Raw genomic sequence first — 60,948 nt, 5'->3', positions numbered from 1 at the left:
CACTTTGTTTCAATCCACCAGAAAATCAGTTCAAGACACAGAAAAGCAAATGAAAGCTTTAGTTCTAGTAATTCAATAGGCCTGTTTTCATACTTAATTCCACTTTTATCTGTCTGAGAAGGAGTTTCATCATGGTATTTTATCCTCAAAAGAACACTAATTTGTCCTCAGAGTTACCTGATATAATAACGTATTGACAGAATTGGTTGGTTTAGTTGAAAGAGAGAGATACCCTGTTGCTGAAATGGATTAATAACCTCTCGGATCTGGAATATCTGTGGGCAACTAGTCATAGATCCCTCGTTTTGTGAGCCACGTTACACACACAACCCTGAGGCTTATTTTTATACTCTTCCTGATGTGAAATGGCCAGCCCAATGATAATTCAATCCTTCCTGCTGTGAATGGCTGTCCTCCATTGAGAACTCCAGCCCATTGGCTGCTAGAACTTGCTCTGGGGACTGGGCACACTCTTCTCTAGGCTGGTTTTCTGAGCTGTTAAGAGCTTAGACTAAGTCATTGCTGGAAAGTCTTTGAGTTTCAAGATTTTGGGACGCTTTCCAATGTTGTTTCCAAAGTTCCAAAGCAACTTTCCAATGTTGCTTTGAAATCAAGTATTTTACTTTCTTGAAGAAGAATCATACATGCATCCAGTTAAAAGCCAGTGATGCAAAGGGGAGAAATGGGACACTGTTAGCCTCCTTGGTGGGTGAAGGCGATCAGGCCTAAGTTTTCCAGCCCTCTGGGTCACCTCCTATTTAATAATTAAATCCAGAGTCCCTATCCTGCTTACAGTGAGAAATCCAGGATCCCCACCAATGTGCCCAAGTATCCTTGGGGGGTGGGGTGGGATTTGGCTTTTCTGATCACCTTTTGATATGATTTTCTGGATTCCATTGATTTCTCATCTCTCATCTCACCTCACTACCTTCTGTGTCACCATGCTGAAAGTAAATGCAGGGCAGCATTCACTCCTGTTGATGTTTTCTCCAAATCACACACACTCAAGGTCATTATATGTAGTAGGCCAACGCTGAGGCACCTGGATTAACATAGAGGGCTTACCTTACCTTACAGCTTAGCCCAGCAGAGGAGCGGGCTCCTCATGGTATATCCTAGACAGTGTGGTTCTCAGAAGTGCCTTGGCCTTTCCCACTGTTGGAAAGTTCCAAATGGGCCAGCTCCTCTTACATCTGCCCTGCTCACCTCCCATGCACCCAGAAGCAACATGCGCTCCTACTATTGTACACAACCATTTGACTCATTTCTCAACCAGGCCATTGGAGTGTTTCTTTGCACAGCTGACAAGGGTTTCAGTGTCTATTTATGCCTCAACAAAGACAGTTCTCTCCCTGAGAGGATTCAGCATCTAGCTTACCTGTCTTTTCTTCTTCTGGGCCACATAGAATGCCAATGTAGGGAGAGACACGTGTTGGAAGACCTGAAGCCCCTTGGGAAGAGGATGCCGGAAAAGGGACCCAGAGTCCAAACTCCCTACCATCTGCAGCACTTCCTGCCAGGGGTTTTACAAACATCCTCCCAGTCATCACAAGCCTGTGAGGTAGATAATATCATTACCCTCATTACCAAGATAAGGAGACAAGTTTAGAGAAGTTAAATCATTTGCTCACCATCATATTGCAATCAAGTGGCAGATCTGGGATTTAGACACAGGTAGTATCTGAACCTAATCACTGCAAAATGCTGCCTTAACCTATGATGCTGGTGCCCACACACATTACTGCATTTTCTTCCTATGAGTTAGGCACAATTTTCATCATTTTTTTTTTCCCCAAGAGAAACTCTGCCAAAGTCAGAGTTAGGGTGTAGTGGTGCCAGGAGTCACACTCAAGTCACTCAATCCCTAAGTCCATGTGGCACATTGCCTTGATGGACTTTCCATTTAAAATATTAATGTATTTACCCTTGGACTTGGGTTTAACAAGCAGAAGTTTGTATAATGATTCCGTTACAAATTTGCAGGTTCTTATAACAAACATCACAGAATTGATGTGTGTGGACATTCATTTTCAAACTTTACAGAGTGAACGATAGAACGAAAAGGAGAAAGAGTACATTAAAGAAGATTAAGGAAACGCTTTCGAATAGGTAAGACACCATCAGACAGGAAATACACACCCTGGGGATTGTGAGGGACTAGTAGTATTCTAATTTTGGAATTCCAAACCCGTGGATTCTGTTAAGAACCATCTTCCTGTGTACTTCTACTTGTCAAAAATGAACTAACTGGCACGTTGAAAAAATACGTTGTCATTTCTGTTTATTGTTGCAATGAAAATACCAAGCTTTCATTGTCCTTTGAAATGAGTCTGCACACGGGAACATTTTACATATAAAGGTGACAGAGAGGGTAGGGTGATGGGGATGTTGAGTATGTTTTTCATGAGTAGACTATTGGAGAAATTAAGAGAATTTATGGTCAATAGAATCAATAGCATCTGTCCATATTCATCCCACTGGATGTTTGAATCCTCTTTTTCATGTACCTAATGTGAGTAGTTGTGGAACTTTTACTTGGTTACCTCTAGTGATGGAGAGCTCTGTTTTTCCTAAGGCAGGGGAGGGATTGGAGTGATGAATTGGGCTAAGTGTTGTTAAGCTCCGTGCCATGATGAAATAGGCCTCCTGGATAATCTATTGATTTGGGTTCTTGCTTAATGAAACAGGGGAGATTAAGTTTCTCCTGCTCTGTAGAGCTGGTTCAAATCCCTTTTAAATGGGAAGGAATGTGGTCTAATGAGAAAAAATATACAATGTACAATGTTGAGGCCAGTCTTAGAAACAGGAAGCTGGCCTCAACCTCACATGATTATGGGTCTGAGGGCCAGTTATGTATTGCATAAGGATCGCTTCTCTTGCTTGTTCTTATGGCCCATCTCATGGGATTGTTTTAAGAGTTATAGGACAGTGAACATGAAAGTGTTTCAGTGACTTTGCCTTAGGGTTCCATGTCTTGTCATTCATCGAATTGGTGTAGACAGCGCTCTCTGTGTAGACAGGTGAGTGTAGACTTCAGTGATTCAGGTATTTTGCTTAATTATACAGAAATTGTAAAGACCTGGAGCACTTCTGGGCCTGGGTTTGCCTGAGTAGGGTCTGGAGGGTAGGTTCTGATGCCAGGAGGGGGAACACATGTTGCAACCCACCTGCAGACAGGTCAGGTCTTTCTCATAGGTGGGAGATGCTTCTAGCTTCCTTGCCCTGGAACAGTATGTCCCAAAGTCATTCCTTAGTCCCTGGGGACTTTCCATAGCATGTTCCTGGATCTCTTAAGGGCTGAGGTCCCAATCTGATTCCAGTGGTTGGATCATGGCCCATGGAACTCACCTATCCCTAGTCACCTTTCAAGGTGAGGATTCATTCCTTATTTGATGGGGATGGGCCTGCTGTATGGGGCAGATGTGTGGGACTCAGCCATTGGCTGCCTACTTCCTGTCACTGGTGGCTTCGTTTTCTCAACACTGTGTTCTGCATTTTGGATTGGATTGACCTAATACCAAACCATTTCCTAAACATGCCTCAGTTTTCTAGAGTTTGGAGACACTCTCTTAGATCAGTGGTTCTCAAAAATCTGGTCTGCGGACCATAGTATCAGCATCTGGGTATTTGTGAGACAGGCAAGTTTTGGGGCCCACTCCCAATCTCCTGGATCAGAAACTCTGGGAGTAGGGTCCAGCGTTCTTTGTGTTAACAAGCTCCCCAGGGGATTCTAATGCACATTAACGTTTGAGTGCCTTGTCTTGGACTGTCTGGTTGCCCTCTGTGAAGGCAGATTGGGCCACTTCACCTCCTCCTCTCCCTGTGCGTGTCCTAGAAAAAAGTTTCTCTCTGGTGTCAGCTTTTACTCTATCTCTACAAGCCTACTGTTAAAATCCAGCAACAGATCACCATTTCTACATCTGAATAGTCTAGGTTAAATAAGATTCCCACGAGAGCACAGCAAGCCACACATCCTGGTGCTGTGATTTACAGGTATCAATCCTGATCTGTAAGAAGTGTGCACTGGCTCTGCAGTGGCAAATAACACACAGTTCTCATACAAACAAAAGAGAAGCCACTTGTGGCTGGGGTGAGGAGGGCAGAGGGGCATTAAGGGGGGATGTCATTTAGGATTTGCCCAGTTTCACACTCAGGGTAACTTTCCTGTACACTCCTGCTTTTCTCCTCCAGTTCCGTTTTCCTTTCTTTCTACAGGAATGCGTGAGTGGTTTGGCAATGTTATTAGCTAACGAAAAAGAAGAGAGCATTACCTTATTTATAGACTTCGGGCCTTAATATCCAGAGGTTTAAATGTGAAAGCTGAGGTAGGTCTTCGTGACTGCTACTTAATTTCCTCAGGAATAACTAAGTGGGAGCTACAATACATCTTTGTTTAGCAGCTATGGTTTTCATTAAATTTAATTAAGTCTCCCAGAAGCTTTAAATTTAGAGCAACTTCAAAATGCAGGTGGTTTCTGTTAAGTATAATTATATTCCCTTTAGAGCTGCCATGGTTTGAGAAAGCTGGGCTGTCAGACTTAAAGTCTTTAACGGGCTCACCGGTGTTTGGGTTTCAGAGAGGCCCTTTCCAAGTACAGCTGGCCTGCCTCCCTGCCTGCCTGCCTGCCTCCCTCCCTCCTTCCCTCCCTCTCTCCCTCCCTCCCTTCCTCCCTTCCTCCCTTCCTCCCTCCCTTCCTCTCTTCCTCTCTTCCTCTCTTCCTTTTTCCCCTTTTGCAGAAAGCTTAGGCTAATGTGTCTTCATGAAATCCACCCACTTATGCTTACAACCTTGCTAAGAAGTTAAGGTCAACCTTACAGAGCTTATTTTGTTAGTGTTCTCAGCCAGTCTGTTGATCCCTGGGGCAGGTTGGGAACCTTGAGTTTGCTAGGCTCTGTGTCCAAAGAACCAAGCGGCCCTAAGGCCTGGAGAGGATGAGAACAGAGATCTGGGGCAGCCTTCATGGCACACGCTTGCTGCCAGTGGAAGACTTTAGTGCACAGAGCACTCCTTCATCTTCTGTTGGATCCTTATCCCTTTGAACTAAGTGCTTCCTTTTACATATAGACTTAGAAAGAACGTTGCAAATATGTTGCACAGGTAGTGCAGTAGCATAGCAGAAAGCCTTCTGACATAACCATCAGTGTTTCCCAGATGATAAACTGAGTCACAGAAGGAGTGTGCTCAAGGTTGGTTTTCTGCTCCCCTTACCTATGTGCAGTCCTGCAAACCCAGGTGTGTTTAAGGATGGGAAGGAGGAGGATGAGGAGCTCTTAAACAGCCACAGGGTGCCAAACCTGCCCTTCCAGCTCCAACACATTCATACAAAAAGAGTTCCTTCTTAGAAATGCCAGAACAAGTGTGTTTTCTGTAATTGTGTTGGTTTGGGATCAGTATTTTCCACACCTAGCTAAGAGCATAATGTATCATTGCAAAGGTAGGGAGGGAAGGCAGGCGTTTGATGAAGTCCAAAGTTTTCTGGTGCTCTTGATATCAGCCACACTTCCCTGGGTCTGAACACAGATGATCTAGGTCAATTCAATTTTATTGGAAGCAGACAGTTTTCTTTTAAAGTTGCAAGCAGATGCCTTCACTATTCATGCACATTTTATTTGATTCCGACTCTGATCTGGTGAACATTAATGACATGCATAATTGTTATTATGATCTCTGGTTACTGGAGATCAATGTCAAGCAGTTGAAGAAATTGTTGGGATTCGTGTTACCACGAATACTTTGAATACTTTGAATACTTACCAAATATTCGTAAGTTACCACGAATACTTTGAATACTTACCAAATATTCGTAAGTTGTGTTTCTCTTTGAGGGTTGGTCAGTATTTATAGTCGGCATTACTATAATCAATTTTCCAATATTAGCAGTTTTCCCACTACCCATACAAAATAAAAACATGTCTCTCCATTCATGATTGAATATGAACTGGATGCCAGATAATATCAAGGGATTTTATTAACGGTGGCAATGGTGTCCCGGTTATGTAAGAAATAGTCCTTATGTTATAGAAACGACACACTGAATCATGTAGGGTTGAAGTGATAAGAGTTGATTACGCTGTTCTCTTTGCTGTGCATATTTGAACATTTTCATAATAAAAGGTAGCCCCCCCATACATGTAAATATAATGCAAAGCTACTGCATCCCATCCACCCGAATATCAGGTTCCAGTCATGGCCCTCTTACCCAAGGTGGCAGTCACCACTGGTTCACTTACACTCCCTTCTTAGGAAACTGCCCTGTTCATAATTCTTGATAGCCTTAATTTAGGTTCTATGCTTTTGCATTATGCTGACTTCCTGGACACAGTAGGTTGAGGTAAAAAGTTGGATTGTGGCCTCAGGCCTAAAATGTGTTTTCCAAATGTTTTTAACAGAAGCAGCTCATTTAGGGGCAAACCTGGATATTTGTGTGGCCCAGCAAAAGCTGTTGATAGAATGACCTACCTCTCTCCATCTGGGTTGAAAAGATGAATAAGGAATACTGGAAATGCTAGGTCTCCTCTCAAGTTTTTGTAATAACTAGGGACACCGCCGTGTGTCCCAGTGGGCCTGGGATCCTGGTGTCTGGTTGGGTGGTACTGGAGTAGGTGGGAAAGGACAGGACGTGCACTTTGCATTCAGGCTGACACCGCACAACAGTTGGGATGTTTATGCTGGGGAACAAGTGGCTCTAGTCCCTCGGGCTGTGTTTCCGGGGTGTCACTTCCCTCTGGTTCATGCCTCCCACTTACCCTATCCCTTCTATTTTCAGGAAACAGTTCTTAAGGATTCCCTACAAATTTGCCCTTTAGCTACTTGCTGCAGGCTACCACAGCAGGGGCAGAAAGAAGGCATTTCAATCTATACTCAGTGGTAAAATAGAAAGGTAAATATCTGGCTGAGATGAAGCCCTGGCATTTATTTACCCTGAAGTATAGTCAGTCAACTAAAGTTAAGTGGTGATAGGAGAGGTTTTCTTTTTTTTTTCCTTTTCTTTTCTTTTTTTTTTTTTAGGAGAGGTTTTCTAATGAAGGGGAGGAAGAAGGAGGGGATGGCCCTGGCAAGCAGAAGGGGCTGCTCCTAACTCACTCCTCGCTGGTCTCTCCTGCCTCTGGCATGGAAGACTCCGGGGGAACCCCAACACTTGCTTCTGAAGCAAGAAGGCTCCTTGTTATGTTTGGCTGATGCAGATGAATTTCATTGATCTGCAACATGAGGTTTTCTTTCTCCAAATGTGACAGGGGAAGAGCCCTCAGAATTTCAGAGAAGACAAGTGTCAGATAGGCAGCCATAACCAGAGGATGGGGAGCATGGCTGACATGTTCTCCATGAGCTTCAGAGCCAGGGTAGTGGTCTCATTTTAGATATTGTAAGAGTTGTGTTTTCCTCCTCTCTGACTCTATAACGTAGAGATGGAGTGCTGCACAGATGACCCGGGCCAGCCCTGTATCTCAACACAAGGTCTTTTGACGTGTGCCTTTTCATCCTTGCTCCTTGCCATAAATCAGTTGTAGTTGTTAATATGCTTTGGCATTGTGTTGGTTGTGAGAAGATAATTCAGAAGGGGTGGTTTTCTTTGGGAGAGGGTTGTTTGTTTTTCAGAAAGATTGTCTCTGACTGGTCCCCAAACTATCTCAAGTACAGTGTAAGTCACAAGGTGATCAGTATCTGATTTTCCTCCATGATGAAAATTGCAGTGCTCTGTGCAAACTTCTTTGTGCCAGAGACTCTAAGAGAACCTAGGCTATGTTGTGAGTGTGTCTGTGAATGCCTCCGCCTAAGGAGGAATGAATTAAGGGGGCTGGCAAGGAGGATGTGAATCCCAGCCGCATTATACCCCGTCCTGACCTCATGCAGCCTTTTTTTTTTTTTTTTTTTTTTTTTTTTGCAGCTCTGAGTTCACTGAGGGCATGATTTTGCCTTTCTGAATTGTTCATAAGCTATTAAAGTATTTGCCATAGTGGAAGCAAATATCAGATACTTCCCCTCCCCATCCATGAGTTTGTGGATGGTTGAAAATGTACAGGGAGTTCCTGAATTGCTCATAAGTGTAAAACTCTTAAAGGGGCTTGTACCTTTAGAGAACCTGACCTAGTGAGCAGTTTTCAGAAAGTTGACTAAAGTTTTTCTTCATCAGGCTTTTATCAGAGTCAGAAGATACATAACCATGATTCTAGGATACCAAGACCAGGGTAATAGCAGTCCAGGAGTGAAGAAGAGGGAGCCTGGAAAGTTCTGAAAATCTAGCTAAGAGAGCAAGGTCCTGGGACACCTGGGTGACTCAGTGGTTGAGCATCTTCCTTCAGCCCAGGGGGTGACCCTGGAGTTCTGGGATCCAGTCCCACATCAGGCTCCTGCAGGGAGCCTGCTTCTCCCTCTGCCTGTGTCACTGCCTCTCTCTCTGTGTCTCTCATGAATAAATAAATAAAATCTTAAAAAAGAGAGAGAGAGAGAGAAAGGTCCAGAATCCAGAAGGCCAGGGAATCCATCAGATTTAGCAAGGGACTTGAAAAATCTGCCGTCTCTAGAGTTGGCATAGGCTGCAAATGAGTTCTTGATGCTTTTAGCTGTTTTCCCAATCTTTTTGATCTTTGAAGTTTGTATGTGTTGAGAAAGGTTAGTATCTTTCCAGATGGTAGATTAATGCCCTGGGATTTATGCCATGGTTTCCAAATTATGGTCACTGCACCAACAGCAGCCACATCATCCAGGTACTTGCTGGAAATGCAAATTCTTGGGCCCACGTCAGACCTACTGAATCAGCAGTCTGTTTTTACCAAGTTTCTAGGTGAGTCCGATGCACTGTCAGGTCAGAGAGCACCACCTGTCTACATGCCTTCAGTGGATCCCAGTGCTAGGAAGGGTGGGATTTCCAGAACTCTTAGTGAGGTGGTGGAGAACAAAGCTGGGTTTGCAAGCTCTCAAGTAGCAAATGAGTGAGTGGCAGGTTGCGCTTGTCGAAAGTTGGCCACGAATCCAAATACAAATTTTTTTTTCTAAAAATCTGGAAGATACCTTGCCTCTTTAGTATAAAATACTCTTGAAACTAAGAAGTATTGACTTAATAAAAAGGAAAAATGGTGATTCTGAGAAACCAAGATACATTCCTGACTAATGGTTATCAAGGTGACAATGTGACAATTACTGTACCCCAAAGGAAACTGATTTATGATACTAGATGAAATTTTATCCAAATGATAGCACATAAAAATGAAATATGGATGAAATATGGTAGTTACCATGAAACTGTTGAATTTCAGGAATGGCAATTTTCATTTGCAGAAATTACATTTTTAACTCTGTAGCAGCTCAGAGGCAACATCAGAAGATAAGAGTGATGGGAGTCTGACTCACGTAGCCTGGGATCAGTTATGTAACAGGTCTGAGGTAACAATCGAATGGTTTAAAGAGGAAATGTGAAGCCCTTCTTGCAAATAAGATCATTTGCAAATTCATTTTATTTCTTCAGATTAAAGATAATTCATTTGGTAATGCAAGGAATCCAATGGGATACAGAATTTTAGGACTATTCTTTGTAAATGTAACCAGAATGGATAAGGTGGCTACTGAGTAGACCTAAGACTAATTGTGTTCTCTTTAGCAAAATCACTTGAGGAAGAATCAGCCACATTCACATGAAGAGCAAGGCTAGCTTTTTGACAAAATTAAAAACAAACTATACCTCAAGACAAACTTGAGGCATTTTGAAAGTGAGAACCTTTATATGCATAAAGGATAAACCATATACAAAACTAAAAAAATATCACCAGGAGGGGGGATTCCTTTGGGGGATATACCCCTTTGAGATATAAGGCTCTTTCTAAAATTACCCCTCCCCTTGTAGGGATATTATATGCTGAAGAAAATGAGAGAATTCTTTTTGGCTGATTGGCTTCCTTCTCAGACTATCCCAAAATGGTGAAATTTTTTAGAAGCCTGGCTATAACATCAGACACTGACTAAAAAGAGTTTCTCAACTCCTCGTATGTCTACTATGTGACTTATTCTTCCCATTATATTTTTTACATATAAATTGTGACTTAGATTTCCATGTGTCGTTTTTGTAAACAATAGTCTAAGAAGGAAGAGGCACTGATCCATGTTACAACATGGCTGAGACTTGAAAACATTCTCTAGAGAAGATACTCAACTACCAATAAACACATGAAAAGATACTCTCAGCATCATTAGTCATCAGGGAAATAAAAATCAAAACCACAGTGAGATACCTCTTCATACTTACTAGGATGTGAAGAAATTGAAACCCTTATTCATTTCACTGACGGGAATTCAAGTGGTGTAGCCACTGTGGCAAAATGTGTCAGTTCCTTAAAAAGTTAAACATAGATTTATCTTTGATTCCTAGGTATATTCTCAGAAGAACCAAAAACATATGTCCCCACAAAAACTTGTGTGTAAATGTTCATAGCAGCATTATTCATAATAGCCCAACGTAGAAACCCAAATATCCATCAACAAAAGAATGGATGAACAAAATATGGTATGTCCATGCCATGGAATATTATTGAAAACATAGTGCCAAATGAAAGAGTCCAGACCTCAAAGGCCATATTGTGCATGATTTATATGAACTATTCGGGGTAGCAGATCCACAGAGACAGAAAGTAGATTAGTGGTTTCGAGAAGGCAGGAAAAGAAGGGATGGGAAATGGTTACCAATGGGTGTAGGTGCTCTTTTTTAGGGTCATTAAAATGTTTGGAAATAGGTAGTTGTAACAGTTGCACATTCTTGTGACTATATTAAAATCTACTGCATTGTACACTTTAAAGGGTAAGCTTGGCAGTATATGAATTATCTATCAATTAAAAAACCATTTATATCTCAATAAAAGAATAGAAAGATTTACAAAATCCAAGACTTTCTCTTTGACTAGATAAATAAGATTGACAAACTTTTATCCAAAGTGATGAGGAAAAAGAAAATAAAATTAGATATGATACAGAATGAGAATAGACAAATGAGGTACAACAGGAATATTAAAAAAAATACTAGAAGATTCCCTTCACATTTCACAATAGCATGAACTTGATATATTGGGCTTAATGATGTATCTTGCATTTGTTCTCAAATAGCTAGGGGCTCAAATTTTTATCTTTTCTGGGAGGGCTACTGTAGGGGAGTGAGAGCAAGGTGGGGGCATCTTCAGGTGACCACCGAAGAGGCTTCCAAGGAGCAGACATCTCTGTGGCCCAAATCTGCAGCATTGGGCAACCAGAGAAACTTCTGGAATTGCTGCCAGTGACTTGGCAGTTTTGGCCAGCCTTGGGTCCCAGATTTATTCCAGTATGTATTTAGGCCAGAGCAGACAAGTCCCACTAGATGGCATCATGCTGCAGCGAGCTGGATAAATGTGAACTCTGTAATTTGGAACTCCTGGCTCCTCCGTGGGTGTGCAAGCTTGCGCTGGACGTTTCTTGTACCTCACAATTAAACAGCTCTTCATTTATACAACTGATATCTTTTGTTTGTTTTACTCTATTTATCCAATTATGGGATTTATGCTCCTCTGTGCAAACGAAGTTAAAACAGATGAAATAGATCTGCTATAAAATGGCAAAACTAGCACAGATTTAGAAAACTTGGGCAGAACCATAAATGTTAAATAAATTGAAATGGCATTTAACAGGTTCTGCTCCCTGGAACCCCAGGCTCCGATTGTTTTACATGTAAATTCTACAAAATCTATGAAATTTTCAAGAAAACAGTTGATTCCTAACTCACACTAGATAATCCAGACAATGGAAGAGAGTAAAAACCACCCAACTCATTTTATGGATCTAGAACAATGACTAAGGTCCACAGTGTGTCTGTGGGTGCACCCCTCTGCGGGGACGTGTGGTTTCCTCAATAGCAGCTGGACTTTTGGGGCCTGGTCATACCTGGGTGGTGGAGGGCAGCAAAAATTTGCCACGGGGGCACCAGGTCCTTCCTTTGCCCCTTCTTTCTCCCTACCTCCCCAGCAGACCCAGGCTCTATGTACTCTGGACTGGAGCCCTCGAGTGTTAGGTGGGGGCCCTGATTAACAAGGGGGGTGCACCTGTGAAGGTGAGGCTGGGTGATGAAACAAGGCACCTGGAGCCTGGGAACCCCCATGTATCAGAACTGGAAGTGACCACAGAGCCCATGGTTTGCAGAACACTGCACCATTGCTTCTCTCTGACCAGGCTGAATGAATGCTCTCTTCCCTGGGGAGAGGTTGTGACTACCTGTTAATCACTCCCCGCTAAGACAGCTAGGACAGTCCCTCCTGAGACTCAGCTGAAATCTCTTCTCCATGGATTTCCCTGAGAACATGATTTGCTTGAGATGCTAACCTGGGAAGGTGAACAGGAACCAGTTGGGGAGAAACAGAGACCTCAGGTCTGGAGCGCAGAGGTAACAGCTGGAGTTCTAAGTCTGTGCTGGTTCTCATACATCAAGGATAGAGGAGAGACCAAGGATGTGAGGAGTCCTGACCAGATGGGCCAAAGCAGCTGGCTTAGCTATTTTGCATACAGCTACTCTTGCTGGGTAGCACAGGATATGAACGTGTTGGGAAAATCCCAGATTAACCAGAGGCTTCTCTATCACTTTGTAGTCTCTCTTATCCATGGCTTTCCTTTCTGCAGTTTCAGTTACTCGAAGTCAGCCTGGTCTGGAAGCAGATGATGCTCCTTTGGACAGTACTGTATGTTGCCTAACCCTACATCACAAAGGCTACATCATGTACCTCATGCATTTCACCACACAGGCATCCTATCATCTCACACGGCCCCAACGAGAAGGTTGAGTATAGGGAAATAAAATATTCTGAGAGGGAGAGACCACATTCACATCACTTCTCTCGTAGTACATTGTTATAATTGTTCTACTTTATTGTTAGTTATTGTTAATCTCTTACTGTGCCATATCTAGAAATTCAACTGTATCATAGGTATGCATATAGAGGACAAAAAGTAGTACATAGAGGATTCAGTACTGTCTGCGGTTTCTGGCATCTACTGGGAGTCTTGGAACATACTCCCCACCAATACAGATCAAGGTTGGGTACTGATATCATTTCTCTAATGGTCTATACAGAGGAATCTTGCAAGAAAGACTGTATCTAGGAATTCATTTATTCAAGAGCATGCACTACTCTACTGAGAAAAGTTTAAAATGTAAATAAAGGACATAGGAGATGATCTGATTAAATGGAGAGACATTTCATGCTCTTGGATAAGATGACTTAGTAACATGAAAATGGTTATTCTTCCTAAACTATCTCTTTCAATTCGATCTCAATAAAAATTCCACTTGGATTTTTTTTTTTTTTGGCTGAACTTGATAGCTTGCACTCTAAAATTTATACAGAATAATGAAAGCCCACAAATAGTAAGCCAGGCTTTAAAAAAAAATGTGGAAAACATCACATGACATCTACCCTTGTAATAATTTTTTTTAAAGATTTTATTTATTCATGGGAGAGAGAGAGAAAGAGAGAGGGGGGTGCAGAGACACAGGCAGAGGGAGAAGCAGGCTCCATGCAGGGAGCCTGATGTGGGACTCGATCCAGGGACTCCAGGAGCATGCCCTGGGCTGAAGGCGGCACTAAACCACTGAGCCACTGGGGGTGCCCTGCGCTCATAACAATTTTTAATTGCACAGTAGAATATTATTAGCTATATGCACGACATTGTACTACACACCTCCAGAAGTTTTTCATAGTAAGCCAATCTTGAAAGAGATGAATAAGTGGGGTAACATTCCTGGGTAGGATATTAAGACATGCTACAAAACTATAGTAATAAAACCAGCATGGTACTGGTGCAAGGACAGACCAATAGATCAATGCAACTGGATAAAGAGTTTAAAACAGACTCATACACTGACTAAAATTGATATAATATGGAGGTGGCACCAAAGTCAGTGGGGGGAAAGGAAGGACCAGCTAGTAGATGCTACTGGAAGAACAGGCTTATTATGGGAGAAAAATAAGACTGAATTTATCATAACACCACACACAATGATAGGTTCCAGATGAATTAAAATTTAAATATAAGAGCTGAAATGATAGTTGTTAGAAGAAAGTGTAGGGGCAGCCTGGGTGGCTCAGCAGTTTAGCGCCGCCTTCAGCCTAGGGTGTCATCCTAGAGTCCTGGGATCCAGTCCCACATCGGGCTCCCCTCATGGAGCCTGCTTCTCCCTCTGCCTGTGTCTCTGCCTCTCTCTCTGTCTCTCATGAATAAATAAATAAAATCTTAAAAAAAGAATACAACTTCAGGTGTAAAATCCATGCCAAAAAGTTGGTTTTCGTGACCTCTGGGAGATAATATTACAAAGATTAGAATGTTAACAATGGAACGTTACTCAGCCATTAGAAAGGACAAATACCCACCATTTGCTTCAACGTGGATGGAACTGGAGGGAATTATGCTGAGTGAAATAAGTCAATCGGAGAAGGACAAACATTATATGGTCTCATTCATTTGGGGAATATAAATAATAGTGAAAGGGAATAGAAGGGAAGGGAGAAGAAATGGGTAGGAAATATCAGAAAGGGAGACAGAACATGAAGACTCCTAACTCTGGGAAACGAACTAGGGGTGGTGGAAGGGGAGGAGGGCGGGGGGTGGGGGTGACTGGGTGACGGGCCCTGAGGGGGGCACTTGATGGGATGAGCACTGGGTGTTATTCTGTATGTTGGCAAATTGAACACCAATAAAAAATAAATTTATTATTAAAAAAAAAGATTAGAATGTTAACAGACTGTTAGTAAAGTGGCAAAGGCCAATAAGGGACTGACATCTAGAGCACACAGAGAACTCCTGCAAATTAACAACAAAAAGGTACAAATTCTAGTGGAGGAAAAGAAGATTTACAGAATACCTGCAAAATTCTACAAGGATATAGGAAAAGAAAAGAGTATGCATTGTCGCCTTTGAAGAGGAAGAGAGTACTAGTGGGATTTTAAAAAAATACACATGTGAATGAACAAATAAAGGAGTTAAAGAGTAAATAAGTAAGCGAGGAGTCTTACTGGGCCAGTGAGCTGAGTCCCACCAAGTGAGGAGTATGATTGCCTGTGTCTTCCCCCAAGGCGACCCAAAAGGAAAGAAAAAGGAGTTGAAGATACCTGTCTCCTTTGGGCTTCAAGCCCACTCACCCTGCCTGGTTTTATTCCTCGAAACCATGTCAGCACCTTCCTTTCATAGAAGCAGGTAACCTCTGAGGCTGTCTTGATCCTTACTGGAAGGGATGGATATATCAACTCAAGTGTGAGTTTTCTCTTGCCATTTTAATGTCTGTTTCAGCAGCATTTCCACCAACAGTTCTTTGTTTAAGACATTGAAAGATCTATCAGCATGAGGTTCATCCTCCTCTGGTTTTCTTGATCTCTTTTGAAGGTGGTCCCTTTAATACTCTGATACAGGCGAGTCTCTCAGGTGCTCCCCCTTCTGGGGATCCCGTGTTTGTGATGCAGCCTGGGAGAGAGCATGAGCAGCTGGGGCAGCCAGGTCACCCTGGGGAATCACCTCGAGGTACCGCCCCCAAGCCTCCATTCCTGTGCTGGAAGTCCCTTCCTGCACTCATACTGCTAAAGCCCTCTCCCCCACATCCTCTTCTCCAGCCTGTGTGTCTTAGCCTTAAGTCAAATAAAAGACAGGATGCAGATACCTGTTGGATTTCATTTTGTCAAACTGGGCCTCAAGTTTGCCCTCAGCTTGTCAATGGTGCTATCAAAGAAGTTCCTGCAGGTTTTTACCCTTCCCAAATCCAATATATGTGTTGTGTGGACTTCTGTGGTCCATGTGGGTAGAGCGAGGACAAAATTGGTGGACGTTACAGAAAGGCAGCTGGAGCCTCCCCGTGAGGAAAACCTTTGAAAATCAGAATGGTCTCAATGTGGAATGGAATTCCATGGAAGGTGAGTGAACTCTTCATCTTTGGAGGTGTGTTAGATGTGGCTGCTTGATCAAAGTGGGGGTGGTGGGGGTGGTGGAGTCGAGGGACAGTGGAACCTCCTGTCCCATTGGCCTCTTCTGGGGGAGCTGTTTGCAACCCCCCTCCACCCCCCGCCCCGGCCCCCAGGACTTGCCCCTTTCCCTCAGATATTCTTATTTAATTTTTTTGGTATGGGAGCAGACATCAGGCTTTTTCCTTAAAGCTCCCTGGGTGATCCCAGTGTACCCCCATAGCTGGGAGCATCTTTTGTAGGAAAAGAAAAAAATGAAAACTCACATTAGGGAATTTGGTACTTCCTTTCATCTCTGACATGATACTATCTTAACTTCCTCTTTGGGTGAAAGATGGTGCTCAGGTGCTTGTTGATGCCAACCTGCTTTTCCTCACCTGTTTGCTTTCTTCTAGGCTGCGTCTGGAGTCCAGCCAGAGCTGCCTGTGGAAGGAGGGAGGCTGTAGCTCTGGAGGCCTCCCTGACTCTGGCTGCAGGCATCTGGGCCCTTGGAGACTGCCTGAAAACCCTCCCTTCCCCCTGCACCCTGGAAATCACAGGACTCTCTAGAGGGACAGTTTTCTGTGGAATTGGCTATTGAAAGAGCACCATGAGATTGAAGAAAACAGGTTTCACTGGGGGAAAGGCCATCGATCATAGTCAGAAGCATAAATTTTCTTTTTGGGGGGTCTGTGTGTGTGGAGCTGGTTTAGAAAACCCAAATAACCCAGAATCACCATGTTATCTCAGGCAACTGGAAGAGACATTAAGAGGCAAAGACCAGAATCTTGGGGCACTTGTGAATGACCTGCATCCTGCAGGGAAGAGGACAGGTTGGGAGGCGAAAGGGGGGGTGGCAGGGGCAGAGAGAGAGAATGAGCCACAGAACCCCAGCGTGTAATGGGGGTGACTTCCTTAAGTCCTCCCTTGAGAGGCTACCTCCTGTTGTTCTGCAGGGAACTTAGCATGAAATTTCACTTCTCAGGTGCTCCTTCCTCTCTGTCCTTTTCAGACTTTCTATTTTCTCTTCTTCAGCTCCCCGAAGACCGAAGTTTAGACTGACTTTGCTGTGACACGGTGCTATTTTAGAGAGTTAATTCTTCTCTCCCCTCCTTTCAGGGAAAGAAAGATCATGGCTTGACCTTCTAACCAGCCTCCTTAAATACCCATGAGAGAGTAAAGTCCACTCAAGTATAATCAGTTGCTTGTAGGTGAGCAGCAAAAATTCTTGCTCCCCAAACCTTAACCTTTCAACTGTGAAAATGTTAAATGTAAACAAGAGAGACCCTTCCATTGCCTTAAATAAATGCCTTCTTTTAAAACCAAAGCACCTCATTCTCAGGTACATCTTCCCAGCTCATTTCATGGATTTCTCTCCTAAGCCTGACAACCAGCCATATTTATTCCACCCTAAATTCTTGTGTTGAGTCTGGTGGGTTCAGGGGAGTCTAATGTCTAAGGCATGAAGAAAATTATGTTACCTCACTGCTGAGATCTCCTATTTTTGCTGGGCTGGCTTTAATGGGCAACTGGCAAAAGGGACCCTCTCCCCTCAGCCACCACATTGGCCACCTGGAGCTGCAGGGCTGTGTCAGGTATGGCTGGAACTCTGGATGACGAGGAGGAGAAGCAGAAGGATGGGAACAGGTGCTTCTTACTCAAGGAATGAAACCCTGTCTTGCTAAGAGAGTAAAAATGCCAGTTTGTGTTAATATGGATGATTTCCATTCTATGTGATGTAGGGGGGAGGAACATAAAAATGACGCTCAGACATAAGATGTGTGAGGTTTCAACTGTGTGTTCTCAGTACCACTGGGTGACACACTGTACCTGGAAGCTTCTGGGGAACAAAACACAGTAATGGTGATGAGGTGGGTGAGGAGTGTTAGTTTTTGACCTTGCTCTAGTTGACACCCAAAGGCTTTGCTTTAGAAGTCTGGTCCCCGAAAGGGCTAAGGTTGGATAAATGCTATAAATAAAGGTTCCAGAAACTGCTTAGCAGTTCTGGGCTTGCTTATGAATCATTTGTTTGACTGTAAGAACTAGGCATAAAGAATTTCCTAATCAAGAGTCTATGCCTCATGGTGAATGGTGAATATTGACAACGTTGGCTTGACCTGTGTGATAAATTCAACACCTCCAGCATCTCTGTACTGTGCCTATATTCCCAGATGAATGTGGCACTGTCCAATGATTCTTTTAGGAAACAGAGCTGTGTCCTATAACTACAGCAACCACAGGGGAGGTGGGGGCATGATATCTGTTTGTTTGAGTTCAACATATGCCTTGCAGATCTGATTGACCTCCAGGTCAAAGGACAGTTTGATAATACCTGCTGTCTACTTTCTACTTCCCATCCACCTAACTGTGGCCTTTTTTTTTTTTTTTTTTTTTTAAATCTCCTATCAGGTTTTTTTCTGTTTTGTAAATTAGATCCAGAGAAGACAGACTAAGTCTCCTTCCAGGTACTTGAAAGGGAAGTAATCTATTTGGATGAAAATAGGTATGTATCCAGTTCTTTAGGGATTTGCCTTAAATGGGTGAGTTGTTTTGAACAAAATGTGAAAAGAAAAGCAATGGGAACTATTTTGAACAACCATATCTAAATGTTTATAATAAAAAGTTTTCTTCTTCACATTCATTTTGGAAAAAAGGTATTTTTTCTAATGATGCTGTCATTAATAACAACACTTTGGAATTCTTCTTATCCTTCTGATTTCAAAACCACCTCATAAGTCTCACCAGAAATGTGATGTCATTACTGCTCATGGAAACTCGAATTGAGAAAAATACCATTTCTTGTAAGAATAATTTTTTATCTTGTTTTCCAGATCTGGCTCTGAATGCCTTTGTCTATTCTCCAAATCAAATCCACCCATAATTGTGGAGAACTTCTCACCACTGAGGAGATTTTAAAGTCTCTGTCACCAACTAAAGACAATTTTTAAAAAGGTGTTCTAAAATGTTTTAAGTAATGGCAATATTGTCAGATTAAAGTCAGAGATGCCAAGTTGCCTATTTGGAAAAAGGCTAACTCTATTTTGGCAGGTATCAAACCACCGTGAATAGTTCAAATACATTTTCAGACATCTTTCCTTCTCCAAGTCTAAAGATTTTGGATGTTAAAACTTCAAATAGTGGTAGCCTATATCCTATTTAAATAGTGGGAAGAATTATAAAGCATTTCGGGCCCAAAACACAAAACAGTTTCCTCCCAAATCACTAAATCACTCTCACATGCTTATACAACACAGTGAAGTTTTCTGGAACCAACCACAGCTTCAAATATCTTTCAAAGTTTTCACACATAGAAAAAAAAATCATAGCCTTGGCAGATGGGGACACATGCATGGCCAAGCTTATATCTTCTCACTTCTAAATTTTTGGGCTTTTCCATCCCTCTTAGATATACCTGCTTTCTTCTCTTTCTAGCTTTCTACTCTTCTGGTAGAACTTTCCCTTAGTAACATGAGGTTGATGACAGGATATTACACAATACTTTAGATCAAAGAGTGTTATGAGCCTGCCTGGAGAACAGCCCAGAGGTGACTTTTCACTGGGGCTTTTGTGCCACTGAAAATGTTTTTTCTGGAATGCATATCCAGATTCATTGAAGTAATTTTTTTTTATTTGGTTGGTGAATTTTGTAAAGATGTTGAAGTATATATTCTGATGCTAAATGTTCGGCCAGTGAGGAAACTCATATAAAGTAGACTGTGTATCTACTTATCTCATATAATGTAAATGACTACCAATTTATTAGCACATCAAATATGTTTTTTACTACAGGAAAATCCCAATATCTCTGTGAAGTTCATGATTGATTTTGGTATCTTAAAAGAATTACTTAAGTGACATTTACCACATAATTCATATAACTTTTGCTTTGTTTTGTTTTTGGATTCATACTTTTTTTGTGAGGGTTTGTTTGTTTGTTTTGTTAAGCATGTTTTTTATTCGATGATAGGGAAAGTCTCTATGGAGGGCCTCTGACCTCCCAAAGCTGATTTGTGAATTATCTTTAATCTAGAATAATTTGTTAGATAAATATTTCTCAGATTGATATTTCTTGAAATAACATTCTGGGAATGTGGCTAAAAAAAATGTTTTGTTGTAAAGTAAGTATGGAGGCATGTGTCCCTTCTTTAGAGATTCACCATTTATAAGAACATAATGACTGAGAAGTCTTGTAGAGAAAACAAAAACTTTTAATTAACTCTGTTCCACGAACATGTCCCATTTTTTATGAAATGCCTATTCATATCCAGCAGAACACCAGTTTGGGAGACATTCCATTAAATCAATTCTTTATTTCTATCACAAATTGAAGAGGCTGCTCTGAAGTTTGGAGTTAAGAAATGTCACCCAGTTATACAGCTGCATTTCTCAGCTTTTAAAAATATTCCAAAGTAGCTCATTCATTAGAATGGAATGATGTCTAGCATTAGCTAGACATCAGAATTTGGCAAGGACAAAATGATGTAGAAGTTGGCAAGATGTTATACTGTAATAATTAAAAGATTTTTCCATATTAACCACAGATCATTTTCAGAAAAAGCCTTAGAAGTATTTGTTTTGAATTCTAATAAAATTAAAGAATATAATTACAGTATACCCTGAATGTATTGCAATTATGAATAATTACTCTAGGGATATTATATAAACGTAGTATTCAATGCATTACTTCAAAAAATATTAATCACTATTGTGAAAAAGGAGAGATTCTCGCAGTAACAATATCAGTGTTATTTTACATTAAATGCAGCTACATTTGAATTGATTATTAGCAGAGTCAGATTAGTAAACCAGGAGCAGATGGAATGGAAATTTCTGGAAACGAAGACTATAAAGAACCATGGGAGCTGATCTTCCTTCTGTGCTTTTTGTCCCCTCACTCTACTATGCTATCCTCCCTATCTATGAGCATTGACATACTATTCAAAGCTTAACTTTGATCAGAGACAGCACTGTCTCCATGAAGTCTTTTCTGGTCTCCAAGTGCCTGTTAATTTCTCTCTGTCTTTAGACTCATTATATTGGAGAGTTACATATGTGTTTTATGGTTTACATTCTGCCTTGGTTATGATCCTTATGTTCTTGTCAAGATCCTCTCATGCAACCCACACCGGGTCCTGAAACCTGTGTTTGCATTTCTTCTATTTGACCAACATGCAGCTGGTGTCCAATATTTATGAACTGAATAGTGAAAACAAAAAACAAAAAAACAAACTCTTCCAAACCCAAGTACTTCTTGTAAGTATTCCCATCCCAAGAATCATTGGTGAAAACAAAATGGGCATCTGAGGACAGTCACCTCAGTGTTTTGTGTTGTCTTTCTGTGCTAATGGTCTCAACAGGACACCAGTTTGTACCCAAGGAAACACTTCAAGTGTGTTCATTGTTGTGTCTCTTAGAGGCAATGCTAACGTAACCAGCAGAATATTTGTTAATATTTCTATGTGTGGACCCCCCCTTTTTAAAAGATTTTATGTATTTATTCATGAGAGATACAGACAGAGAGGCAGAGACATAGGCAGAGAGAGAAGCAGGTGCCCTGTGGGGAGCCTGATGCGGGACTCGATCCCAGGACCCCAGGATCACAACTTGAACCTAAGGCAGACGCTCAACCACTGAGCCACCCAGGTTTCCTTGAACTGTTTTTTTTAGTGTGTTATTATTTTAGAGTGTGTGAATTCTTGGCAGCTGTCTGGATTAAACAAACAAAACTAAAGATGCTCTGAAATAACACTTATAAAGTCCATTACACCTTGACTTTGAGCTATTGCCTAATTACCTTAAGTTCGAAGCAGATTCGTGGAATTCTGCATAATAATGACTTACATTTGTCTAGTGATTGGAACTTTATAAGGTGCTTTCATCTGTAACCATTCATTCAATCAATCAACTAGTCAATTAACAAGTCAGTCCTATAGCAGACATTTTATTAGAACCGATTACATAACAAACATTGGCTGGCATGATCTGGGGATTCCTAAAATAAATAAGGCAAGGTTTTCATCTGGATAGAGGAGTCAGAAATAGAAACAAGTTGAGTCTACTCGAATGTTGTGACTGAAGTTTGTAAACATCACAGTAGAGACCCAAGGTGGGGAGTGGGTGGTTCTCCAAGTGGGGATAGAGGACAGGAGAGCATTTGTAGAGCAGTCTGTGAACAAAATCATACTGGATTCTCACTAGGGTCACAGTTGTCCGTGTTTTCCAGTTGAGAACTTGACCAAACGGGTGAAGCATCTTCTCCAAGGTGATTCTGCTCTTAAGATTTCGAAAACCTTCTATTCTGCCCCACAATATCTCCCCTGCACCCCACACAGTTCCTGGAATGTGAATCTCATGTTCTAGAAGAGATAAGAAAAAGAAGGTAAGCCCAGAGAACCTGCAACAAAGGAAGATGCTCATTCAAAAGGAGCCTGGTTCCCAGAGTAACAAGAAAAACAACTTGATTGAAAATGTTATTCATCCATAAAAAGAAGAGAGAAAGCCAAACCCAAAGACAGAATTGAGAGCTGGAAACAATGATTTTGCTAATGTTTGCTTGTGGGATTTCTCAGTTGCACAGAGTATTAAGGAAAGCTATTTGAAAAATATTCAAAGTACTTTGACGTCATTTCCCCTGGACAGTGGACAACTTGTTTTTTGGAGGTTGGGCTTCTCTTAAGATGAAAATTGGGAGGAAATGGCATTTAAAATGATGACCCACTTCTTCTGCCGTCACCACCCACAGATTCCAGTGTAATCTTTTTCTTATTCTTTTCACTGAAATTCCTAGTTTTCATGGGAAGGATGATTCTCTTTAGCCATACTTTTGGTGTGTGTGGCCATATTTCTTCAGGTTGGAGGCATACTGATTTGCAGAGTCCCTTAAGAAAACACCCATATGCATTGAAAATGCCAGTGACAAAAGCAACTTGGTATTGGGACATATTTTCTTCGTTCTTGAGAGAAATTTTAATATTGGAAAATTAGAATGAAGTGTCACTCATAGATTTCTAATAGGAGCTAAAACTGCCCAGAAACTGATGGGAAGGCATTTGATCTTCATCCTCTTTGCTCTGTACTTCAGGTAATCCCATGGGAATGATGAGCCAGAGTGGTACATTTTATAAATTATTAAATTGTAATATCATACTATTTTAACTTACCTGAAAGCAAAGTCCTATTACTCCAGGGGACGAGGTAGCTTCTTATTATTTATGATCCTTTATAGGTTAAAAACATGTTTCGAATGATCTTTTCTGGCCCTCATAAGAACCCTGAGGAGATATATAGGAGATATTCTCTGTGGGATTTTTTTTTTTTTTTTAAATTCATGAAGAAACTGAGGCCCAGACAGAATAAGCCTAAAGCTCTATCTAATAATAGTTTTGTTACCCTCTGGACCAGTGTTGCTTAGTTCTGTTAAAAAAGATAGAGGCATATTACAGATTTTAAGTTTGAGTAAAAATTGATTTAAATCAAACAGTACCAATCCAGAAATGGTTAGGAGTGCTCCATAGAGGCTCTGGTGGTAGAGAGGAGTTGGAAGCAAAACAAGGGAATGATTTGATTGGCTGTAAGTAAGCATTTGCCTTATTTGGAGTGGGTTTGTTGGTTGTCTGTGATTGGTTATCCTAAGATTTTGATTTTTTTTTTTAAGATTATATGTATTTATTCATGAGAGGCACAGAGAGAGGTAGAGACAGGCAGAGAGAGAAGCAGTCTTCCTGCAGGGAGCCCAATGTGGGACTTGATCCCAGGACCTCGGGATCACTACCTGAGCCAAAGGCAGATGCTCAACCACTGAGCCACCCAGGTACCCCAAGATTTTGATTTCTTAACCTTGAGGCATTTACAGGCTTAGGTTCTGGTTTGTTTATATGGGCTGTGAAGGCATTAGAACCATCTCATTCAAATGGCTTCCTTGTTTAATTGACTTCATGATTCTTTACATTATATCGCTTCTTTGAAGAGAAATTCTCTCATAGACACAGACTGTACCCCTAACCCTGACCTGCCATTTTTCAAATGTGTGTGATTAGTTGCACACTAATCAGAATCTGAATGAGAACGTGGACGATTCAGTACCAGCCCATCCCACGTAGAAGAAAAGTAACACAAATCATATATCCTACTGATACAATAGTTTGAATTACTTCAATATTTGAAGAACAGCACATAATTAAATTCTAAGAATCAAAAATCATATTTCTCTTCCTGGGAACACCTGCAACAGAAAAGAGTTAGTTTGAATGAACACAGCCCACTAGGGATCCTCATTATAACACTGTGTACAGTTTAAATTGTAGGAAAAGAACAGAAGGAGGTGATATTACCAATGTCAGCCCATTTTCTCAGCCACACTAGCCTGGAGTTTTAAAAGAGGTCACACGAGTGGTTATAACCTATATTTTTAGTTTTTGATCCCTTTGATGGTTATAAACCCCTGTGACCCCTCTCACCCCAGGCAGAGTCCCCAGGGCTTGTCTTCTCATGCTCTCCATTTTTGTCCACCACCCCTGGGGTTCACAATGTGTTTCGATGTGTTTCCTCCCTCCCCTGCTTCAGCCCCATGTTGGTCAGGCTGGGTGTCCTCAGAGGGGGCACAGATTTTGCTCCAGTGGAGCAACGGAGCCTCCCCTGGTACTGTGCTTGTCTCTGCCTCTGATTTCATTCTTGGTGTTCTTAATATAAGCTTGGCAGAAGCAGATAATGCGGTCTTCCCCCTTTGGGAGTAAGTGTGGATCTCAAGGCAGGGCATGGTTGTTAGCACATTGTCTCTTTCGTTTTTAGAATAAAACTCACTGAGATGTGAGTTCTTGAGCATAATAGGTAGGCAACAGACAAGGTTCTGGTCTGGGCACACAAAACATCAATATCTTGTGCTCAATCCAGGTTGATTTTTTACTTTTTGTTCTTTCTTTCATTCTTGACTTCTGTTTCTTTGATTAATTGTTTTGTTTTTGTTTTTTTAATCTAAACTCATGAAGTGAGGGCTTAGCTCAGATCTCGCTCTCTCTCTGACTGAGGGAAAGCCACAGAAGCAAAGTGGTGTGTTTCCATTGAGAAGAGAAACACCCGACTTCCTTGTAGAGTGACACCAAAGCAGTGGGAAGGGCCTCTCATTCCTGGCACTGAGAAGTAAGGAAACTGGAACTCGGTGATATTGTACGTACAAAACAAAACAAACCTCAACTGTGCTCTAAAAGCAGTGTTTAACATGAACCCAGGGAGGCAGAGCTTGCTGGATGGATTTGTGGGTGGCAAGTTCTTCAGGGTACCTGCCTCCTTTTCACCGTCCAGAGTGAGGTGGGTAATTCCCTGCTCTGAACTGGGACTCCTAGGAGTATTGTCAGGAATCCATTCTCTCCCTTATATTCTTAGCATGTCCCCAAAGCTCTCTGAGTCCTTGTCTTTACTCTCTCTTAAAAAAGAACTTATTCAAGTATAATGAACATTCAGTGTTCTATTAGTGTCAGATGTACAATATAATGATCCAACACTTCTATACATTTCTCAGTGCTCATCATGGTAAGTGTACTCTCAATCCCCTTCATCTATTTCACCCATCCCCCACCCCTCGGTTAACCTTCTGTTTTCCATAGTGAAGAGTCTGTCTTTGTCTCTTTTTTTCCTTTGCTTATTTGTTTTGCTTCTTAAATTCTGCATACGAGTGAAATCATGTGGTTTTTGTCATTCTCTGACTGACTTGCCTCACTTTGCCTCATTCCCTCTAGCTTCATCCTTGCTGTTGAAAATAGCAAGATCTCATTCTTTTTTTGATGGCTGATAGTGTTCCATTGCATACACGCTCTACATCTTTTTTATCCATTCATCAATTGATGGACACATAAGTTGCTTCCATACCTTAGCTATTGTAAATAATGCTGCAATAAACATACGTGTGTCACATCTTTTCAAATTAGTGTGTTTGTATTCTTTAGGTAAATATCCGGTAGTGGAATAACTGGATCATATGGTAATTCTATTTTTAATTTTTTGAAGGAAGCTCCATACTGGTTTCCACAGTATTTGCACCAAGCTTGCATTCCCACCAAGGTGCTGGAGGTTCCCTTTTTCTCCACTCTTCATGAAAACCACAAAGAGGACTAGAAGCAACCTGACAGTTTGTACTCTAAGGTGTTTCTCAACCAGGTAATATTTATTTATTTAGTTAGTTTTTATAAGATTCTATTTTTAAGTAATCTCTACACTGAACATGCGGCTTGAACTCAACCCTGGGATCAAGAGTTGCGTGCTTAGCTAACTAAGCCAGCCAGGTGCCCCTGAATCAGATCATATTTAAAAGACAGCATGATGATGATGTGGAGAAAAAGTGCAATAATCTAGTGGTCAGAAGACTTTGAATTTTTGTTTTTTATTAACCCCATCATGTTATTAGGGTAACTATCTTCTCTACCTCCCCTCATAGCTCTTTCCTTCCAGCTCTCTCTTAGCTGCTTTGTAAACAGCCTCAATCTACATGATCTCTCCTTCTCTAAGCTCTGAGTATATAATTGTGGAAAAGGTCCTACCCAAGGAGTTTATTCAGATACTCTCATTGCTGGGGTAGGAGATGTTTTCTCTTACATTTATTGAGCTCCTACGTACCAGGGTAAGTAATTGTGCAAGACACCCTTTACATGTGTTATTAATCCTTAGTCACGATGACGATAACAGACACATAGCACCCCTCTCTGCTAGACCTTATTCTCATCTGCTTATGTATATTCACTCATTTAAACCCTCATCATAATCTCTGTGAGGTTGGTACTGTTATGATCTTCACTTTGCAGATGACCAGCTGAGCCTTTGAGAAGTAACAAACACAAACATGTCCAAGGTCCTACAGCTGATCTCAGCTATTCATAAATCTGGGTAGGACAGTGATCCTCTCCTTATAGATGAGGAAGTTGGGGATCTAGCAGCCTACGGAAAACCGCTCAAGGTCACAGAGCAAGTACATAGTGCAGCTGCAAATAAAACCCATGTCTACCTCTTTCCAGATCCTTTTCATTTTGCTGCTGTGCATTCACAGTAGCAATTCTGCCTTGTCATAAACTGCAGACCGTGGCACTTTTAATGAAGGAAAAGTTTGCCAAATGAAAAGCAGATTAATGAGATATTTGGGATGCTTTGCAGTAAATAAATCTTTCAGAATTCTCATCTTCTCCCACTCAAATTGCTAAAGCCATAACAGTAACAATTACCTCAACCTGGTTGTGGCTGTGTGGGAGTGAACTCTCTGAATTTTATTGCTCAGGGTAGACACCGGAGACCAACAAAGCTTTCCTCTAGCTTCCTGAGCCATAGGTCAGAAATTGGGTATGTCGGATGTTGGCTTTCCCCAGCTGCCTCTCCATTCCCCTCCTGTTTTAGCCGTGTCTTAGAACACCATTACTTTAGGAGACAATAGAGCTTAAAACTGGGTCAACATTAAATATATTAGAAATGTCACTGCCAACCTGTTTGCTGAAAAGTTAAAACCTAGAGCATCATTTGAACATGACTGCCTCAGACTTGAGGGGAGTTTGTTGTTTTGTTTTGTTTTGTTTTGTTCTTATAACGGGGTAACCTTAGACACTCCCTGGAAATTGTCAAATATCCCTAGTGGAACTGAGAGGCCAGAACGGAAGCATGATTATTTCTGTGGATATGCAACTGAATTTGAAGCCAGATGCTCAAATTTATATGCAAGAAGAAAACTTGCGTCTCCTCATGCTAAGGTGTCAAGGATAAGAGGGATATGAGGACAAGCAAGTCCTTGTCCCTTCCTATTAGGGCTAGTAATCTATTAAGAGAAAGATATACCTGGTAGTAATCTGTGCTGTAAGGGGAAACACACCATTTACTGCATATCTACTTAGACCAAGCATTGCATCGAGTGCTTTAAGGACATGGCAGGATAGGAGGATTATTCCCATTTCTGGGGGAAGAAGCTAAGGTTTGGTGTAAGTTGCCTGAGGCAAATTATTAATGTGGTTTTGATTCAAACTCAGGTAGTTCTAATGACAGACCTGAGCTCTTTCCCCTACATTCTGACATTCATTAGACGGGATGCCATTTGACATTTAATGGTTTACCTTATTAGATATCCCTTCGTAGGATTTTGAGGTGTATGTATTTAGTTCATCAAGTTGTGTAACATTTAGAGATGACCATTTTTTTTTTTTTTTGACTTGGGAATATTTTGAAGAATCCTGAGCAAGTCAAATAACTATCAGGTTTCTAGAAGAAATGTGCAAAACAGAAAACTGCATCTGTTTGTTGTGCTTTTGTGTTTGTGGAATAAGGCTTGTAAATGGTCTTTGGGTGAGGATAGAAAGGCTTTGGATACCATTTGGTTACCACTGGTACCACTAGTTACCACTTGGTAACACATAATGGTTTTGAGTTGTGATGTGGTTATTTTAGAGTGGCTAAGTCAGCCCAAACTTAACAGTTTGATGTGCTTACCAAAAAGCCAGCCTTAGAAGAAGTGTCTGTGGTGAGGGAAGTAAGAACCCCATCCACTTTGCCGTGGTCAGACCTTAGTTTTCTGGAATACTGCGTTCAATTTTGGGAATGCACATCACAGTGAAAAGCAAATAGGCCACATTCAGGAGAAAGATGAATGGCAAAGAGGAAATGAATTGTGAATGTTTGGAGAAATAGAGGTCTAGTTGAAGTTTTGAGGGGCTGAGATAACAGTCTTTAAATTTGGAAGGACTAGAGTCCCTGGTGCCTTAGTTGGTTGAATGTCCTAATCTTGATCTCAGCTCAGGTCTTGATCTCAGGGTCGTGAGTTCAAGCCCAGCATTGGGCTCCATGGAAAGAAAGAAAGAAAGAAGAAAAGAAAGAAAGAAAGAAAGAAAGAAAGAAAGAAAGAAAGAAAGAAGAGAAAGAAAGAGAAAAAGAAAAAGAAAAAGAAAAAGAAAAATGAGAAGGACTGTCTTAGGGAAGAGGAATATAGATTTGTTCTTTGTGGCCCTAAGGGATACAACTAGAAACACCTCTGGGGAAGTAAATGTGTCCTTATAAGGAATGATTTTTGTTACATCCACCCACAGACAGAGAATGGTGGGGGTTGTTTGTTTTGGTTTTTTTGGGAAGGACTGGATTCCCAGGTCTTGAAGGTGTTGGAATATGAGCCAAGCAACTATTTGGTAGAGACAATGCAGAGAAAATTCAAGATTACCACGGGGATTGGATTTCAAAAGCATCAAAGTTGTTCCCAATCTCAGCAGCTGCTGAACTGTCCTTCTAGGCTTTACCTCTACCTTGGTCATGGTTGGGATATACTTTTTAGGTGGATGGATGGATGGCAAGGGGATGTAAAGAATCTATAATGATGGAGCAGTTACTTGGGCCATTCTCATTTGGTCTACCATTTCTGTTTTCCCTTTCCTTTATACTCACAGGCTTGCCTTAGTCTGTAGGCACATGGAGGCCTCCAGTTGTAACTATAAATCATGATCCTCAACTTAGACCACCAGCTCCTGCTCCTGGGTTCTTTAAATGTTATTTGAAATGATTTTATCAAGTATCAAATCTGAGATCAAGTACTGTCATGCTCCACCAGCCAGACAGTCCGATTTGACTGCTTGTACAAATGCTGGGGTTGTGAACTTTTTGGATGCCTGCTCTCTCTGGGGAAGACAAAACTTGATCTCTTGTCTAGATTTCAATGAGATGGAAATTTTGGGTCACCAAAGAGACAGAGAAACAGTCAAGGGGTTTCGTATACATGTAAAAGTAGCTTTAAAAATTACCCATATGCTAGTACACAACTGCCGGCTGTGTATTAGGTAGAAATGATCTGCTGTAGAAATGATCTGCTGTTTTGAGCCTCTATCGGCTTTTTACCCATTTAAGGACTAAATGAGATTGATGGAAGGTTTTTGCTCACAGACTACAGCCAAACTGTTAGAGAATGAACCAGTAAATATTGCAGAAAAAAAAGGGCGGAGAGTTGCCCATTTTATTGCTTTGCTAGAGGCAACCACCGTGGACTAATGGCCACGTGTCATCTTCAGTGACCTTCCTCATCACACCTGAAAGCAGGTTTCTCTCTTATCTATTACGGACCTATAAACAGCAGAGAAGCCTGCTTTACAGAGCAAGAGGCATTTTAAGAGTGCAATTTGTGGGTGCTTCACATTCCCTTCCTCCCTGAGGATTTACCACCCATCTTTTGGAAGGGAAACTGAGACCATGAATCACATTTAATTCCATAAAGTGATGTCAAAGGTATTAGGTTCAGGGAGATTTTCAAAGCCCTACTAAATGGGTTTAGAGGGCATTGTGGCTTGATTCAGATTAAGCTTTTGGGTCAAGGTTTTTCCCAGTCATCAGTAATCATCTAACTCTGCTTAATAAAGCTTGCTTCACTTGCATACAGTTTATACATAGCAGCTGAGTCCCTGATGGGAAGATTTTCTTTCTAGTTCTGGGTTTTACCCCCATCTCTGGGCTCTTTTATAATTAAACTCTGATTACTTTGCAGTTCTTTAATCTCCACAAGTCTCATGTCAGTTTGTGAACATTACTAATTTGCAATGGATATATATGTTTTGTGCTCTTAATTCATTGCATCACATGGGGGCACCATCTCAGGAAGAGTTAGTCTGTTGCAAATTTATGAGAAAGTGGAATGTTTATTTTTGGTACTTTCTCACCACCACGCCCAACATCTGCCTCCCTCCCAGATACCATTCCTTCTTTACCCAATTTCCACATCTCCTATCCCACAAAAAAAAAAAAAAAAAAAAAAAAAGGTCTGCTTCTCAGCCTCTTTTCCCTTATTCCTTCCTAGGACAGTGGCTGATAATAGTTTGTTAAGGTAGCACTTCTCAGGAGGTATTCGAAGTCCTGAGTCCCTATGGCCAAATTTTAGGCAATGGAAAAAAAAAATAGTTTTGCAGATGAAGGGAGTTGGGTTGATGACACAGGATGAACAGGACTCTCACTTCAGATACATGGGTACGATGACAAGGCTGGGATAAATGTGGGCATGGCACTTCTGTGGGGAAAAATAAAAGAGGTTGTCGGTCAGGATGTTGTTTGGTCTAGGGAAGAAAAAAAGAGCATATACTTGGGCTCTTTATTTATTTAAGCTTTTGTTTTTGAGGGGCTGAACGGACAGGTAGGGGAGCTCACACTTAGTGCAAGGAGCTGTGAAGACACCAGAGATAAGGAATCATGGCCTCTCCTTTCCAAGGATTCATTCCCTGCTGTAGGGAGATACATTCATTAATAGTGGCCTGAAGGCAGAATATGAAAAAGAGCTATCGTAGAGGTACGGCTAAGAGTGTTCCATTCTCACTGGAATACCTGGAAAGGCTTCTTTACAAAGTAGGATTTTAGTTCCACTTGAAACCAAATTGTACATTGACAGATCCATAAATACAGGGAACACACTGATGGCTGCCAGAGGGGGGACAGGTTGGGGGAGGATGGACAAAATGGATGAAGGTGAGAGGGAGGTTCAGGCTTCCAGTTATGAAATCAATGTCATGTGGGTGAGAGGTACAGCACAGGGAATGTAGTCGATGCTATATAATAGTGTTGTATATAAAAGCAAGAATCAAATACAAGGGTGTACTTTGAAAATCTGTACTTTTGAAGATTTTATTTACTTTTAAAAAATTTATTCATGATAGACATAGAGAGAGAGAGGCAGAGACACAGGCAGAGGGAGAAGCAGGCTCCATGCAGGGAGCCCAACGCGGGACTCAATCCCGGGACTCCAGGATCACGCCCTGGGCCAAAGGCAGGCGCTAAACCACTGAGCCTTCCAGGGATCCCTGAAAAATATGTACTTTTGAAAGAAATGACTTGAGCAAGGACCACGTTCTGAGCATGGGAAGGCTGGCCCAGGCAAGTGGAGGCGAGAAGCTGGGTGTTATTGAGCCTACAAGACTCAGGAGGGGTTTTAAACCCTGCAGAGCTCTGAATACTAGGTGGAATATTTTAGGTTTTTAATACAGAAGCCATTGACAATTTGAGCAAGGGAATAGTATTCCTTAAGAAAAAAATTATGACCAGGATGAGTGAAAGGCTGGGAATGACATACTTGTTTGTCCACAATTTGGACAAGAGTGGAAGACTGCCTCTGATTCATTAGACGTGCATTGTATCTGCAGGAGCAAAATAAGCAACATCTCTCAATGCATAAATGCTCCTCCCGTATATGCGTTCTTTTTCATCACAGAGTACTATTTGGCAGCCAAGTTACCTTTAAAATAATAAGAGCAAAAGTACTATTTGGAGTAAATGTTTTAGGACCATTTGTTTCTTTTAACTGACCTGTGGGCAAATAGAATCAAGCTAAACCATTTGCTGTAGTATTTGGTTCTGCAGGGGCTGCCACGCTATTATATATACTTTTATCCTGGCTAAACGCTGGCTCTTGGCACCATTATTACTCAAAGACCTGGAGTATCAATGGGATAATCGAAATAACAAAGTGAGAGTCAAGAGTTTTTCTGCCTGTTGCTTGTAGTCTTCCAAAGATTGTTTCCTTTATATTCCCTAAATTCAGAGTACAAAAGTCTCTCAGACACCTAATCTTTACTTCACTTCAAAAGGCAGTGAAATTATTTTCCGGGGACTTTTCAGTTTAAGGCAAGTTTTTAGGAGCTCCCATGCCCACCCCCCACCTCCTGAATCTATTTAGAAAAAAGAAACAAAACAAAAAACTAACCAAGTCCCATATAATCTCGACTACATTGCCCTGACATTAAAATCCTAACATAGCATAGCAGGAAAAGGTTCTGAATTGTGATCTAAGACATCGGAGTTGTAGCCATAGTTTTGTAAATATGTGACAGGATGGTTTTGTCAGGTCTCATACCTCGTGGGGAGGGATGAGGATCTTTCTACATGGTCCCTGTGCTTTTCATTACTACTTTTCACAATTATTTTTGCCTAAGGAACCTAGAAAATGGAGAGACACATAAGGTTGTGGTCAACAATTTTGGGTAGAAGTGATGCGTTACTTTTGGGACAGAACAGTTAATGCCAGTGTGAGACTCCAGAATTCTCTTGGCAGTAATGGCTGACACTGGTGGCTTTATCAGCCAGAATCCAGGAATGAGGAAATCGAGGAGGGCACTTAAAGTCAGCCCACAGTGGGCATATACAAGGAGTAGGAAATGATCCGTTGTTGTTTTAAGTCTCTATTAGTTGGGGGGGTTGTTACAATAAAATAATTATGCTCCTTTTTGATTGAAACAGTATCCAAAGAGTTGAACTGAGGCTTCCTTTCCTTAAATTCAGGTTTTACTAGTTTTCTATAGATAAATGTCCCAACTGCTTCGAGGGAAATTGTGTTTTCTGTCATTGGAAATAGTGAGATATGGACTAGGCAGCCTCTGCAAGGCACAGCTGTAGAAATTGAAAGTAGCTGTGTGATATAGTAAGAAAAACATATTTGTTCCTGGCACAGATTTTCTAAAACTCTTGGAATTTCCTACTTCATAAGAGCCATGCAGGTGTCTTTTGTTAATGAGGTGAGGTTGGAAGCACCTCTGGGTGGAGGCTGGTTGCCAGGGGGGACCAAGCATGTGATTAGAGGGTTGGAGTTTTCAATCCCGCCTCCTTCCTCTGGGGAGGGGGGAGAGAGGCTGGAAGCTGAATCAGTCCTCCCTGGCCAATGATTCCATCAATCATGACTATGTAATGAAGCCTCTGTGAAAACCAAAAAGGATGGGTTCAGAGAGCTTCCTGGTTGGTAAAACACATGGAGATTTGAGGAGAGTGGCATGGAAGCTCTGTGCCCCTTCCCCGTACCTTGTCCTCTGCATTTCTTCCATCTGACTGTGCCTGAGTTATATCCTCTCATCATAAGCCAATAATCTAGTAAGTAAGATGTTTCTCTCAGTTCTTTTAAATTAAACTTCTAATTTTTAGATCATTGTGCATTCATATGCAGTTGTGAGAAATAATACAGAGAGATTCAGTGTAAAGGTTACCCACTTTGGCCAATTGAAACATGTTACAAAACTATACTACGTTGTCACAACCAAGATATTGACCTTGATAGCATCAAGACACAAAATAGTTCCATGAAGGCAAACACACTTCATGTTGCCATTTTATGGCCATGCCTACTTCACTGTCATACTTCCATACACCTTAACCACTCAACTATTCACCTATTTTCTATAATTTTGCCATCTCAGGACTGTCACATAAATGGAATCATCCAGTATATAACCTTTTGGGACTAGCTTTCTTCCCTCAGCATAATTCTCTAGAGATTCATCCAAGTTCATTCCTCTTTTGTGTATGAGTAGAATTCCATGGAATGGATACATCTCAGTTTATTTAAAAATTTACCCATTGAAGGATATCTGAGTTTTTTCTAGGTTTTGGCTATCATGAATAAGCTGTTACCAACATTCATGGGTATGTTTTATGAACAGGCTTTTCATTTCCCTGGGATAAATGCCCAAGAATGCAATTGCTGGGTCAGATGGTAGTTGCACATTTAGTTTTTTTTTTTTTTTAAACAAAGTGCCATACTCTTTTCCAGAGTGGCTGTCATTTTATGTTTTTTCCAGTAGTGTATGAATGATGGAGTTTCTTCCCATTCTCCTCAGCATTTTCTATTGTCACAATTTTTTATTTGAGCTTGTGTGGTAGGTGTGTAGTGGTGTCTCATTGAGTGCATGACCCTAATGCCTAATGACATAAAGCAGCATTTCATATGCTTATTTGCCATATGCACAACCTCTTCCCTGAAACATCTCTTCCTGTCATTTCTCCATTTTCCACTTGGATTGTTTACTTTTTTATTATGAGTTTGAGAGTTCTTTACATGTCACAGATATTACATCTTTGTTGGGTATGTGGTTTGCAAATCTTTTCTCCTAGTTGTTAACTTGTCTTATTCTACTCTTCTAAGGATCTTTCACACAGCAAATGGTTTTAGTTTTCACAAAGTCTAGTTTGTTTTTCCTCTTAGGTATCCTCTCTCCCCTGGATAATTGCAATAAGCCCACTGTTTTTTTCCTTTTTTTAAAGTTTGGCTCCACACCTGATGTGGGGCTTGAACTCATAACCCTGAGATCAAGAGTTGCATACTCTACCAAATGAGCCAGGGGGGTGCCCCAATAGGCCCCCCTGTTTCCTTGATTCTGCCCTTGCCTCCCAGTTGGCTATTCTTAATAGAGCCATCTTTCTTTTCTTTTTCTTTCTTTTTTTATTTTTGTTAAGTAGACTCCATACACAGCATGGAGTCCAACATGGCATGGTGCTTGAACTCAGGACTGTGAGATGGAGACCTGAGATGAGATCAAGAATCAGAGGCTTACCCAAACGAGCCACCCAGGTGCCCCAGAGTAATCTTTTTAAGTGTAATTATTCACTCAAGACTCTTGACACTTTCCAAGTCACTCAGAGAAAAAGGCAGACTCTTGACAATAGCTTAGTGTCTGGTCCCTCATTATATCTGTGACCACTCTCTTTCTGTCTTGGCCCTGCCTACACAGGCTTCTTTTGTGATGGTCTAACAGGCCAAACCACCCCTGATCCAGGACTCCAACCTCTTCTTTTCATCTGGAAAATATAACCTTGGCTGTAAATTTTCTTATTGCCCTCAGGTCTTACTGAAAATTGATTTTTTTTTTTTTTTTTAGTAAAGACTTCCATGATCTCCCATTTAACATAGAAATGCCCCATTTCCTCTACACCCAAATTCACTGTTTTATTTTGTTTCATGGTACTTGTCAATATCTAACCTACTATGTATTTTACAAGATTATCTGTCTTTTCTTCTAGAATTAAGCTCCTTGAGAGAAAAACCTTTTATCTGTTTTGTTCATAAATGTTCAAACACAGCATCTAGAGAGCTTGGCACATAGTAGAGACTCAATAAAGATTTATGGAGTGAAGAATGAATGAAGAAGGAATAAGTGAAGTATGTCCCAACCTGGCTTTGCCTTACTACTGTGATAAATCCCACTGGTCCTCAATTGGAAAACCTGAGCTGGTACATTGGAATCATCTTTCTTTTTGTGAAGAGAGGTTCAATTTTTTTTAAAGATTTATGTATTTATTTGAGAGAGAGAGAGAGAGAGAGAGAGAGGGAGAGAGTGGGGAGGGGCTGAAGAAGAGGGAGAAAGAATCTGAAACAGTCTCAGCACTGAGCGTGGAGCCTGATGGGGGGCTCCATCCAACTACCATGAGATCATGATCTGAGCCAAAAGGAGAAGTTCAATTCTTTCAGAAATTCTGGGTCTAAGAAGGATGCCTTAAGAAACTTCCTGCTTCTGAACAAACAAAAGCAGAAATAGATCCATAAACACAGAGAACAAATAGATGACTACCAGAGGCGAAGGGCGAAATGGGTGCAGGGGGAAGAAAAAGAGAATTATCTTCCTTGGAATGAAGGGATTAGAACTCCTAATGAAATTTCAACTCCTAATGAAGTAACGGACATCAGTGGTTACTAATGCTATTTGTTGAAAGGCTGATGGGATCATTATAGTTTCAGGATCACCTGACAGCACAGGAACCCACTGATCAATCTCAACATCCTTAACAATTGGAACAACTTTATGTGCTTAATGTTGTGATGTAATAGGAAGGCACACAACACCACTTATACCACTGACAAAATAATCTTGCCCTAGCAAGAAACTGAACGTAATCTAATTAGCTCTCTAGATCTAACTACCTGTTTAGAAGGAGATATGGGTAACAGGAGACCTTGAATGGCATCACAAGGATACAATGAACCACTTGAAGCTGCAGAAAACGCTACAGGATAAATAATTTAGTTTCTTCAACAAATGAATGCCCCCCAACAGGTAGGAAGAGCTGTCACAGGCTAAAAGGCTCACCAGTTGCAATGTCTGGACCTTGTTTGGACCTTGATTTCAGTGAAGGAGGTATAACAAAAGATATTTTAATATGATTGGAGGAATTCAAGTATGGCTTGGTTATTAAGTGATACCATGAAATTGTGGTTAAATTTGTTGGGTAAGAATGATAGCACTTTTGTGTTAAAAAAAATGATACAACAAGCCTCCTTATCTATTGGATATAAATACTGCTGCCTTCAGGGAGAGATGACATATGTCTGAGATTTTTTTCAAAATACAGTTTCCCTCACCCCCACACACTCCCAGAAACATCTAAACTAAAAGAAATGATGAGAAGCTATGTGTGTGTGTATATGGTACGGGGTGCAGGTGGGGGTGATGGGACGAGAATGAGAGAATATTGGTAATTGTTCAAGCTGGGTGATAGGTCCATGGAGCCACATCCCCATTATAAAATGTCGTTCACTTTTGTGTATGAAAATTTCTACCACAAGAAGCTTTTTAAAAGTCCTCCTTGTCCCTTCTTACCTAGGGATTCCAAGAAACAGGAAAGTTGAATCTCATCAGCAGATCCTTGCAAGGCTGAACTTGTCCTGTCTTCACTCTGGACTGTTGGGGACCGGGACATTCTGCAGTGCCTTTCAGATTTGAACTCCCCTTAGTCCGGGGAGGATTCCTGGTATCAGTGACTTCTGGAGTTTACCTCATTCCCGCACACCAGTACTCCTGCAGGATCATGGCCATTGCCTCGAAAGGAGGTGTCTCTCATTTTAGACTGAAATCAGGAGGATCCAGATGGGTTGCCGCTTATAACTGGTGTACATTTCAGCCCACAAGCAGAGGTACGCAAGAAATAGTACAAAATTGTTTTTGTAACTCCACTTAATTTGTATTTTAAGCCTTGATCCCACTGGTGTCCTGTTTGGATTTCCACCCATCCCTGTTTGGAAATGATACTGAGCCACAGCTAATGAAGGCCGAGGCGAGAGCGTGGTTACTATTTATTGGAGTACCCAGGTATAGCTTAGATGTCCATCAGCTTGGTTGTCATGCCTCCTTGAGGTTTGGTGGCTCTTGTGTCCTGTGTGGGACAGGTCACCATGATTTTGCTTGTATGCCATTTCCTCTTGGAGCTATTGCCACATCTTTTTGCCACCTCTAACCACACTTTGGAGACTCCTGGCCACCAGTCCACAGAGCTCTCTCTGACAATCGGTACCTCTCCACAATCTAGTAGGTAAAGAAGACAGGAAGTACTTCATTTCAAGAATCCTGCTTCTGTTAGGTTTCTGCCCAAGTATCCTCTCTGTACAGCAGTTGGGGATTTTAGAAATAAAAGCCAAAAGCATAAGCATGCTATTGCTGCTTTTAGCCTGCCATGGCCCTCCTCTGGCCAGTATAGGCAGAGTCTGCTACCCACTTGAATGTAGAAGGGAAAGGGTAGAAAATAACAGGAGAAAGGAAAAACAATCAAACAGGAGCAGATTAGCATCTCAAAATATCCTACCACTCTTAAGAAGATGTGAGTTGAATTCACGGGAGAGGTTCCATGGAGAAGAGACCCTATTTTTTGAAAATGGGCTCTGTGCATCTGCAAAGACTGTGTGGGATCCAGGTCTCCAGAATGCTCTGATGTCATCGGTCAGGTCATAGAACCCCTCCCGCTGTGGGCCTGGTGACCTTTGAACCTTAACAGCCCTCTGCTGGAGGGAGCACTGGGCAGTGCTGCTGGTTCTCTAAGTGGTCTGAGTTCCTCAGCCATTTAGGAGACTCGACAATTTTTATATATATTGGGTCACCTTAACAAATTTCCTGAGAGTCAAGAAGGGCCAGCCAGTAGGGAAAAGGAGGAGAAACTGGGTGTTACGCATCTTCTAAGCAACTCCTGTAGCTGGTACCATGAAACAGCGACAAAAGAGGAAACATCTGGAAAATGAAGAGTCCTCAGGAACTGCCGAGCAGGGAGGAGGTATGCGCTGGGGCACCTTGTCTGGGGCTCAAAGGCTGTGGGTAGCCTGAGCCTTCTGAGGAAGGCGGGATGGAGGTGAAGGGGGCGGGGTGGGGGGAAGACCTGGTATCAACTGCCGTGTCCATCCTGAGGGTCCCCGTGTTGTGAGATGGCACAGGAGGGCCAGAGGCTCCTGGCAGACAGGGAGCTGGCCGTGCCAGGCTGGACTTCTCTCTCAGGGGCTGCTGGGGCCTGGAGCTCTGTTGGACTCGTAGCAGGCCGGGGTCCTGCTTGCCCACACTCACAGGGGTGGCTTTTCTCAGTCCTGGGTTCTTATTCTCTTTGTTTGATCTTCCTCTGGGGTCACGGGTTTGGGGTGGGGGTCGTGAAGGATGCTGATGGAGATCTACGGGTTCCTTGTCTCTTTTGCTGAAGAGCAAAGAGAAGCCTTGTTGAAAATATTTTGAGAAGGGAGAAGGGAGATTGTCTAGAGATGGTATCACACTGAAAGTGGGGAGACTGTATTCCTTTAGCACGAAGAATTCACCACTGATCCGTGGGAGCTGGGGAATCCACAGGTGTGGGCTTGGCAGACGTGATCGGAGGGAAGGGACCGGCCTTTCAGAGACCAAGCCCAGATGGATGGGCCTGAGAAATATTGTCAAGGCCTCGCAGGGAGCTCTGGGAGCTGTGGTTTGACTTCCCAGGCACGCGGCGACTGCAGGCGTTGCAGGGGCAGCCTGCCCTGGAGGAAGGGGGCGGTCACATGTAGGTGGTGGGCCAGAATGGAGCCCACCCCGGAGAGCCAGCCAGAGCCTCTACCCCACATTGGAGCCTAGCATCTAACACAAGGCTCATAGCCCTGGAGAGTATAGGGTGAGCCCTGGACAGGAGGCAGATCTTCAGGCAGCAGCTGGGATAGGACAGAGAAGGCAGGGATTGGCAGGATTGTTTTTGCCTCTGTACGTATGACGGGGGAGGAGCAGGGAGAAGGCCGGCAGAGTGTCCTCGGATGTGAGTCCGCCTTGTGAAGCTCCTATCACCTTGCCTGGATCTGAGAGACACTCGAGACGTGTAAGAGTGAATACAGAACTCTTGTTAGGGGGGTTTCATGAGATTGGCACTTATACACCCACATTTATGTGGGTGCAGAAAAAAAATCGCACATCTCCACACAAGCTGCTTTAGCAGACGACACACAGAGCATAGAGGCAGATATGCACACCACTCCTCCACTGTGTTCACAAACCATCCATGTGTATCCAAGTCCTCTCCTTTTACACCAAACTCTGGAGTATGAGTATATCCCAAATACCATGTGGGACATACTTATACTAAAAATAAGCATGACCCAAGTATTGCAAGGGGAAGCTTGCACTAAAAAAATTCTCTGTTTTTTCTGAAATGCGTGTTTAACTGGGCATCCTCTGTTTTTGTTTGCTAACTCTGGCAACCCTTGTATACTTAACACCAGCTGACATATCACATACTTATTGTACTTTTGTCTAGCGTCTATCTTGTACTAGAATGTTCAGCATTACCAGAGCCTAGAACAATGCCAGATACATAGTAGATGCTCTCTGAATATCATTGAATGAATGTATAAATGATTGAATACACACCATAAATATAAGCCATATATTCTATAAACTATGAAATTCACACGCCACACATTTCCTGAGTTGTGGACACAAACCATCACCAGACTCTCCACCAACACAATTCTACCATTCTCACCCCTTGTCACTCCCACACTTGTGAAAGGTTTGGCTGAGACACATTCTCACATTTCACACATACCAGTCACAGTCACCACTCAGGCCTTCATTGTTAACAAGGCACTAACAAAATAAGTATTGATAGTAATTAAGTATAGGAGTATCCACTCGGGACCAGACTCTGAACCATGTGTATTCACTGCACTGGACATATGTTGGGCACTTAGTTAATATTTGTTGAATGGATGAATGATGCAATAATATGTTCCATCCACTGTATTTCTGAGGCTTTCATATCTTTCCCAGGAGTCTCGAAGTCACAGGAGGATGCCCCTCAGGTTGAATCAACTGAGGAGGCTAAAGGCTGGGACGCAGGGGTAGAGGAGGTATCCTCTGCCTCTGAATACTTCTCCTGTGTTTCTTCTCCACTCAAGCTCATCCATAGTGGTAAGGGTTCAGGGCTCCTTGGGTGTGGGGCCCCTTGCATACGAGGTAGGGGGTGTGTAGATATGGGAGAGGCCAAGAAGAAACCCAAGACAATCAGTGGAGATAGGGCTCAGTGGAGGAGCCTGGGGAGATAGCGTAATTGTTGAGAGAGTGTGGGTATGAACTCAGTGTGAGGGAGTGGAGCCCTGGTGCAACCATAGTGGGGAAGTTCAGAAGCATGGGCCAGAAAGGTCTGGGCTTGAGGTGTGGGGCTCAGGGACGGGATTAAGCACCCTCGGAGGAGCTGTGTAGGCTTTGCCTTTGCTCTTGCTTCCAGAGAAGGATGGAGCTCCTCATCACAGGTCTCCAGGACCGGAGCAGGACCATCCAGCTCAGACCCCCACACCTTATGCGCACAACTGCATTCCCCACACATCCATCCTCAGCCCACAACCCCCAGACATGTGATCTGCTGTGCCATCTCCTCCACCATCGTCCACATTCCACAGACACACCGACAGTATCACCCTAGTCCATATCCCTGGATACAGACGTCCCCTCCAGCATCATCCCTACACACACACATGAAGAGCACCTAGATGACACCAGATCCACCACCCAGAGCATGAACACCAACACCAGGCTCATCACCCCAAGGCCCCTCTGTCCTTTGTCACACATCTTCACATCTGCAGTGCTCTCAGCTTCTGGCCTGCCCCATGCACGGTCTTATGTCTCTAATTTCCTTTCCCAGGACTCCGGAGAGTACATCGAGACAGTCCCCAGCCTAGATCACCCCTAGCCCAGGTTCAGGAACGAGGGGAGACTGCTCCCCCCTCACACCATGTCTCCTCGTCCCCTTCGTCTTATAAGACCTGTGTGTCCTCTCTGTACAAAAACAAAAAAGAAAGGGGCATGAAAATATACTACATGCGGGTACAGATGAAAAAGGGTGTGGCTGTCTCCTGGGAGACAGAGGAGACCTCAGAGTCAGTAGAAAAGCAACCCAGGATGGAAGAAGTGACCCTTCCTGAGGACGTGCGGGTAGGTACTCCCCCCTCTGATGTGTCCACCAGAAACCTGCTGTCTGACAGCGAGCCCAGTGGGGAGGAGCAGGAGCACGAAGAGCGGGCAGAGTCAGACAGCCCGCCCGGGTCGCCCGCAGTTGAGGAGGGACCCAGGGCCAAGACCCCCGACTGGCTGGTGACCGTGGAGACCGGCTTCAGGTGCATGGCCTGCTGCCGGGTCTTCTCCACGTTGGAGAGCCTCCGGGAGCACGTGCAGCACGGGGTCAGGGAGGGCTTCAGCTGCCACGTGTTCCACCTCACCATGGCCCGGCTGGGCGGCAGCCGTCGGGCCGGGAGCGCCCAGGAGGAGGAGGGGGAGCGGAGTGAGGCGGCGGCGGCCAGGCCGGAGGGCAAGGCCAGCGAGGAGGAGCCGGCCGCACGGGAAGACCTCGGCTCCACGTGACCCTGGAGCCAGTGCCCGGGCTGTGTGTTTCATTCTCCGAAGGACAAGAAGTGAGCAGGGGCCGGGGGTGCCGAGGGAGCTGAGCCTGCCCAAGCCGCTGCCCTCTCTCTCCTGTCGGCCTCACGCCTCCAGAAGGGAGAGCTGGGGCCTTCCCCGCTCAGGGGACAACTGAAGTTTTGGGGGCACAGGTCACTGGGCCCCTGGCTTCCTGTCCACATATTTCAGAAAGTCTGACAGTAAATAGGGAGTCAGCTCCCACAGGAAATTCTGGAAATTTCCAAGGACTCAGATGGCACCTCTCTTCTTTCATTAAGAAGTGTCTCTTTCTGTTCTGGTTTCCACACAGCAATTGAGATTCATGAGCCAGAAGATCCCAGAAGATGGTGTGGCCTTCTCTTGGGAGAGGTAATGCCTGAGGTTGGCGTCATCTGAGGTCATGTCATGAGGTCCCAGGGGAATTTAGAGGAAGGGGCCCCAGGGTGTACTGGGTTACCTGGTGGCTCTGCCACTACATGAGGGATTGAGCTCCATTTACTTAAAGGAGAAAGTGAAGATTTTGTTGGCAGTTATCTCACTGTCTCTATGACTGACCTGAACTCTAAAAGCAAATACCATCAATGGCTTTTCTGGGCCAAGAGAGATCAGCTCAAGCTCAAGGGCCAGCAGGAGTCTGGAGAGAGGACAAGTAGCCTAGTGGGAGCAGAGGTTTGAGGTGCAAGAGCCTTCAGCCTCAGCTGGCCTCTTACCCTGACCCATGAACGTAGCCTCCTGGGAGAAAGTGGAGTGTGGAGAGGGAGAAACATGGAAGTGAGGCCCCAGGAGATCTGGAAATGTTTAAGCACTTTGACGTGGCTGTAGTTGATCTGGAAATAAACTCACTCTGCATGGCTCTGAAGGTTCACCCTTACTAGCAGAGCTCACATTGCTTCTTGTTTCTTCCTGTTCTGCCTTATTTGTTTTAATCCTTTCCAGGGAGAAAAAGAGACCACGGGGAGAGTAGCAGACAGGATGCCAATGATGTGAAGCAAGACGAAGGAAGCGGCGCCTGGTTTAGCATCAATATCATATGCAATAAAGGCTGTTTTCCAAACCTCTCCAGCATATATTCTTGAATTAAAATGATCGTATCCATCTACCCCCCACCTCCTGCCCCATTTACATCTGTCTCTCTAGTGGCTTACGAACTAGGTTTCATAGAAGCACCTACAATCCTTTCCAGAAGTGGTAGTCCTCACGCTCCGGGATTGATATGGCTTCTACGTGAGTATTTTCACAAGGCTGGTTTCCACATCACACATGAGACCAGGACAGATACGTCGAGTTCAGACGAGGTCAGTGGTAAGTGCCAGGTGCTATAGGGTCGTAGGTGACAGCCCTGTAAAGGCAGCCTTCAGAGGCCTGGTGGGTGTTGTCCATGTCTCCCCAGGTCTGGCCTGGAGGAGGGCCTATTAGTTGTGGCTTCACGAGGAAGCACCAGGGCAGAGGAGAAATGTCTTAGTTTTGAAGCTGTCCATGGAATGGTGTCCCCTTGGGTTGGTGGGACCTTTGTCACAGTGCTCAGAAGGAAGCCATCTGACTACAGTCAGGAATTTGGGCAAGAGATGGCTGAAATCAGACTTTTAAGCCAATAAGCTCTGATATTTCCAGTTGTGATGTTAATATTCCCATTTCCAAGTAAATTCTTACTCTAGCCCCTCAAATATAGGACGCCGTCATCCCTGAACTTCATCACCACCCCACTGCTACCAGTCCCTGGAACTACAGATATCTAGGAGGCACTGAAGACTCCTTTCAATGCACGAGGCTGTCCATGGAGTGAAAGGTGAGCAGGGAGTGGTATGTCTTTGTCATCTGAGTAGGGGGCTAAAGCCAGGCTTTAGAGCACTGATGGGATTAGAAGGAAATCATTCCAAGTTGAGAGATTATGTCAAATGAAGCAGAATCAGGTCGAATTTCAAAATCCCATGGATTTTTTTTTCAGAATGTGAAAGCAGCCTCTCATGGGCCTTTTGTGGAATTATTATTATTATTTCAATAATAATAATCATTATAATAATAATAAAACCAGCTTCCCACTGGCTTCATGCTTCTCAGTCTCTTCAATCGGGGTCCCACCAGCATCCACATCCCTTGCTTCAAGATGCTTTAACTGTCATTCCAAGAATTCAGCATTTGAGGCTTATCCTATAACACTTCTGTACTCACACCACCAACTAGGGGATTCCACTTACTCTCTGGCAGCCTCTGGGCACTCTGTAATCTGCCCCTCTCTTCCTTTCTTCCTTGAGTCCATCAGCAATTCTCCCTTCGCTCCTGTCTTCCTAGGTCCTCTTTCCCTAGACATTGTTTTGACTTCTCTCTTCCACTGACTGCTTCACATACCTAGAGTGTACTGCTCATGACTTGGTGGGATGCAGGTCATGCAGTGAGAGCTGTGGCTGTTTCTGCTCAGATAGAGACTTCCCTGTAAAGCATGGAGCAGAGTCATGTGAAGGCTTGTGGGTAGGAGTCAGGGTGCTGCCGCTCTTGCTCAATGTAGAGAAACTTGATGGATGTTTAAATTTGTTGATCTTCTATCTCTCTCTCTTTTTTTTTTAAGATTTTTATTTAAGAGAGAGAAAGTGAGCACGAGCAGGGGGGAGGGGTAGAGACAGAGGGAGAAGCAGACTCCCCACAGAGCAGGGAGCCCAATGCCACAGGAGTCCATCCCAGGACCCTGAGGTCATGAGCTGAAGGCAGACACTTAACCAACCAAGCCACTCACGTGCCCTGAACTATCTTCTTCTTACTAGTTTATCGGTGTTTTCTTTTGGGCTTCCTGGATAAATGATGATACTAAATGTAAATCATATGTTCTGTGGATAACTTGAGTAATTCATTTTATAGATACTTTTTAAACATACAACCTTTCCTAGACCTATTTTTACATTCCCCCACTCCCCAGAGGTAACCAGTATCAGTTTTGCATGCATCCAGTTCATACTTTCATATATTATATATGAAATATATATATATATATATAAAATGATGATCTAACATTGTGCATCACATTTGCTTTAAATCAGTCCTGCATTTTCATGTTTTGTCTGTCGATTTGTATCAGTGTAGGTCTGTTATTTTAACTGCTCCATGTTATTCAGCCATATGCAAACAGCACCCTTTTTTTGTTGTTGTTGATTCAGGCATTCTTGGATAAATGGATGGTTTCCATCCTTTCTCTAGAGCCAACAGTATTTTGTAGAGCCTTCCAGGCTTCTGACAGTCACGAAGGGCCGGGTTGTTGGAAGGATTGCCGCCTGCCAGCAGGCTACCTCCAGCCAGTAACTTGAAGCACGAAGTAAAATCACCTCCAAATGGGAAGAACTAAGGAGGCAGAAGGTAGGAGGTTAATGCCAGGCATCCTATCCTGTTGGGAAGTCTGGGCTGCCCTGAGCCTTCCCCCATCTCCCACAGTCCTGGCATCTCAGAAGAAATGTGGAAGGAAGGAGAATCTGTGAAAACTTTGAGCAGACACAGGAGAGATGTTGGGGTCTAAAGCTGAGGTCCCTGAGTGGACTCTGAGGGTGCATCCCGACAGCCAGGCTTTGCCTTCTTCAGAACTCCTAAAGATGCTCATACTTAGGGTGATGCCAGGCACATGCAACTGACTTGGGCCACCCTGTCACAGAAGGCTCTGCTTTGTCGGTACCCATTCCTGTTCACTTTTGTTTCTCAGTATTTGGTCACTGTCTTTGGTACTCCACTGTTGGGGACCACAGCAGCTAGAAGAACCAAATGATCCATCTTCCTGGGCAGTGTCACTGCACAGCTTGGGGGTGAGGGAGGAGGCCTAAGTAAGGTTGTGAAGGAAAGATGGGCTTTAAAGAGACGATCTGAGTGGAGGGTATTTCTCAAGTCTTGACAAATGAAATCTCGCATCCCTACCAAAAGGACTTCCCAAAGTCCTCCTTGTTTTCAAGGCCAGCCATGGGTCTGGGTTCACTCAGTGAAGGGACCATGTGTCCCTCTCTGTTGGATACTTGCGCACAGCTGGCTGCCTCTGATCCATGCTCTGTGAGACTGCTCTTCCCCCGAGGCAGCCTTTTACCTATTAACTCTCACGAGATTTTACTGCCCTCTGGCAGGGCCCCTTAATATGCCATTGCAGTGAATTTATGGTTTGATAATCATGCTTCTCATTCTATTCTCAGCACCTTCTGATAAATTATATTCACTTTAGGTCACGGTCTTCACAGATCAATAATCCTCCTTAACTTTGGTGAAGCAGATGAATGCATTAGGAATCTTTGCTATTTCTCTTTCTTTTTTGCCAATTCCTTTCTATCTTTTAAGATCCTTTTCTTGTCTCTCTACTATCCTGACTCTTTTTCTCTCCTATTTTGGTAAACTTTCAATCTCCTTCCCTGTGTTCCTCCCTTGTGAACATTTGGAGTTTATCCCTCACAAATGAGAGGATGTTTGGTTGTTTTGTTTTTTTTTTTTTGTTTTTAAAGATTTTATTTATTTATTCATGAGAGACACAGAGAGAGAGGCAGAGACACAGGCAGAGAGAGAAGCAGGCTCCCTGTGGGGAACCCAATGTGGGACTTGATCCCGGGACCATGGGATCATGACCTGGGCCAAAGACAGGCACTCAACTGCTGAGCCACCCAGGCATCCCGGATGTTTGGTTGTTGACAGGTGGTAGGTTAGTGGTGTTCTTGCAGTTATAGAAGCTTGTCTGTCTAGTGATCCACAAAAGGAGGCCCATGGAGTTGTACAGTTGGGTTCCAGACCCTTCTAAACACAAAGCTCATACCAAGAATACCTCCTAGGAAGTTAGGGTCCCTAGACAACTGCCCAAGCTCAGCTTTGAATTACTATTCAATTAAGATGATTTAGGTAAAAGAATGGGATAAATGTGTCCCAAAACCCATGTGGATAGAAAACCAAGGAAACCATAAAAAAAATTGCAAGGAAATCACATATAAAACAAATCAGGGAGTGGTTTTAACTGAACAAGTTGTATTGAGTGTGTGAGCATGTTAGTGTGTGTGTGTATGTGTGTGTGTGTGTGTTTAGTATGTTGGAGGTGGGGATAAAGTGGGAAGGGTCCTCTGAGTTCTAATTACTTACCCAGATAGATTCAGTGGAGGCACCCATTGCCCTGTCTGCAGTGAGTACATCCAACCTGACAGGTCCCTGCTGTTTCTGTCATGATTTTTGGAGCAACCTGTAAGTACAGAGGTCTGAGGTTCCCTTCAGAGGTGTCTCAGGTGAAATTCCACTCTGAGATGTCCTTGCCTCATCCAAGAATCTGATCTGAGCACCTTGCCGCTCTGGGTCCCCATGCCCCTCTCTTCTCATTCCTGGAGAATATTTTTCTCAGTCTCTTGGCTAAGCTCTTCCCTCTCTGAGGCATTCCACATATTTTCCTCAAAACTTTAACAGCATGTGTTTATAGCTTATTAAACCTAGAGTCAGCTTATGCTGAGAATGTGGTGAGAAGCAGAACAGTCAACAGAAAAGCTAGTTCACCTTTTCTGAGGGGCCTTGAGAATTTGATCTTTAAACCCTCTAATATGGAAGAGAAATAGAATAATAAAAATGACAATGATAAAGCGCCCTTCTAAATGTTTGCATGGATTAATTAGTCTGCAGAATGACTCTTTGAAGCAAGTACCATTATCATATGATAGGATGAACCTTATCTGGTCTAAGAGATTGTGGGTCCCAACTCCTGGAATCATCTGGGAACTTTGTTCTCATTCTGCAGCCCTAAGTTCAGCTGGGACAAGATCACACTAGCCTGGAGCATCTGAGGGGGTGGATGAAGGATTTACTTATGCCTCAGGTTACTGTACATTGTAGTCATCTCAGGTACTAATAAATGTCAAGATTGATGAGGTATACCTGGTGCAGATATCTAGAGTTATTTATGCAGAAAACTTCTGGCCTTGGGGAGTTCTAAGCTGGTTCTGTTTGATATCACCAAGTATGGGCAGGGGATTCCCCTCCAAATCTCCATCACCACTGCCTCCTTAGGTCTGTGGGCCATGCCATAACTCAGTGGTTTACGAATGTCCTAGCAGAGTGGACACAGAATAATTTGGATGGTTCCACCTGGGTACCTCTCTTGCTGGGCAGTCATGGGTGAGGTGCTGGTTACTGGAGACACATACTTACCTGGTGATAAGCAAAGTGTTCTCAAAGTGCTTTCTCTGCACTTGTGAGTATGTTGTGTATGTGTGTGTGTGTTCCCTTCTGGTTCTCTTGTCTAGGTGCCCCAAGACTCTGTCCACCTTCAGCCTAAGGAGTCCTTTCATCACAAGGATAAGATATTTGTCTCATTTGCCATTATATCCTTTCCCCCAAAGTATGGTTATTACATAAGGTGTTCCCTCTTCCCAGTCTCCTTTTCTCTCACTTCATTTCTGTCTTGTCATCTCTTCCCTCCGGAATGGCCTGATGACTCGATAGGTGTAGACCAAAGATAGTAAAAAATACCAACAAATCCAAAATAATAATACAGACATAGCAGGAAAACTTCAAAACATTTATCCTGACTTTTTTTTTATTTCACAAACAATATATTAAAAGTATAAAAACTCAGATGATAGCAAAATGGAGTAAAACCTAATTTTTTTCTTTAATCCTTCCCTGGTATATTTCAATCCTCAAAGTTAACGTGAATCATTTGATATGCAAACTTTCATACATTTTTCTACATACACACACACACACACACTTTTCTTTTTTCATAGTGGTATGAACTAGGTCCCCTCCAACTTGCTGTGATTCTGGGATTTACTCCTTGACTCATCTGCTGATAAAGTAGCTATTTTCATGAAGAATTTAGTAAACAATTGCTGAGTGCTTACTCTGTGTTAGGTACTCTTATGCTTATATGTAATTATCATATGTAAGTTTCACGACATACCCGTCCAACAGGTACATTATAAGCCCTATAAACCCTCTGCGACACATAATGGCAGATGAGACATGAATAAATTCTTCATCTGACTTGCCTGAGACATTGGAGCAAGTCAAAATCAATGCCTTTAATCTTTCGGCTTTATTTTCTCTATTTGGAAGACTGGATAATTTTGCCACTAAAACTAACACAAAATATCGTGTTACATTTTACATCTCTCAAACAAGCATGGGCTTGTTACATGGGATAAGTAAACTGGTTCTTTTTAAAAACCCTTCTGCAGCTGGATGAAGGTAAGCCAGGGACTAGAATCTATAGATTCAAGATTTCCTACCAAATTTTAAAAATAGCTTCTTAAATGTAATTTGTGTAATGTCAACTCTAGTATGTTGTCTAAATAGTAACAGAATAGTGAAGATAGGTAAAACAGTACTTTGAGTTGACAAGTAGGAGGAGTGTGGTAATACTGGGGTCAGTGTGGAGACCTATAGAAAAACCTGCTGTTTCCATCCGGACCCTTGGAAGGGCTCCACCCACTGCCAATGTCCTAGGACAGGCAATCAGTTTACTTCTTAGTACACAGCATCTTCAATTTGATAGACTCATAAGGAAGCCTTAAATATGGTTAGCAGTTCTGCATTCTTGATGCAATCATATTTTCAGAGTGTGGGAGGATCTCAAGCTATGAAAATATCCTTGGAGAGGCTTGCTTATTAAATTTGGCTTTTTCAATCTTCCTAATACTTTTCACTAAACACCAGGCAGTTCCCTTAATTTTTCAGATTCATGTTGTTTGTCTTTTGTCTAATGAACTTTCAAATACTTCCTGATGAGCTATTGAGGTTAGAAAAAAATATTGACAATGACAAGTAGAAAAAGCTCTACATGTAAGGATATACCTCATTATAGCCTATTAATTGGAATGGAAAGTTCATGTTCACTACTTAGGGTAATCAGATAAAAGTCAAGGATTCTCTGAGGCATCTCTGAGATCCTTATGAGTCTACACCACTTCTGACAAGTAACGTTTGACTGATAAAATATAGGATGTTTAGTCAAATTTGAATGTCAGAAAAACAGTGAATATGTTTTTAATATAAGCATGTCCCTCATCTTATGTAGGATATACTTATACTAAAACATAAGTATTATTTATCTAAAGTTCAAATTTAACTGTATGTCCTCAATTTTTATTGACTAAATCTGACAACTCTACTCATGAGCCATGGTACAGATAGGTAAGGATTGGTATACACTGGCTCTCGGATAGTAACAAGTTGCTTGAGGACATCTAGGTATGTTGTATAATCCTTTATGGACATAACTGAGAAGCCATGGCCAGTATTTGACTCTACTCACTTGGGCTTCTCTTAAGTAGGTGAGCTGTACTTTCCTCTTAATGGCTTTTTGGTCAACCTGGAAGTCCATATCCAAGGGGGGGTCCCAAAATGAGTCTCATCCTTATAACTATGTTTCCATTTCAAAATGGAGTCTTCCTAGAATTAGTTGTATACAGATAATAAGAGATGTGGATACTTGTGGAACTTGATTTAGTATACCTTTTCCCCATTATGGGTGCAGTTTTGCTGTCCTGGGAGACTTAGCATGAGCAATGTGAAAGATCCCAGGTTCCCAGACAGATAAAAATAGTCTTGTTATACTTCGGGATGTGTGGCCAGTCTCTAGTGTTTCAGAGAGGGAGTATTGGTCTTAGAAACACTGACCCAGGCTTGGATGTTTCTGAGAACCAGGCAAAGACCTGAGTTTCAAGTTTACCTCTTATGTCATGTGGAGACAACAATAAACTATGTGCTGTTCCCAGAAGAGAAACCTTAGCTACATCCACTGTGCAGCCTTCTGTATTTGGTTCCATCCACATTATATTCCAAGGTAGAGCTTGTTTACAACTATGGAGGTCCAGGAAATTTTCAGATGCTCCTTGGGCCCTCACTATCGAAAGAAAACAGGGCCCATACCATAGAAATACTGTGAATTTGCTGGGCTGACAGTGACATCGCCCAAACCCCAAAGACTTGGTGCTGCTCCTTGAAATGTGCAGAGGAATTTTTGTCTCTTTCGTGACCTGTCATAGTGTTATGAAGGAAGCTGCTCAGAGAATTTCAGATTTGGTGGGAGAAGACTGGTCAGGTTATTACCAGAGGCTAGGAGAACAAATGATCAGAAGTGGAGGTTTTGGGGGAGTGGGAAGGATATTGCTGGAATCTCACAAATGCTACAGGACCAGAGAGGACCACCAGAAGTAGTGGACTATGATTTAGGTTGCAGGTAAGGGATTGAGGAATGGAATTGACCTTATACGCATGCCCAGGTTGTCATGCTTCACTCATTTGTCATTCATTCATTCTCTCACTGATCATTTGGATTGGTATCATGTCTCAGGTGTCATGTTAGGTTTTGAGACACAGTAGTGAAAAAAGTAAGATTTCAGCCTTTCTGGAGCTTATAGTTCAGAGAGACTAATACATAAATAAGCATAGGAATTGATTAGTTAATTAATTGGCACAGGAGATAAGTTGCCTGAAAGAGGAAGTAGAGTCTTTGTGGGTACAAACAGGAGGGTCAATGAATTGAGCCTAGTGGTAGGAGCAAGGGATAGGGGTCCAGAGGGAGTTCTCAAGGGAAGTGATAAAGGAGATCTGCAGGGTGAGAAGAAATTTTCCCAGCCTTTTTCAGGTAAAAATGGAGGAAGAAAATTTCAGGAAGAGGGACCAGTCCATTCTGAACCCTTCAGATGAGGAGAGTATTATATGTTCTTTAGTACGTCTGGGGCATGAAATCTGAGGGAGGAGACTGACAGGACATGTGACTGGAAAGGGAGGCAGGGTTTTGTGGGCCATATTAACAGGTTTAAACTTTGTTCTTTGGACAAAAGGGATTGGCTGGAGTCTTAGGCAGAGAAGTGACTCTTGCGTGAGTATTTCAGAAAAGTCACTTAGCTGACTGTTTTCGGGTGGATTTAACTGGACATCAGCGTGGATAGAAAGCTCAGATTCTTCTGTTACCAGGGTCACACATGGGACTACATAGGTCACTGGAGTCAAGTGGGGCAGTGAGGGGGCAGCTTTTTCTTCTTCTTCTTCTTTTTTTTTTTTTTTATATGAGACTCCACCAGAGGCCATCATGCCCTAGTTCCATTAAGAGCAACATGAAATCAGTGAAATCTCGTAAGATGATACAAGGCAGAGCTTTCTTTGTATTTAAAAGAAATCATCTCAGGACCTGAAAAGGAGTCTGGTGCCTGCAATAGCTGAATGGAAATAGCAGCTAGAAAAAAAAGAGAAGATAAGGGATTCTGGGGCAGGATGCTAGAAGCATGTAACAGCTAAGGGCCTTTCCAACTCCTGGGCCTTTCTACCTTGTCCTCTTCCTGACATCCAACGTCGTGAGAAAGAAAATGTATTCGAGAGACCTTTGGTCAAATTCCCTTGTATGGATCCTTCCCATACAATGTTTATCTTCTTTTGTTCTCTCGAGAAAAAGATTAAGTTAACAACTGTGATGATTAAAGAGGAGTGCCACCTGAGGAGATGTGCATATACCACAGGTTATGAGAGATGGGGACATGTGCTAACTTATATATTCTTCAAAGAAGCACCTCTGGACCAGACCTGTGCTGGTCCCATATTCAGTGCAAGTTCCTGGAACAGCGAGGGACCTGCCTCTTAGGCTTGCTTCAAATTAGGCAATGGAGTTATGATTGGACTTTGTCATAGGAAACCTTTTCTGCTTCCAAAGAAGTTATAAAAAAGTCAGAACATTTCTCCTTAAAACTGATTACTGAATTCCTTATTTATCTAAGACCCTCTCTTCTACCAGTGTGTGTGTGTGTGTGTGTGTGTGTGTGTGTGTGTTTATGTGAGAAGTGTGTGTGTGTGTGGGAGAGAGAGGGAGAGAGAGAGAGAGAGAGAGAGAGAGAGAGAACAAGATCCAGGTCTGCTCAGACATTGAAGAAGCAATCTTAAAATCACAAAGATAAATTCAGTATGTCTCTGTGAATTAAGTTCAGTACATTTTTAGGTCTAGCCTGGTCTGTCTCTTGGTATAAAATATTTACCTCACTTTATTTTATTATTATTATTATTATTTACCCCACTTTTTTTTTAATTTTTATTTATTTATGATAGTCACACAGCGAGAGAGAGAGAGAGAGAGAGAGAGAGAGAGAGAGAGAGGCAGAGACATAGGCAGAGGGAGAAGCAGGCTCCATGCACCGGGAGCCCGATGTGGGATTCGATCCCGGGTCTCCAGGATCGCGCCCTGGGCCAAAGGCAGGCGCCAAACCGCTGTGCCACCCAGGGATCCCTACCCCACTTTATTTTAAAAGAAGAAAACTGATGCCTGGCTCAGGGAAGGGAGCCACTCCTGAAAGCCTCCTTTGTTTTACTTTTAAGGGAAGTAAGAAGATACTTCTGTAGAAGTAGTTTTACGATATAAAGGAAGCCTCTAGTCATGCTAATGAAAAATCTATGATTCTTTCATAGAATTGTGTGTGTTCCTATGTCAACATTCAGATTAACAATTACGTGTCACAGTCACCTACGTGATAAAGGGTTAGTATTCAAAATCTGTAAAGAACTTATCAGACTCAAACCCCAAAATCAATCCAGTTAAGAAATTGGCAGGAGACCTGAAAAGACATTTTTCCAAAGAAGACATCCAGATGGTAAACAGACACATGAAAAGATGTCTGAACATCATTCATCATCAGGGAAATGCAAATCAAAATTATGATGAGATACCACCTCACACCTGTCAGAATGGCTAAAATGAACAATAGAAGAAACAACAGGTTTAGTGAGGATGTGGAGAAAGGGGAACCCTCTTGCACTGTTGTTGGGAATGCAAACTGGCATGGCTACTGTGGAAAACAATGTGGAATTTTCTCAAAAAGTTAAAAATAGAACGACTCTATGATCCAACATTTACCCAAAGAATACAAAAATATTAATTCGAAGGGATAGATATACCCCAATGTTTCTAAGAGTATTATCTACAATAGCTAAATTATGGAAAGAACCCAAGTGTCCATCAACCGATGAATGGATAAAGATGTGATTTCATATATATGTGTATATATGTATATGTGTGTGTGTGTGTGTGTGTGTGTGTGTGTGTGTGTGTATGATGGATATTACTCAGCCACCAAAAACAATGAAATCTTTCCATTTTCAAAGACATGGATGGAACTAGAGAGTATTATGCTAAGCGAAATAAGTCAGAGAAAGAAAAATACTGTATGCTTGCTCGTGTGGAATTTAAGAAACAAAAAAAATGAGCAAAGGAGAAAAGAGAAAAAGAGACAAATCAAAATAGACTCTTAACTGTGGAGAACAAGCTAATGGTCACCAGAGAGCAGGTAGGTAGGAGGATGGGTGACATAGGTGATGGGGATTAAGGAGCACACTTGTGATGAGCACCAGGTGATGTATGACAGTGTTGAATCACATATTGTACTCCTGAAACTAATATTACCCTGTATGTTTACTAACTGGAATTTAAATAAAAAGTTTTAAAAAAATTATGTGTCAGAACTGGAGTGCAAGAAGGACTTGAAGCATGGCAACACTCCCATCACCCTGTGGTTTGAAAATAATGCAATTCCCTGAGAGAGGATATGCTGTTTATCTTCCTTATTAGTCACTGGATATCATTTATAAGTTTCCAACAGTTACTGTTTTTAGAGCTTTCTTGCTTTCCATTTCTGAGGGTGTGTCATCACTATCTCCTTTGATCTGGAAAATAGAATCTTTACCAAACCACTAGTTACCATAAAGTATTACTGTAACAAAACATACCAGTATTCTCCATGGAGTTTGTTATACCAGGATTTGATCTTCATTGCCATTTCTTGGACTGTCTTCCTAGCTTGTGGCTTAATGGAACTCAAATTCCTTGTGTCTGTTGACCACTTCAAAGCTTTTGTCTGGAAGTTAAGCTGGTAGAGTAACAAGGTTTTCCCTCCACAATAGTCCTTTTCTCTCTCTCTTTTTTAAAGATTTTATTTATTTATTCATGACAGACACACACACACACACACACACACACACAGAGGCAGAGAGACACAGGCAGAGGGAGAAGCAGGCTTCATGCAGGGAGCGTGACGTGGGACTTGATCCCGGGTCTCCAGGATCATACCCGGGGCTGAAGGCGTTGCGCCAAACCGCTGGGCCATTGGGGCTGCCCCAGTCCTTTTCTTCAATAAAAATAGAAAGTGAGCTATGATAGCATTAAAAGACTTAAAGTTTGAAGGCTTTAAGAATGATTTGGAGAATTGGGAATAAGAAGGGATTAATATAAATGAATATAAAAATGTTCTTTTACCCAAAATACCACTTAACATGGATTAGAATTTAGGTTTCTTGTAGAGCATAGTTATACATTACCACTTTCAAGTTCTAACACTCAGATGTTCTTTGAAAATCTATTTTAAAGTTTTAGCTGAAGATCTTAGAATAAATTTCCATTTGGTGGAATGTAGAATGTGGAGAGGTGAAAGAAAAGTCAGACTGGGAGGATCCTGCAGAAGAGAAACTACCCCATTCATGATCAGGCCATACAAATGGAAATCAGACAGGAAGGAGAGAGAAGCAGAGGTAGTTTTGTAATGCATGGAGCATGGAGCTCTTTGAGAGACCACAAAGAGGCAGGTGCCAAGTACTAAGTCAGAGCTTCTCATGAAAGCCCACACTGTAGGAGTGGCAGGGCCACCAGCATGGGAAGTCTCTTCATGTTTGGTACCCAGGCTGGAATTATAAAGATATTAAGACAAAGGTTTTTCTCTGAGGGAGAAGGATATGATGTTCTTCAAATAGAATTTCCAGAGCTGATTACATATTCAAGCTAACAAAGCCATATCTGTCAATTGAGGGACCTTTGAAAACAATAGAAGAGCATATACTCTGGCATCTGTCAGACCTGGGTTCATATCTATTACTTCAGTAAATTACTTAATCTGTATTATTTAATCTTTTTTTAATAATTATTTTTTATTGGTGTTCAATTTGCCAATGTACAGAATAACACCCAGTGCTCATCCCGTCAGTAGTAAATCATTTCTTAATGTCCTCATCTGTGAATTAGTGATGATAATAATCGGATTGCTGTGAATAGTGAATGAGGTCATGGATGTTGGGCACTCTAGGTGGTATGGTGGCAAACAGGAGCTCTTTCATAATGGTCATCGGTGATAATTATTCAAATTATAAAGAATAGTGCATCTCAGGCTTTTGTCAAGAGAGATTTCTTACTAGTTTTACTTACCTTGTAAGTAAAAAAAGATCACTTGTGAAACCTTCAGAATTTGTGTTTGCTACTTGTCTCCTATTGGCAGTTCATCAGTGCCCCTCTCATACCTCTTGTACATTCCCACTGAGCACTTGGAAGACTTCCAGCTTGCCACTATCTGCCATCTTCTAGTGTGAGAACTTCTTCTGAAGCTGTAGAAGTCTACTCTGCCTGTGCAGATGGCAGAAGGAAGGGAGGGGAATTATAGCTCCCCAGGAGTAGCCCTCAATCAGTGACTGATGGGATGGGTACAGAAATGCTCCAGCTCCCTGCGCTTTAGGTAGAATCATTGTGTTTCTCAGAAGTTCTCCATGGATGAGCTCCACTTGCCTACACTATTACAAGGCTAATAACACACTCTTCAATGCTGGTCTTCTCTTCCCTATCTCTTTGTCTTACTCTCTTATTGGGATTTCTTCCATTTCTCAAATTAACTATTGGAGCCAGAATGTTAATTACGGGGTTTGATTCTGGGAAAATGCAAGTCATTTTCTTGGGATGAAAAGTTGTCAAGTTGCCTTCTATCAGAGAAACTAAAGTTTTCACTGTGGTTAACTCATAATTCCCTATACACGTTGTTTGGTTGCAGTATTGTTAAAATAATTATATAGGATAGGAGTAATACAAAAACCATAAGGACCCAATTGATTTCATAATTAAATGCATCACTTTAAGTATCTAAAAGTAGACTTAAGTTATACAAAATGCTAAGGGAAAAATAAGATAAAAACAGTTTATGATTTAAAAATAATTATAATATCATTTACAGTAATCAAGTTCTACTGAATTCTGTTGAGTGCACACAATAGTGATTGGTGTCATGGGGATACTAAATTAAATTGAGAGCCATTGACCAAGTTTAAAAGAATGGATATAGTTGGGGAATGAGTAGTTCTTCTTATTTTTTTTAGTTCTTAGTTACTAAAAATGTATAATAAAAAGTGCTAACATCTACTCTTTCTACATTGTTCTCTTTTTTGAAGAATGAAAGAAAAATGGAAAACAAAGTAAGCTTTTAATGAAAGTCACTTTATTGATATTCTTAAAGACAACTTAATTGGGAAGTCATAACTACATAACTTAAAGGAGTAGCTTCATTTTGAATTTGGAGCCAACCTCTAGGAGGTAAATGAATAGAGGCAAAAGAAAGGGATTGAACAGGTCAAGAAGGCTAAGAACACAGCTGGAAATCACATATGATCACAGCTCAACAGTTAATAACTACTGTAATTCTTTATTAGAAATAAAAAATCCAGGCAAGAGGCACCCAGTACTTATGATAAATGTTGATAACATGGTATAGTCATTACCAGACCTGCTTGTGTTCTTTCTGATGCAAAGTCCAAATTTCATATCTCTCCTTGAAATGTACTTTTCTCATTTTATACATTGATTACATATTTGATCTTGGAGTAATGTTCCAGTTGTGTGTCAGGTTGGTGTGAGGTACAAAACCTCCCTCTTTTACTAGTGATGCTTATAGCTGGGGCAAAATACAGCTTGGGCTACATAGTCAGTGTTTGGCTCTACTGACCAGGAGTGTTTGAAAATAATCTAAGGGGTTATATCTTCAAAATAGCAATTTTTAAACTTTTTTTTTGCAGCATTTGTATCATATTTTCTGATAGAATATTCTGCGGAACTCCGTACTGTGATATATATTATGTGAACTACCTGGATCAGTAGACAGGTAGTTGAAAATGCTAAGAGAATACAATATGTTCTCAGGACACTCTGTAATTATTATTTATCCAGAAACCCAAGGGAAGTATCATGAGAAATTTCATTTCAAAACTGAACCACCAACAATATCTAACTCCTGCTTGTATTTATCATAAACATCAAAGTCAGATAAGAAGCACTCAAAACCTTTAATAAGTACTAAAGGATTTGTCGATAATATCAAGATGTTATCTGTTGGAAATTCATTTCTTATTAAACAATTGACTATTGTATGATAAGATTGTGTTCCAGGCAGATAAATCTGAATCTTACATGGCATGTAAATGCGAGGAGCATGTTATTATATAACTGGGTTATTGGTATGAGAAAACTGAGTTTTATTACCATAAAAACCTTATGAAAGGCATGGTTCATGTGATCAGCTCAGAGGACATGTATTTGGCAAATTAAACCAGGAGATGTCAGGTTGGGTAATGTTCAAGGAACGAGTATTCTTTATTCTCCTTTTGTTACCTGTGTGAGATCCTGTCTGGTTGTATATAGCCCAAAGTGGGGTCTCTGCTAACACTATTACAATCCAAATTTATCACCCTGAAAATCCAGCGTGATTTCTCAACATGGTGGCACAATGTCCCATTAACCAACCAGCTTTATAAAACTTGGCTTTAATAATTTCTTGCTACACCATTAGCACCATCTTGTTACACTGCTCACTGTTCACAAAATAAGACCAGGTGTTGTACGTGTCTGACTTAGCATATAGGTCTTGACAAAACCTTTCATGTTTATGAGGACCTTATTATACATCTATAGAAATGAGTGTAAGTCAGGTTCTAGCTTAAAAAAATAAAAGACCAAGGATAATCAGTACCCTTACTAATAGATAACATATTTAAAGAAAGGTCATTTCTGCATACAGATTTGGTAGAAGTAGCTTTATACAGAGCTTTGCACACAAGAACGAGTTAACGAGGCATTATCTTGGAAGGGGATTCGCCAAAATGTGTTAAAACCTGATATATAACACAGATGAATTAGTGATTCCTAGTATATTCCCATGGTGTTAAAATATCTATTAAAAATTAAAAAATTGGATGAAATATTTGTACGTAACACCTGAAATGACTCTGCAGAATTTTAGGGCTTCTAGAAACATAGCTTTAAAGCCTAAAATGAGGTAGATCCCTGGCTTGAGGAATTTAGATTATTGCCATTTTACAAGGGGAGAAAAAAAAAAAAAAGGGCAAAAACAAAAACCCATGACTTAGGCATGGTTACATAGTAACTTAGTGGCAGAACTGAAAAGTGGAGCTTAGGGTTTATATGCTGAAATCCAGAAATCTAATGAGCTAAATGTCTAGTAAGTAGAGTGTAGCTCTGAAGTTACAGACTAGAGCTGTATTACTGAATTTGATATAAACTAAAATTCACTTCATTCAAGTGAGAACTATTAGTTGCTTAAAAATAATAGTGGGACATAATTTCCTCTTTGACTTTGCTCTGCATCTATTTCTGATAGCTTGGTGATGATAAAAATTAAAGCGAAGAAGTTATGTGCAGGAATAATAATTAGGCTCTGAGGACAGAGCCTGTAATAGGTAGGAATTGTAGGTCACCATCTTAGGCTATGAAGTCCATAGTAATGGACTACTATTCATAGTAATGCTCCTAACAGTTTGGGGGCCATCATGTGCTGAATATCAAGTATTAATTGACTCAGTCTGTAGGTTGTAAAGTGTCTGTAGGAACAAAGTGTCATTTGCTTTTCTCTGAGTGATGCTAAAGTACATTCCCAAAAGATTCTCACTTTAAATGATAGTCATTTATTTATTTTTATTATTATTATTTTTTTAAATGATAGTCATTTAAAGAAATCTTTTCCCTCTGAGAATACAATTTAGAATATTCTACTCTAGACCGAAGGTTTAGGTGGTATTTTGCATCCAATCTCATGGTCATGGGAAAATTTTGAGCTTTCCCCTCTCCTCATCACGGGGAATAAGGGAGAGCCCAGACAAGGTGCTCACCTTGGAAATGCACAAGAAGGTTTATATAGTGGAGAAACACATAGAAGTGACTATTCACTAAAGCCATTTAATTTGCTCATTCAGAAGGTAAAGCCAAAGAATGTGAAACAATCTAGAAATGGAAGACAAAACCAAGGGTAGAATTGGGATGATATAAATTCAGGCATGGAGGGTCTGTTTTTATATTTATTGATTTTCAATAAAATGTGTGTGGTTTACTAGTTTTGGAAGGCAAATGTGCACTTAAGCTTTGTGTATGTGCAACATTCTTGTTTCCTTTTGCTGAGAAGCCCTGGCATAGGGTAGGATTAAATTCAGTAATGGTTAATGGGTAGAATTGACAAAGGTGCAGATCTCAAGAAACAGCTCAGTTAAAGAACTTTATTAATTAACCAATAATTGCATGAGAAGATAGGGCATGTTTCAGCCAGTGCATACAAACATTTTATGTGCAAAATATGCTATCTCCATCATACATACTCACCTCCCCTGGGATAATTCTAGGAGAGAGAAAGTACTTTGCAGTTAGTTGGATTGTTATCAGCTTCCTACCGCTCTGCTCCTGAAAATACTTTTTGTTTTTTATATGAAAACTTACAGACTTTGTAGAGTAGATATGACCTAGAATATGTATTCCCCATAGATATAATAAATAGGTAGTTAAAGTAGCTTGCTGTGGAACAGAACTGAAATGTATTGTGAATAACCAAGTGTTCATTTTATT

The 60,948-nt window shown here is 41.8% G+C and overlaps 1 protein-coding gene and 1 long non-coding RNA gene across 3 annotated transcripts; both read left to right on the top strand.

The window, feature by feature from the left end:
• Positions 1-1,406: 1,406 nt before the first annotated feature.
• On the top strand, positions 1,407-21,159 carry LOC140594596 (uncharacterized). Its single transcript, XR_011995598.1, has 6 exons — positions 1,407-1,561; positions 1,984-2,109; positions 4,216-4,325; positions 16,347-16,559; positions 17,050-17,141; positions 18,340-21,159. It is a non-coding gene; the product is annotated as an uncharacterized lncRNA (long non-coding RNA).
• A 16,160-nt stretch (positions 21,160-37,319) lies between these two features.
• Positions 37,320-43,390, top strand: FAM170A (family with sequence similarity 170 member A). 2 transcript variants are annotated; one of them, XM_072728757.1, is made up of 5 exons: positions 37,320-37,576; positions 40,707-40,847; positions 41,581-42,346; positions 42,643-42,701; positions 43,269-43,390. In XM_072728757.1, the coding sequence occupies exons 1-3, from the start codon at positions 37,471-37,473 to the stop codon at positions 42,294-42,296; spliced, it is 963 nt and encodes a 320-aa protein (XP_072584858.1). In that variant the 5' UTR covers positions 37,320-37,470; the 3' UTR covers positions 42,297-42,346; positions 42,643-42,701; positions 43,269-43,390. The 2 variants fall into 2 exon arrangements, with proteins under 2 accessions (XP_072584858.1, XP_072584859.1); XM_072728758.1 differs by lacking the exon at positions 37,320-37,576 and adding an exon at positions 38,501-38,703.
• The last annotated feature ends 17,558 nt before the right edge of the window (positions 43,391-60,948 follow it).

The sequence above is a fragment of the Vulpes vulpes genome, chromosome 12, assembly GCF_048418805.1.
Source record: "Vulpes vulpes isolate BD-2025 chromosome 12, VulVul3, whole genome shotgun sequence".
Taxonomy (NCBI): Eukaryota; Metazoa; Chordata; class Mammalia; order Carnivora; family Canidae; genus Vulpes; species Vulpes vulpes.
Note: the sequence above shows the minus strand (reverse complement) of the source record. Positions and strands in the feature narration are given on the sequence as shown.

Excerpts from the sequence above, each read along its gene's own strand:
- FAM170A (XM_072728757.1), top strand. The coding sequence starts at position 37,471 with ATGGCCATTGCCTCGAAAGGAGGTGTCTCTCATTTTAGACTGAAATCA. Across the intron at positions 37,577-40,706 it reads ATTTCAGCCCACAAGCAGAG|GAGTCTCGAAGTCACAGGAG; the intron begins GTACGCAAGAAA and ends TATCTTTCCCAG. Across the intron at positions 40,848-41,580 it reads ACTCAAGCTCATCCATAGTG|GACTCCGGAGAGTACATCGA; the intron begins GTAAGGGTTCAG and ends TTCCTTTCCCAG.